The 72,089-nt window shown below is 42.0% G+C and overlaps 1 protein-coding gene and 2 long non-coding RNA genes across 3 annotated transcripts; 2 read left to right on the top strand and 1 right to left on the bottom strand.

Annotated features, from left to right (window-relative positions):
- Positions 1–12,453: 12,453 nt before the first annotated feature.
- On the bottom strand, positions 12,454–21,816 carry LOC133495517 (uncharacterized). The gene is made up of 3 exons (XR_009793597.1): positions 21,684–21,816; positions 18,281–18,368; positions 12,454–13,775 (listed from the first exon to the last, which is right to left on the bottom strand). It is a non-coding gene; the product is annotated as an uncharacterized LOC133495517 (long non-coding RNA).
- An 8,836-nt stretch (positions 21,817–30,652) lies between these two features.
- Positions 30,653–38,323, top strand: LOC133494056 (uncharacterized). Its single transcript, XR_009793263.1, has 3 exons — positions 30,653–30,762; positions 31,610–31,759; positions 38,100–38,323. It is a non-coding gene; the product is annotated as an uncharacterized LOC133494056 (long non-coding RNA).
- A 2,319-nt stretch (positions 38,324–40,642) lies between these two features.
- On the top strand, positions 40,643–42,133 carry bhlhe23 (basic helix-loop-helix family, member e23). Its single transcript, XM_061808162.1, has one exon. The coding sequence runs from the start codon at positions 41,140–41,142 to the stop codon at positions 41,827–41,829; it is 690 nt and encodes a 229-aa protein (XP_061664146.1). The 5' UTR covers positions 40,643–41,139; the 3' UTR covers positions 41,830–42,133.
- Positions 42,134–72,089: the final 29,956 nt, after the last annotated feature.

Raw genomic sequence — 72,089 nt, 5'->3', positions numbered from 1 at the left:
TGTCAGTGATAATGGCAGCGATCTTCTTCATCACACAGGCGAAGAGGCGCACTTTCGGCACCACTAAAAGCATAAGACCTTGTTACGAGTCATCTGCATGATGGTAAATGCATTATCCTTAAAAAAGTAAGACAAAGGCGTGCTGATTGGAACAGGTTTTCCGAGAGACCACCTCTCGCCCACCGTAGGATTTCAAGCAACTTTAGGCCCCTCCTGTCCATTGGGGCCCGTTTTTGTCATCAGTATGTCTGTAGAATAAAAATGTCTCCATTCTCATAGACAAAACATTTTCAACATCTAGAGGCCAAACAGAGACCTGAAATATTCCATCCATCCATTCATGCATGCATTTTCTTAGCCGCTTATTCTCACGAGGGAGGACGGGGAGAACATGCAAACTCCACATAGGCGGGACTGGGATTAAACCTGAGATCTCAGAACTGTGAGGCCAACGCTTTTACCAGCTGATCCACCGTGCCGCCTTAAATAAAACAGTGATGAAAGTCGTCCGGATTTTTCCGGAATTCCGGATTTTTAAATTTTCATAAAAATTGCTCTAGAAAATTGAGGAAAAATTGCCTAAAATTAATCCGGATATTATTTGACAACATTGCACGAACATGCGTTTGAATGCAAGTTAACCGTACTGAGCATGTACGGAGCATGTACGAAAGCGCATGTTCAGAACTGCATTTACGTCGAAAGTCATCAACATCATGAGCCATGTCAAAGGAAATTCAGTTACAGCAGGTGTGCTCATTGCGTCGATCGAGAGGCACTGTGATGGCGTAAAAACAACAACAAAAAAAACCTCGTCGCTTGATTCAGGTGTTGCCAATACGTCTAGCACATGCACATAAAGGCGCGTTCTAGCAAGTTGGCCTCCTATTTACGGCAGTCCCGTTGTGCGTGCCCCCCCCCCCCCTCCACAACAATACATCACGATTGCCGAGAGGAACATTTTCAAAACATTGCAAGTATAGACCGTTCGTGTTTATTCCTTGACAGGCCAGTGCATTTAATTTTTCTTTAGATAAAGTTTGTCGGATCAAGAATTTTTATTGAAGAACAATTTTAAATGCCATTTTGTATCATGTTCTATTAATATAAGTTGAAATTTGAAATGATCATTTCTGAGATTTAAATTTTAGTTTTCTATTTTAGTTATGTAGTTGTTTATTTAATTTTTAACTTACAGTTATGTTATATTAATCCAGTAAGTTATTTTAAGGCCATCCCTAATCACACCTGCAATTTTATCTGTATGCATGATTGACCACACCCGTACATTTTTGAAATGCAAGTGACTGTGTGTATGTATATATACACACATATATTAAAGGCACCTCATTTTACTATTAGTATTACTAGATCTATATCTGAGATCGTGAGCAATATGGTCGAGTGTATCAGTACAACGCAACGTAAAACGTTTGAGACTTAAACGTTAATAGCAATTACTACAGATCACCTTCTTAACATGTTTTGCTGTAGGGTGTAGAAATTCTACGATATATATATATATATATATATATATATATATATATATATATATATATATATATATATATAATATGTATAATGTGTGTAAAAGGACAATTTTAGATGTCTTTTCACTGAATAGTTCACTTAATTAATTTGTCTTGAGATAAAATGGCATATTTTAAGCATATTTTCAAGACAAATTTGATTTTGTCCTATCCAGTGATAGGGGCATGGGGAGCAAAAAAATCTGAGCTTGGCTCTTGGGGAACTTCTTCCCAATTTTTTTTTTTTGGACAGGACTTGGAAATTTTATTTTCAATTTTTGTCTGAATTTTGTTCACAGATATTGCCAGAATGCACCACAGCCATCCATTTTTTCAAAAATTTCCCGGGGGGGGGGCGTGACCCCGGAACCCCCTAGTACACGCATTTGTTTTTTTAGGAATTTTCACAAAAGTCCACTTTCATCTCTCATCAAATAATGTCAAATCTAAAATGTTTAACATAGTTTTAGTTATTTGATATAGTCATTTTGAGCATGTTCTATTTTCAGAATCATATTGAACGTTCTGACTATGTCCCTAAAATTGCTGCTCACCGTGTAGTGATTGAATAACTGCCCCTTTCAAGATTTTGTAACATGACCAACATTTTGTCTTTCTTATGGAGGCTGAAAGTGTGAATACTTGTAGGATAAATATTTACACTTATACAGGGAGTTCTTGGTTTAAGGCGGTCTCGACCTTAGACGTTTTGACTTCACGACACCCGAGTCTTGTCCGCCATTATGGCCCCACCACCATAGTGTTTCTGCTTGGCTCATTATCTGTGTTTGTGCCCTGGGAGGTTATTTGCCCTTTTTGTCCACCTTTTTACACATGTCCCAAAAGAAGAAAGCTGGTTTTATTTTTTTGACTGTGGAACCGAATCTGATCATTAAAAAAATAATAATAAATAAAATTTTCAAAAATAAGAGAAAGGATTAACACAAAGAAAAGACGGACATAAAAACTTGGGCTTCAGTTGGATGACCGTGCTGATTGTTTTTAAGGGCAAAGACCGTATTTTAGCGCAAGTGAAGGGTTTCGGCCCTATGAGGGATACAGTGATCAAAAAAAGAAAAAAAAAACGAAGCAACGTTCTTCGATCGTTGTTGAGATAGAAAGATTATTTCCTGTCATGGGTGTGCCGGTCCACGATTCGCATGCACCTGTCTCAATCAGCAGATGCGCCCACCGGTGCTTAGTCCCAGTAATTACAGATATATGGCCACGTGTGCGGTCCGGCCTTTGCCAGATTGTTGTACTTATGTCACGATCCCGCAACTCCATGTACATGCTCTTGCTACCCTGCCTCGTTCCTGACTTGTCTCTTACGCCTGCCCATTCTGCTACTGCTGCCTCCGTGTACTGCCTGCCTTTGTTTTGACTTTGGACTGAATAAAGACACTTCCCAAACTGTTCCTAAGCCTTGTGAGTCGTGTATTTGCGTTCAGCCCGAGTTCTGATCATGACACTAATGTTATGGATCGAGGAATTTACGCCGACCTGCACTTGCTTACTTTGCAAGAGCTGAGCGCAGCCTGACTTCATTCTTCAAATCCCAGCCTCCCTTCCCTAGTAGTAAGTGAAGCATCGTATATTTTTTACTTCAATATATTTTATCTTTTTATATGAAGTATCAACTCCCATCCATTTCTGAGCCGCTTTTCCTCATGAGGGTCACAGGAATGCTGAAGCCAATCTCAGAGGTCATTGTAAATTTTGGCAATAACGGTGAAATCCGACTTAAGTCAAAATTCGAGTTAGGTCGCTACTGTGGGAACGGATTTCAGTCGTAGACCGAGGACTCCCTGTATTTCAGCATTTTCATCATATGTATGTAGTTAGATGTTGTCAAGCTTAACAGAGTGGACCTCTGTTCTAACAAAATATCCATTCATTCATCTTTCAGAAATTTGAAATACATTTTTGTTAAACAATGCATGGTTAGCTTGCGAAGCGAATCATGTTGCTAAGTGATGCTCCACAAATGTGCTCCTAAAATGCTAACATTATTCAAAAATGTCCACACTGTAATTAAGCTCGTATTTAGGTAGTTTCGGTAACAGTGTCATACTACACTATATATTATCTACACTAGTAAGTTATCTACACTAAAGTATGAATACTCATGCGTGTTAATTAACAATTTTAAATGAGAACCTGAAATATGGAAGACAATTGACTAATCAGCATTTAATCCCCATTGTAAAAAAATTCTCCATTGACATCTTCATCCATCTTTTTCAGTTTTTGACAGATCATTTTTTCCCCCCATCTTTCTGGTAAAGATGAAGGAAATGATGTCTCCCTGTTGGGGCTTCGATGTCCGGGAGGATGATTATTTTGAGGGATGGGCGGGAGACGGCGGAGCCAAACAGAGGTCTCGGCTTTGCTTGAAGATAGCCCAAAATTGATGCTTTGATTGCAGGGGCAGTTTATCTTTATTATAAAATTCCATAATGGAAAATCGACCCTGTGCAGTAAGTTCGGGACCTTATCCAGACAGGATGAAAGTATGGGTGAGCTTAAAGTTGTGCATCTGAGAGGCTGTCAGGAGATATATAAAAAAAAATAAAAGGCAAAAACAGGTGCTTGGAAGTTGGATTCTTCTTCTGCTCAATGGGACTTTGAACCCAGGGGCACTCTTTGAGAAAGTGTTGCAAAACTCGGCCGTATCACTCCGGCGTGAGCACGGGGGCCCCTGCCTTGACCCACCAGCTTGGAGGACAATGGCAACAAGCTGAGGCCACATCGCCATCGCCACTGCCTGCCTCACTTTTGTCAGCTCGGACGTGTGAAGCTCCAGTGACAGATGGCGGCGACACGCTTCCATATTTGTTACCTTTCCCAGTGACGCGGGCCGTGTTCGGTTTTCCGCGGACGACCGCAGAGAGGCGTCAGCTGTCCATTACCCCCCCCCCCACCCCCCCCCCCCCCCCCCCCGGCCGCCTTGCAAGGCCACAAACACCATCAGGCCTGATCCAAAATCAGCTCGGTCAATTCATCTTGCATCAAGTTATGTTAGGTCACATCTCGCTGCAATCCAAATCTTATGATGGAAGTAAAATGGACCGTGCTGAGCGTTCTATTTGTAGCTTTTGTTATTTTGGGATTTTTGGGTGCGTGTTTCCGCCGAACCTATGCTTTGATTGAGAAAAAAAGGGATGTTGTATCCTTTCATATTAACATCGAGTCATTCCCAAAGGAGGACAATGTGCAGGATAATAATCTGAAATTGCATAAGCCATGGCATCTTTTTATACCCACAGTCTCTCCACTTCTATCCTGGACATACTGAAATTGATACTTTTTCATGAAAACAGGATCTTAAAAAGAATTTGCCTTTGTTAAAACTGTTAGCTAGATAAAAATGTAGCCTCACTTCCCTAATTTCCCCGAGGCCGACAAAAGCTACGCCCCTCTGATGTCCACCAGCACGATTTGCACACATACGAATATGAATTCATTTGTGTTGTCGTGATCAATAGTGAACAAATATTCCTCTTCAACAAAATAGGAGCGCTTGCATCACTAAGGCAGCTTTGATACCATAAAGAACTAGACCTGAGCCACAGCTGCTGCATTTGTAGCATGGGCGATTTCAGTGGAAATGTTAGTGGGTTCAAGTATTATTTCACATTTTTTTGAGAATGTACATTAAATCAAAAACCAGAAGAGGTGATGAAATTCCCTTTTGAGCCAAAATGTTTCCATTTCCATTTTTCTTGCTTGATAGATATTGTCACGATGCGGGGCTCAAGGGTGGACCCAAATGCACGACTCCAGAGACAGCAGACAGTACAGAGGAAACCTTTATTCGGTCCGAGGTCTGAGATCAGGTAGACAGTCCAAACAATTCGTAGTACCAGTATGAATGGGCTTACGAGGGTGGTCAATGAACAGGCGTGGGTCGGTGCACGGAGGTCAGAAGTCGAGAAAGCAGGAGTGCGGGAACGAGGCATGAAGAGCAACGATCTAGCGGAGTATCTGTCGTCCCCCGGGTCCTATATGTACTGGGTCTAATCAAAGGTCATGAGGCGCAGGTGTGCACCTACAGATTAGCTGGCCATGCCCAGCCCTGGCTGGAATCCAGAAGCATGACAGATATTCCAACATTATTTTAGCAATGCTCCTGGTCCAGGGCGTGCATACGTGTGTATGGCAAATTGTTGAGACCTCATGCCCTAATTTCTCCGATTGGTAATTTTTCCTCGGATGCTGTGGTTTCTTGCAAATCAAAACAGATTCAATTTCAAAAAGAAATATTTTACAGTTCTTTTTACAGTAGTGACTGAGGCTCAAGTCAACAGTTTCATCAAATATTACAAAAAGGGATTTTTGTTCAAATCACAAATTCGTGCAAATTTTAACTGTCCACCCCTCATGTTTTTGTAGGTGATTGGAAACTCAGAAAATGTATATTTCATATTTTTGTTGAGTTAAAAAAAATTGACCCAATACCCTTCTCTTTTCCTTTCCACTCACCTGAACAACATCAAACGTGATCTCAAATAAGCAACCATAATGGAAAGCTGTTTGAGTCACCAAGGTCAAATTGAATGCATATAATCCTTTACAGGAAAACACAAGCACAAACAATATCTTCATGCTGCCTCCCCATGTATGATTTATAATATCTGAGTCGAGTTGAGGGCCCTTGAAGGCACGTTGCAGGGAATTGCTCTGATTTGCACCAACTGGTGTTGGTTTATCGCTGTGCCAGAGGTTAATGATGGCGGCTTCAATTGCCACGCGTTCTTTCCACTCGAATGTCGCTGCAAGGGGCCAATGCTGAGACCCTGCAACATGAATTGTGCCCTCCCTCCAAAGTCCTCTCAGGTATTCTCGCCTGAAACTTTATTTAGAGACAATGCTGTCTGGAGAAGAAAGATAGATCGCTGATGTATAGTCACAATAATTTAAGTGAATATGACGTTGCAATGCAATAGGTTAGCAGACAACGGTGTCAGTAAGATGCCGTGTAGTTGTACACCACTCACGACTAAAAGCAGTACATTAAAAATGCTATTTGACCTCATTTTGCAAGTGATATTAAAAAATGGTTTTTCAAATGACTAAACAGTTCAGTTCGGAGGCTCCAGTTGAAATTTTGGTTCCATCCTTCCTGGGTGGAATTTGTATGTTTCCATGTTCTCACCGCGCTGGTGTGGGGTTTTCTCTGGGTGCTCCGGCTTCCTCTCTTGTTCCCAAATCATGCTATCCAGTTTATGGAAGGCTCTAAATCACAGGTGTTCAAGTCATGGGCTGGGTGGGGGTGGGGTCACATCCGGCACGCAACATCATTTTATGTCACCTGGCAAAAGCAAATCAAGTCATGTCTCTTGTTGCAATATCGACATTGAAGATTGTCTTCACTTTTGATAATATTACACTTTCAGAAGTATTTCTTTGTGAGCAATAAACATTTTAAAATCAATGAAATGATAGTTGGATAAGCAATGTTTTCTGTTTTTCTGTCAAAACAGTTTGCTAGTGTCCAGTTCAGGGTGTACTCCTCCAAAGTCATCTGGGATTAACTTCAGATCAGACGGTAACAAACTGTTGGTAATTTATGGTAAATGTACAAGATGATATTACTGTATTTTGCAATAAAAACAATCACTATCCCGTTCAGGTAAATTAACATATAAATCAGTTATACAACAACGATATTAAACTATTTAACTGCATAAAACAAAATTGTTAATGAATAGCTGTAAATTAACAGTGGATTACAACAATTTTACTGTATTTTTTTTCAAGAAATGTAAAACACTGCCAACCACCACAGGTAAATTACAATGTTTCTCAGTCGCTTTGATAAATTTCTCAAATCAGAATTTAAATTTGCAAAACATGCCCAATTCAATTTGTCGCTTGGGTACATGAAAAAAAATATATATTTTTGCACATCCAAGCAAATGAATCTGTACAATTTTCTGCTTTCCCCCATTTGACTTTATCAACTGCTTATATTGATAAAAATGTTTTCAGGTTTTCTCTGCTGAACAGCCTCATCCCCAACTGCATTAAGGTATTACTTCATTACAGAAGCCCTAACATGCAAAATGGTCGAATAAAATACACGTTTTGGGAATGTGGGGGAGGGGATGCAAACTCCACAAAGGAAAGCAAAAATTCAAACCCTGAAGCTCAGAAACATGAGGCAGATCTGCTAACCACTGTGGCGCCCCACACAGATGTCCAGAACCGTTAAATAAAATCCAAAACAACATGTTCTGTTCAGCCCTAAATAATGAGCAAACTTAATTACAATAATAATGGGAGCTTATGTATATGTATTGTGATAGTAAAGCTGTTTTGATGGATGATTCCCGCCTCACGCTTGCGTAACTGTCTTATGGACGCATGTCAAAAGGACCGCTTATGTCTCGCTTCGGATGGAGCTTGCGGGTAACTCCAGGGTCAGAGGTCAAAGATCGGTGCTGCCTTCCAGCTCCTTTTTCTATTGGGTAAATCGGTTGCCGCCTGTCAGGGTCAAAGTTTGTTTAAGGTTAGAGGTCACCAATAACAGTGGGAGTATTATAAAAGAAGGTGCTGCGTCACAAAGATGTGCACGGCAGAATTGTGAGGCCATTTTTAGACTGCTGTTTATTGTCTGCGTGACGCACACACATGCACGCATACAAACAAGTACAAAAATACTGCTTTTGAAGAAAATATTTGACAAAAAAAGTCTTCCCTGCACCTGTCTCCACCCATCCAAGCACCCGTGCACCCCTCCCCCCACTTCAGCCACCAGCTGAGGCTGCCAGCGGCGGCTGTGGGGGTTGAGGCCCCTTTGCGGGGAGTGCGGTGGGGAACAGTGGGGATTTTGGGGTTGCGGGAGATGAATGAGGTCGTCTAAATGTGTGACACGTGCCGGGGCGGCTCCTTCCCCCCACCCACTACCACCCTTTAAAATAAAAACACGCAAGATGGCACACGTACACCCTCCAACGTACGCACAATAAAACATTCCTCTTTATCTGTCTTAATCTGTGGGTTCGTGCATCGCCACTTGAGAGGCGCCAACAAAGAGAAGAAGGCCACTCGTACATCGGCACATGCTCGCTTCCACACGCAATGCTGGCTTCATCCCTGATCCTAATTGGTTGGCACATGGCAAAAGCAGACAGAGGAGAATTAAGGTCACACGGCGTGCGCCACCCGAATTCTTTATTGCACCCACAGTACAATTTGGCCTCCGTCAGGCAAAGCATCCACTCACAAGAGCAGGAGGAGAGGGGGTTGGATGTGCGTTTCTGAAGCGCATGGGGGTGGGGATCACATTAAAAAAAATGTCAGACCTCCCTAGTTTATTAGTAACCGTGTGTATGTGCGTGTGTGTGTGTGTGTGCGTGTGTGTGTGCAGAGATGATTTTACACTGTCTAAACAATGTGTACAGTGTAGTGCAGTAGAAGCCGTTTTAAATGGTGGTTGTTTTGGGAGGAGGCGGTGGGGGGGGGGTCGTGGGCGGGGAGGTGAAGCAATAGACTGTTACGCCTCTCACCCCGCTGCTTCATATAGCCACATCTCTCTGGCCAGTTACTATGGAAACAAGAGGATAGGGTGTACCTTTTTTTTGGGTGGGGGTGAAATGTATATTGGGACAGGAGCAGGTTGGTGGGGGTGGGGCAGAGCTGTTGTTAATTTGTCACTACGGGGAATATTTCAAGATGCATTGTACCTATGTGACACTGTTGGGTTTTATTTACTCACCTCACCTGAGAACTGGATTAGGTGGTGATTAGTGTTAGATTATGTGGAGGCGAATCCAATTGCTTTGTTTAACATCGACACACGCCAACGGGAGAGAATTCGTACACGTATACGCAGTAGCCTCGATGAATTCCTGCGCATCGCTGTCCGTGAGTCAGCGGCGAGGTGAATCGGCACAAGCGTGACTTGTTTTAATTACAATGTTAATTGACAGGAAACAAAAAGGGGGGTGGGTTTAATTAGGTGCAATGAGGCAACAGGAACGGCAGCTCTGCGGATTGAATGATTCCGTGTTCTCGGGCTGCTGAAGCGTTCATCTTTATTGGGCACACAAACGCGGCTCATTCGACTCCGAGAGAACATGCACGCCGGAACTCTTGCTTGTGAGGGGGCGGGGGGGGGTGTAACTGAGTCAGTTATTCTTGTCCACTGACTACTGACTGACTCTTTCAGAATATAGGCTTGATGGTAGCGTCAGAAAGTGGAGCAAAGATGAGCAGCAGAACATCTCGCACAAACTCATCAATACAGCAGTTCCGAATTCATTTTCAATCAGGTAACACTGGATTGGCGTTTGACGTGGGTGCAACGGTGGGTGCTGGGTGCTTGCTGCGTGTTACTCTCTTCGTTTCGACGCAGAGCGTGCACGTTTGATGACTTGCTTAATTGAGCTGCTCCCTTTTGTTTAGGGACCTCCTTCCTACCTCTCCCCTCCCTGGTTCCGTTATTGCTGTGATATTTTTCTCTCCTCCATCCCAGAAGTAATTTGGCTTGTGAAATTGCACCTTTTTCCTCGATACCCACCAGCACGCGCAGGCCCCCCCAAAATCAACCACACACACACACACACACACACACACACACACACACACACACTTCTTGGAGTGCTCCTCTTCGATTTCCTGTCTTGGTGGCTGCAATCACTCGCTGTGTCCTTGGACTCCGACCTTGGACAACCAACACCCCTTGCAATCTATCGTCATGGTGATGACCCCTCATCTTTCTCCCGTGGAGATGACCTTTCTATGGCAGCGTGCCGCACCCATCGTTACATAAAAAGGCTGAAATGGCCAAGCATTCTGTTTTAATTGCAAATTATTCCCGTGCGCTGGTATCTCCGTGAGAAGCATAAAAAAATTAAATCATGCAAGTTGCACACAGTTGAAATGAAACATTCTCTCATAGCAAACGGCGCACAAATACACATCCCGGGTGCATCAGACGGAATGATACTGTGAGATAAGAGAGGGGTGAGTTAAGGGGGAATAGGAAACACAAAGATAACAGTAGATCATTTGGTTGCTTGATGAACAAAGTTTTATTTTACGATTTTGGCATGAACGACTTGCTTTTGCTCACTTTCATCGGTGGTGATATGAAACCCCCTGGACACACTTAATAGACCTCCCCAGTTTTTCTAATGTCAGCACCCTTGTTAGGGTCACTTTCTCTTCTTTTGCACTTCAGGAAGTTGTTTGGATGTATTCAAAATAAAACAGTAATCGCTCTCTGTCTACGTATCCCTCCATTCATCCTTTTCTTGTATTGCTTTTCCTCATTAAGGTCATTAGGTGAGCTGGAGCCCATCCCAGCTGACCTAGGGTGAGAGTCGGTCGTCCACCCTGGACCTGTTGCCAGCCAATCATGTAGGTTGTGTCTAAGTCCAGAATTTGCAGTCTGCATTTGAAGCCGGTGACCTCGTTGTGGGGTGACAATACGGTTTCAATTCAGTAAAGGGCGAAGGCTCCTTCAAATGCAGCTAAACGAGTAACATAGAAAAGGATGACATAGCTTGATGTATGAAAATGGCAGTCCATTGTTAGATCCATCATCGATTCATGTGGACATCTGGATTCACCCCTACTTTAGAATGTGAAAATATCAAAACGATAACGCCAATGTTGCAGATTTTGGGTACGTTAAGTCTTTTCCTCTTCATGGGCGCTCATAATTTATATTTATGCTTGCTTATCCTTTCAATTAAATTGTCATCAATTGTCAGATAATTCCCATAAAGCTCATGGCAGAAATGTTCAACATTCCACATCTTAACTCCCCACATTGGGTTACAGGAATCTTTCCAGAAATATCCCTCCTTTTCGGAGCCCTGAGTATAATCTCTGGTCTTCAAGCCCATTTGTGACTGATCCTAGAGCCCATTATTGTCTTGCATGACTTTAAAAGTTCTGCCAAAGACTTCTCCCTCACTGTTCCCTAACACCCCGCCAGCATGGTGGCATGAGTGCGTCTTTCATTAATCAGCAGAGAAAAGACAAGTTGGCAGACAGAGTGAGGCAAGAACAAGATGAAAGCAAGGAGCAAAGCGGGAGAACCAAGAATAAAAAAAAAAACACCCCATTTGCTCTGCTGTGCCCCCTGACTGAAATCGAGGGAACTGTGTCGCGTCCACTGCCGGAATGGCTCGTCCCACTGGCGCTCATTCTCTGTGTGTCAATGGTTGCTGTGTTAACGGGAGCTGAGCTGCACAGGCCCTCCTCACTGCCACATTTTTTTTTCCGACTCATCCGAACAAAAGCCAGGAGGGCGAGAACCACATGATTGGTGAAATATGGCGGTGTGGGACCACTGCAGTAGAATAATGATTGCGGCATTACCGAGAATGCGGGTGCCAGGGGCTGTGTGGCCATTTCATGCCAGCGCTGAGTGAATGTAAGGGATGTTTATTCATGAGAGCGAGGGGGTAATAAAAGATGTCAGGGAGGTGGGGAGGTAGTGATGTTACTGCTGTGCTAGCTGTTGTTGTCTGGGCAGCTTGATGAGGCACAGAGCAGGTCATCAGGTACACTCAATGACGCTTCTGTTACTGGATTTAGAGAATCCTAGCTGTTGAAAATGGCCTGCAGACACATTACATAATTTTGTGATCATTATGATGCTCCAAATGTGTGTGATGTTTTATATTTACTAACAGACACTCACTGGCACACCTATGGGACTGTATGCCAGATATTTGGTCTTTGCAAAAAAAAAAAAAAAAAATAGGTGAGGCAGGCAGACATCTTTAAAAAAAAAGTTTATTATCGTGCCCGTAGATTGCAGTGATGAGGAACGACGCTGCATTATTTGTATTAAACACCCTCTCAAGTGAATTCAGACATTTGTTTCTCAATACATAATAGACGGTTGAAGATAATTGCTAAATACAAGACAAGACTGAGAACTGGGCAGAACCGTGCTGTGGGGATTTTACGTTTCACAGGTTTCCACCATTTCAGTTTTACTCATTTTTGGGATGTGTGGCTAAAATAGCAACCAGTGACACTCTTGGGCATCTGGCATGTGTTGCCAATCTCCCACTACATTAGAACCTAACCGCCTTTGTTCACATCAGTAGTAATATAACGCAGTTGTGATTTCCTTAGTTCTCATCCCTTGGCCCGTTTCTGCCACTGTAGCATACAGTTAGCCAGCTACTATCCCTACACCTGGAAAAAGAATCTTCCTTGATGCCACAATTTACAGAAGAGCTCAGTGATGTAATTTAAATTGCCAACCAGGAGGTGACTGGGGAGCAGCCTGTCACAAAGAGGAGTTTTGGAGTCCTGTTGCTTGCACGCTACCTGATGGGTAGCACCTCTTGTCGCAGCGTGTCAAGCCCAGTTATGTTCCAGTCACTAAAGGTTAAAAGTGGATATATTTTCATGTTTCAAAAATGTAGGGGTCGGAAGGCATTAAAAATTGACAAGATGAAGAGGTATTTAGGTTTGGTATTTTTTTTTTCCAGACTCATATTTGGCAACGTCATTAACAAGACGTCACCAACATCTTTTTTTTTTTTTTTTTTTTGCGGTGTGTCACATTGAGAGTAACAGTGTCAGTCAATGGTGAGAATGAATCACCCTTTATGTCAATGATTCCCAACCACTATTTTGTGGCACATTAGCGTGCCATGACGCATCATCTGGTGTGGCGTGAGAAATTATTCCGGATAGCCCAAAATTGATTAGTTACAACAAATAATGTATCTTTCATATATGAATTCCACGGACATATATTGACAGAGAAAATCAAATGGAATGCTCTTTCATTAAACAGCAGAAGGTACAATAACTGTCCACTTCTTGTCATTCATACAATGGAATAATCCTTTGCATTCAACTAAACAGGACTCCATTTCACATTGTCAGCTGTTTTGTGAGCAAATTGATATGAAAGTTAGTGACATTTTTCAAATATAAATGTAATTTTTCTTGGCTCAACCAACAGTTGGAAACAATCTACGGTATGTAACGCTCAAATTTGATACAGATCTTACATTGGATTGTATTGGGAATTTACCTAACGCTATGGTAATGCATATAATGTTTTTATTTGTTATTAAATGTTACTCGTCTTGGTTTGCTCCTGATGTGCTTCTCTCCCGAGGCTACCAAAAGATGCATTTGGAGTTGTGAGTCGATAGTTGCTCCTGTAGACAGCTGCTCGGTTCCGTTGTCACCATCCCCTGATCGTCTGTTGTCTTCCCTGCTTGAGCTCTCTCCTCTCACACATTTAGCACCAACCTAATTAGAACATGGAAACAAGAGTCTCAATCAGATGATCTCAGGCAGAGGCGCTGTGTGGGTGTTCGTTTTGGGAAATGTTACCCCGAAAGTAAACACCCACGCCAGACATACAGCTGAGCTTAATTAGAGGATTGCCGTATCAAGACAAGCATGCGCATAAAGCTATCAGTCACGCTTGTGATGACAAACACATTTTCGGTTTCCCTTCCGCATTCCGCCTCTGCTCTTTCTTCCATCTTTTTTCTCCTCTCATATTTTCATCTTATTATCACGTTTGCTTTGTTACCAACCTCGCATCTCCATGTTCAGTAAATACTGTATTCCTCATATCCAAAACACACGTGAAATGGAGTCAGTCCCACGTGACCTGGAATGTTTGACGCATCGATAGTGCCGCAAACACACACACAATCTTCCACCTGAAATATGCTATTACTGCAACCACGGGGCTCCAAATTGCTCCATTTGACTCCCCCGTTGTTAAGTTGTTAAGTGAGAGATATACTGTATATGAGAGGGACCCTGGACAAATCATTGTGTGAGTGACATTGCGTCAAAGCAATATGACAGCAAGATAAAAAAAAAAAAAGTTGTGACTTTTGTCAAGAGACAAAAATGAGTAAATTGCACCTATTTAGTCACAATAAGCTAAATATTCAGTCACAATTGGATATACTTGTATCAACATCCATCCAATTGCAAAAGCACTTATTGTCATGAGTTGAGCTGGAGGCAGCCAATGGCAGGCAGGCTTGCACAACTTAGTCTTCTCAAACCAGGCTGATCATTTATGTAACATGAAGTATGAAGGAGCTAAATGGTAGTTAGTGGTGGAGGATGTGGGGGTTCACTTCAAATGCCAAGGGCTATCCAGGTAATGCTAATCACAAATGGTAACCATTCAGTAAAAGCTGATTTTGCAGTCTCAAATTCTGTAATTTATACTATACAAGCTGTACCAACGTGAAGTTTAAGGATATAAGTTAACCCTCAGAAAAATGCACATTAATACTAAATTTTAATGCAGTAATAATTTTTTTTAATAATGGAATATTCCTTCGTGACATTCCAAGTACTTTGTCATTTATCCGTTCATAACACAATGCTCATCAAATGGATTTTTTTGTACTGCATAAAAATACATCCATCCATCCATTTTCTGAGCTGCTTATCCTCATAAGGGTCGCAGGGAGTGCTGTAGCCTATCCCAGCTGTCAATGGGCAGGAGGCGAGGTACGCCCTGAACACCCTGAACATGGAGACAAACAGCCGCACTCACAATCACGCAATTTAGATTATTCAATCAATGTTGCATGTTTTTGGGATGTGGGAGGAAACCGGAGTGCCCAGAGAAAACCCACGGACGCATGGGGAGAACATGCTAACTCCACACAAGCGGGTCCGGGATCGAACCCTGGTCCTCATAACTTTGAGGCCAATGCTTTCCAGCTGTGCCACCATGCCTCCCTGCATAAAACATATAGAAAAAAATAATTAAAGAGAATTCACCAGTATGCACATCAGTGCAACTCCTTTTGGTCTTTGCAACCTGGCCACAGGGGCGTGGTATAATACAGTGATATGCACACAAATGAAGATGAGTTTCATAAGTACTGTGACTCTGTCAGTCATGGTTTTTTTGTTTTTGTTTTTGAGTTGGTTGGGCAAAATACGTCCCCCCCTCTAAAGCCTTATATCACCACCACATGAATGCTATTCATTAGCCCATCTATGGCATCTGCAAACCACACTTCAATGAGGTAGACTGTTATGGTCAAATCATTATCTCAGTTATGTAGTCACAGTTTACAATTGATTGGCGTGAACTACATGAGTGCTAATTGTACATGAAAATGCACTCGCAAATCTTGTACAGTCTTCGACGTGTACAGTAGTGCGTGTGTGTGTGTTTGTGAGTGTATCAATGTAAGTATGTGTTTCACTGCTTGCCATGGCAGAAACATTCAGGTTAAAAGATTCTTGTCCATACACAGCTCAAAATACTATTGTTGGAAAAAATCTACATGATAAAAAAATGAATAATGTACTCCAGGCAAAATAAAAATAGACCAGACAATTTTGTACAAAAGAATGCAGTGCAGTTAGAAGATGATTGATTCATTGTGGTAAGACATGCACAATGTGCAAATATGATTTTGATTTAATATGTGTGAGGAAAATGTGTGCAAATATTAAGGCACATGGTGCAAAATTGTCAATGTAGTTAATAGAAATGCTTTGAGGATTCAGATTTTTATCGGTGCTTGGATAACATGTAGCGGTCCTTGAGCCCCTCTGCAAAGGACCTTAAACCTTAAATCCAAATTGCAGAGGTGACCCTGGTACTTGTGTGCGTAGGTCCACCTCTCTGCTGTTCACCCCTAAGCAGACATCTTTGAGCCCCTGTGACACATTTAACCAGCCAGGTGTGAAACATGCAGAGGGCCAGATGAGGATGAGGAGGGCGATGTTTAAGTAGAGCAGAAATAATGCTGCGTTTCCTCTTCTGTGAAGCCAGCCAGCGGTCTCCCTGGCTCACATGTACACGGCTGGAGCTGCTATTCCTGTTCTCCTACTTTGATGTTGAATGCTTGTGTGCAGCTCTCCTCCACACGGGCAACAAAAGCCGATGCTGACGACACAGAGCTTGAATGCATAAGCGAGTGGCCTCTGCAGCGTAATCCGCTAATCATTGTCCACAAGTCGGCACAAGAGCTGCACGACAAGAGCACGTGTGTGTTGTATGTCTGCAGACATAAGTGTGTATCCTCATGTTTTATGTTTCTTTGTCTGTTGGGTCTGAATGTGTGCATTTCTGTGTTTGTGTATGTCTGTCGGTGTGAATATGTGTCAAAGCTTATGCTTCATGCTAATTCAAATGAGAGGCCTCAGTAGTTATCGCCTTTGAACACACCTGCTGTCTATGTATGTGTGGGGGGGAGGGTGGTGTACTGGTTGTGATGGTGTGGGGGGGGTTTAGCAATGAGAGGGACTCTGTCGCCTCCGTGTGAGCTGCGGTGGGAGAGGAAAACACACACACACACACACACAGACTAGAACAAAAACATAACATAACATATCCTGAAAGTCATCTAAACTCATTCACTGCCACCCTTCTCAGTTAATATGGATATTTGACTTCAATACGTCAAGAGAAGTTCATGAAAAGTTACTTCAATATCTGAGCTGCTTATCCTCATAAAGGTGACAGGAGTTACAGGAGTGCTGGAACATATCCCAGCTATCTTCAGATTAGATAGGTCAGCTATCTACACGGTGGACTGGTTTTGAAAAGTTACTCTCTTGTACAACACTTAATGATGCCCTAAGAAGGAATGAATTAAAAACAGATATCACTTTGAATGTAAAATGAGACTGAAATCCTGAAAATAAGACCCACCATGGAGCTGGAGGACTATGTGGTTGTGTCTGTCACAGACGCTGGAGACAATCCTTTTCCATGTCAACCAAATACTTTTATTCGTAAGTTGTGTGCTCAGTTGTTTGTAATCAGCTACTGGCTGAATAGGCTGTGTTGCTGTGGTTATGGCTATCGAAGTTAATTCTCCCGTGTCTGTTATGTGGAGACACAATCAATTGGAGTTAGCCATGTGAGTTTGCAGTTGAGCGAGAGTTTTAGCCCGCTAGCTTGCGGGCTAGTTAACAAAAAAAATATTTTTTCCCAGTTAAGACGGATATTTGACTTCCAAAGCAATCACTGAGTGTGAACGTGTCACTGTTACTGTTGTGACACTGAGTTTTGGACGGAGCCAATGCCGACCCACAAACCCATTAGCAGCTAATAAGTACTCTCCTCGTACTCAAACTCATAGTGGACAATGGCCCTCATGTCAGGTAAATCATCTTGCTTTCTTCAGCCTGGGCGATATCGGGCTCATCCACTGAAGCCTGTGTGGTATTTGGTCTCTGGGCTAAACTCAAAGATCCATGACTCACCACCGCTAATGATTCTTCCCAGCAATTCTGGTCTCTTGATCTCTTCATGACAGACTCGCTAACTTGAAGACCAGACACAAAAGATATGGATATAAGATGTGGAAAGGTTCTGGCAGGACATTGTGGTGTGTGGGGTTAACATGATCTTGTTTTATCCACTTCGGCTTCCACCCTCATCCCAAAAGCATGCATGTTAGACAGTGGTGTGAATGTTTGTTTCTCTCTATGTTTACCTCCAATTGAGTCACAACCAGTCCAAAGTGTAGTCCTCCCCACCTCTAGTTCAAAGTAAACTAGGATAGGATCTTGTCAGACCCTAATGAGAAGTAGTGATCAAAAAGATGGATGGATGAATTATATTAGGCTTGTTAGGGAGTAGAAGAAGGAGAAAGGATTCAAGAGCAGTGCACACATACACACGCATGCACAGACACACGAGCATTGGGTTGAGTTTGCTTTGTACCTCTTTGTGAAAAACTGAATTCTGAGCAATCAACATGATCAATGATGATTAAAATGATTATTTTTTTATGGGAATTGAATACCTTGTCAATCTCTCTTGTTGCAATGCTTTACATTTTCTCTAAACAGAGCACTGAGGTCACCGATGTGATGCTGAACCACGTTTCTTCGCTGGTAATCAGAAAGAAAAAAAGCAAACTTTAAGCAATGCAACACAGCGGTTCAGAGCCAATCTTGTAATCACAGAGTTTGAAAGAAATTAACGAGCTCAGTGATACCGTAATTTCAAGTATAATCCATCCTGAAGTATAATGCGCACACGCAAAGTTGACCTACAAAAAAAATCAGGAAAACCCTTCTACCAATGTACAATGCGCACCACCAATTTGCTGCTTCCCATATGCTCAGAATTTCAGAAATGAGTTGCATTTGTATTTTGTTAGGTTTTTACTTGTATTGTTTTTCAAAAAAAAACTGTCCCTACAACAACTGTTAATAATTATCTTTGTGCATGTGTTGATGTAGCGGTAATATAATCTCGGGACAGCCCACAGGACATCCTTGTCCTGGTTCCTGTAATTCTCAGAACAGAATCGCTCAACCAACTAAAATAAATGCTCAATGAGGGCACAACATTTTATTAATACTGTTTATAAGACATATTACAGTCTTAAAAATATAAACTAACTGTTTAACTTCATTTTTTTTTTGCATTAAATATTTGTGCATAAATTGTTTGTGCACAGTGCTACATTACACATTCTTTGCCAAGACTTCAAACGAAGCATCTGACTCATCACCAATCTGAAAAAGATCCATAGAAGCTACCTTTGGTGCATCGCTGTGAAACTCATCATTGATGACTTGGTACATTTCCGGTGCTTCCTCCATTCTATCATGAACACCCCATCTTGCTCCCACCGCATGTCATCCTCTGTGCTGTCCATGGCGCTTGTGAGGCAACATGTTTTTTAATTCCAAATGTTTGGGTTGGGAAGCACAGCCTCTCCCCCTCTATTCAATCCACTCCGCAGCATCTTTCACTATGGCGTCAGGTGGCTATCAAAACAATGTGAGCTCAAACTACGTAGAAACATGTGTAATGGGATTTTTACATTTTTAAAAAGCAACCTTTTCAATTGTGTGTGCGCTCCCTTTTTTTAATGTGCCCATGACGCACACATTATGTCGTTTGAGCGCACGTTGTTTTGATACCCACCTGAAGTAATTGACCTATCGTTGTTTCAGACTATCCTGCTACTTCCGGTTTTGCGGCGTCATCCACACGAGTCCACACATTTCTTTTAAAAGCAGCTGCACAACTAGTCGTTCTAGTCAACATTTTTTGTTTTAGTTTAAGTTAAAACAAACTCACAGGGAGTCCTTTCTGATCTTTGGTACGTAGCAACAAACATGCGACGCTGTGTGTGTGTGTGTTTCTTTCGGCTTGTCCCTTTCGGGGTCGCCACAGCGTGTCATCTCAGATGAACGCACATATGTTTGGCACAATTTTTACGCCGGATGCCCTTCCTGACGCAACCCTTCTCAGGGAGTGGAGGCCCCAGTGGGAACAAACATGCGACGCTAACGATCATAAAATGTAAGCTCCCTGAGGAGGTCATAGGGTTCAGGTTGGGGGCGCACATTACTGTAATAAATAAAATGTGTAACATAAGACATCGAATATCATATTGAATGTATATGTATATCTTTTCTTTTAACCACTCTATGTACCTGTACACGACTATACAGTGTGATTGTATTTTTTATTTTTCATCCATACCTAAATATAATGTGCTCTATTAACGTTTTGAAAATATTTTTGGAAAGATTTGTGCATTATTTTAGAAAAATTGCAGTAACTGAGGCGGAAGGGTCAGGTCCGTAAAGCAAGTGTGCCTTTGAATCATGTTGATTTGACGAGTGTAATATTTCAGGTGGGCGGCACATTGATTCAGCTGGAAAGCGTTGGCCTCACAGTTATGACGTCGCGGGTTCAATCCCGGCCCCGCCTGTGTGGAGTTTGCTTGTTCTCCACGTGCCTGCGTGGGTTTTCTCACAGCACTCCAGTTTCCTCCCACATCCCAAAAACATGGAACATTGATTGGAGAATCTAAATTGCCCCTAGGTGGGATTGTGAGTGCGTCTGTTTGTCTCGATGTGCCCTGCGATTGGCTGGCAACCATTTCAGGGTGTACCCCGCCTCCTGCCCGTTGACGGCTGTTATAGGCTTCAGCACTCCCCGCGACCCTTGTGAGGATACGCGGCTAGGAAAATGGATGGATGGATGGATGGATGGATGGATGGATGGATGGATGGATGGATGGATGGATGGATGGATGGATGGATGGATGGATGGATGGATGGATGGATGCTTTCAGGTCCCTGTTTGACCTCTAGATCTTGAAGATGTTTTGTCAATGTGTCTATGAGAATGGACACATTCTTAGACATACATGACAAAAAAGTAATATATTCAATCGATTGTCGAGCAATAATGTCAGCATAACCTGCCATTGCTCGCAACGTGGCAAGATTTGGTTGACATTGTATGAAAATTATCATAATCTTTCATAAAGCATCACTTACCCTAAAGACTGAACTATGCCCGATGAACCATTTTTTTGGGGGGGAGATAAATTGGACAGTAGAATGGGTCAAGTACTTTTGAAATCAATTTGTTTTTATTTTCTGAATTCATTTTTAAGGAAGATTTTAGAGGGATTTGAAATACTCTTTCCGTTATTTTCGACAATTCTACAAATATGGCGCCTACTTGGTTAGTTGCTGAAATGTCGTTGATTGGCGTCATTCACTGAAGGAAAACAAACAAAAATAAAAAAAAATTCAAAAGTGACCCTTAACAAGACAAGGCGAAAGGAAAAGAAGAAGACCATTCTATAGTATTGTACATTGTTTTTTAAAGCCACCTGGGGGCAGTATAGTATAGGGATGGAGACATGATTAATAGTTTTACAAATGACTCAGGAAGCTGCAGTAATATCAGGCATTTTTCACATATGATAATGTACGTCTGAGTATTGTTATATGGTCTGTCTGTGTATGTTTCCTCACTGTTTGTGTTTAAATATCTTGTGTTTGAAAGTCTTTAAACGCAGCGACATGGATGCTATTCATTGGCATATTTTCAAGATACAGCAAAGCTTTCTGTTTTGTTTGGTTTGATGTTAACTTGTTAAAAGAGAGTGGCCATAAGCAGGTTGACCGATCTTTATTTTTTTTGATTAATTGAACCATTTCTTGTAACTTGAATTGAGTTCACTGCCACCATACACCACTCATGTCTCAAATTATTGCTCACAAGTCAAAGTAAAAAATCCAAATGGCACCTTGTCTTCCATGAAAAATAGCTGTCAGCCAATCACATTCTACTAGCCACTTATAAGGACTTGCTGATGATGCAATCAGGCTCAGAGTGTCTGACAATTATAGAAGCAAAACGCGACAAGAGTTTGAGAGTTTTACCTTAAAATGTTTGTCTTTTCCTGTCGCCGTGGCTTTTGAGAATTCTGTTTATGAGGTCAACAAGACTTGCATTTCTCAGTTTGTTCTGTGTGAATCATTCAGTAAGAGAACAGTGATATCTGAGCATTTCCACATATGCTATCTGTGGATTGCAGAGCATTGCATCACCATGGCCCATCTTCAAAGACTCACCTTCCTGACTGTGAAGTGAACTGCACTGTGTCCTGGCTTTGAATTGACCCGTCACAGTTGATTTTACGTTGATTATTAAAATCCTTTACACCTTTTCCAGTGCTTCACTGTTTTACACTTGGGTCCTTCATCACTTTAACCACGTGTCACGCCTCGTATCTCAAAAAACTTTGCTCACTTACATCTCAAGGTACCAGTACACAAGAAAATATTTGGGTTTGCATGAATCTGGTTAATTACAGGGAAAAATGAGAAAACGAACAATCTACGTTAAGCCATGAAAGTGTGAAGTAGATTAATTAAGAGTCGTGGCTGGTTGAGCACCGCACAGATGATTTTACAGGGACAATAATGAAATGTCTCCTGCTGAATTACCTCATCCAAATCACTTCTTTTTTCATATTTATAAAATTTGGATCATTATGCACTCGGTCAACAGGATACCATCTGGCTCGTCTGGCACGTGCATGTTCTCCACAGTCACCATGGAAAAGCTCAGTACACCTCACTCTGACACAAGAACACACACAGCATGCATCACGTGAATAATCACATTTTATCACTCCATACAAACACGCTTGAGCACAGTCCACCCCTCTCCCCCTTGGTTTGCTTTCATTTTGCAGAAGCTTAAATGTCCCAATCCATCTAGCTATCTGAGAAAAGTACTCACACTCTTTATTTCAACACCCTGTAATGTGAATTCAGAGATCTGTTTCTCAATGCATATGATTCAAGAAAATTGCTGAAAATGTGCAAAGACTAACAATTGTAGTACTCAATTGTTCAGTTTTTTTTTTAACCATTTCATTGTTCCTGGCTTTTTTTTTGGGGGAGGGGTAGCATGAGTAAAATGGTGCCCATTGATGCACTTTGGCTGGGGCATGAGTTGCCCCTCCCCCCGCCTCAGCATGTTGACTGGGGCTTCGAGCCGGTGCGGCTGCTTTAGAGTGCCTCGTAGTCGGCTGCGGGTGCACATATGTCATGGAGAAAATGGCAGAAGAGAGGATGCTTATGTAAAAAAAAAAAAAAAAAAAACTCTGGCAAAAGCAGAAGTAAAGATACAATTCCTTTACTGAAGTAACAGTAACAATGTACACTCTGAAATGTACTTACTGTATATTTAAAAGTGATTTTTTTGTAATTGTCAATCACAAATGTACAATAGCTAGTTTTACTCACTTGGCCTCTGAAATTTAAAGTTTTCTTCTTTTACTGACCAAAACACTGGACAATAGAAGGATAAGTAAAAGAACAATAGTGCCATCTTTGCTATGCTGTGGATCACAAGATGAGAGCGCCAGGCAGAGTGAAGAAAAATGTGCAGGCCTCCTGTTAGGCTAATTACAATAATTACAATCAGCGTAAAAGTTTAATCATTTGTCTTTGTTTCTTTACACAAAACCGATTGCAAACCAGTGCTGGGGCCTGCTGTAGTGCAGTAAAAAAAAAGCAATAAATGGACTTCAATTTGACTTTCAACACATCATAGTGAAGAACAACAACCATCTTTAGTTGCTCCCTGCCTTTTTTTGCATGCCTCCGAGTCATTTACATTAACTCGTCTGTAGGGTCATCTCACTTAGGCTAATCAACCCTCCCTGTCCCACCTCAACAAGCCGGTTGATGAAACCGTGAAGGTAACAGAGCACAGGAGCAGGTGTGTGCGTGACTGATCTTTTCCCAGATACACCAAAAGGACAAGCACTGTTTCATATCATTAACATAAACAAATTAGAGCATCGCTCCCTTGTTAAGCCAAATTTGTCTCATTAGTGCCACAGCTGAACAAACCTCCTGATTAGGCCGCACTGTCTCCCTTTGAAGCAAGTAAAAATAGCAGTCTGCTTCTTTTTTTTTTTTTAATTATGCTTATTTACAAATCAGAAGCTAATTAATTAGATTGGGTTTCTCAAGATATTCTTTTTTTGGCAGGAAATACTTCCTACCTGCACGCACAGCCAGAGAATACTAACAAATAGTGAACTAGGCAAAGACAACTGGTCGAACGCGAGTTTGGTGATACATTTCATCCCACTTTTAAATACTCCGAGCTATGCCGGTTCACAAATTTAACCAATACCAAGGCTACCCCACCCCCTCGTGGCAGAGTGCATGGCTGGATTTATGCCAGTTATGAAAAGAAAAAGAACCCAATGAGTTTTTCACTCCATAAACAAACCCTTCGAGTGACTGCTAACATTTGATGAGCAATGCCCAGCGACATTATTTATTGTGCTATGGGTTCACACGAGGCTGTGGCACTGCACAGCCCTTGGGGAGTCCACGGTAGGTAAGATGGAGACGCATGGGTGATATGTCACGCAAGGATAAAAAAGTGGCAGGGCAAATATGACGTGCAGGAATGTTGATGTGCGTGTTGGTGGGAGGGAAGAGGGAAAGGAAGCACGAAATGGTGTGATATCATCAATTAAATAACCCTCCCACATAGCATCTGGTGAGCTCTCTCGCACAATCTGTCTGTTTCCCAAATACTGCAAGCTTATTTTCACTCGTCTGCTTCCAAATTGTTGTCTTTTGTCTTTGGTCGGACTCCATCTTTTTTTTCCTTTCCCTGAAAATGCAAGTTAACGGACAAGCTTAGCCTACATCTTCTCATCCTCTCCCTTTTTTATTATTATTGTAAGATCCACTGTCTGTTGTCCACAGTTTAGCTTGAGTAAAGTTTCTTTCGGCTTGTCCCGTTAGGGGTCGCCACAGTGTGACATCTCAGATGAACGCTCATATTTGGGTGGCACAGTTCTGACGCCGTATGCCCTTCCTGACGCAACCGCTCTCGGGCAGTGGAGGCCCCAGTGAGATACGAACTCATGACCCTTGGTTCACCAAACCAATGCTCTATCCACTGAGCTATGGGGCCTCCACAATTTGGCTTGAGTGTGGCTGCAAATTGGAGTGATAAAAATATAGAACAAGCCCTCCAAGTCTTCTCTCCCAGGCCTTCATACAGTGCTGATAGGATTCGTCTTGGAACATTCGCAGCTCCATCGTCACGGTCATTTTGACATTCTCCACAGCTTTAAGACAGAGCCCTTTGATCATCCCTTTGTTCATGGGAAAGAGGAATAAAAATCTTATACTGCTAGATAAAGTCAGTAGAGAGATTGTCGTAAGGTGGCAAGACACATTGTTCTTCTTGGCCACAAACTGTCGGATGTTTTGGGCATTGGGAGCAGGTGCGATTTTACAGCAATGGAACCAACCACGAGTTGCAAACCGCGTTGGATCTCTTTGTCGACTTGTTGATTAATTGATTGAAGACAAAAGGTTTGGAATTTGGGTTTGAAATAAGTCTTTTGTGACAGCAGTCTGGGAGCTTTCAGACACATTTTTTTTATTGATTATCCGATAGAAGGTTACAGAAAAAACAAAGTTAATTATTCAAAGGCATGGGCACCATGTAAAACAATGAAGAAAATTACTCACATAAAAACGAAATATCAAACAAAGCCCGAGCAGAAAGATAGAAGTGATTTAAAAACAAAAACATGAAGTATGCCGATGTCAATAGTTTCTCATTTTAACTCATTGCTTCAAAAGTGAATAAAAATCTTTCTTATGTTTCTCAATGATAGAGACAGAAACAAACATCAATCCACCAATCCAGACGAATCTAGTGAAAGACACAATCATTTAAGTACAAAACTGTTCCTCCACTCACTTTAACTGTGTGAGATTGCAGCCTGACCACTCAACACGATGAAAAACTTTTATAGCACACCCTGGATAACCGATTGTTTCTGGTTGGAAATAATTAATTCAATTTCTGCTGTATTTTATGGAGAATAATAACCGGAACAAATCAAAGGTCGACGAGCCTCTCGGGGCAGATTGTGTCGGGTCTACTGTAGATTTTTAGCCTTACAAAAAGTTAATGATATGGCTATTTTTTTATGGCATTGAATATACCAAGTGTCAATTCTGATTGTTGCGACGATAACCTTCAAATCCATATTTGCATCCAATGCTGAGATACAGTGGACTGCAATTTATTCATCAGTTATACCCCTTGATTTATTTCTACCTCCGCTTTGTGAGAGCCGATCATTTTACACGAGCAGCTTCAGAATCAGAATCATATAAAATAAATGCACCATGTCTTCTTGACTGTGCCATCCTGGTTTTTCACTTGATTCGGTCTTCCCGCTACCCTCGTTATCCTCGCCTTCTTCACTCCTTGTTTCTCGTCTCTTCCAACGTGAGCTGAAAAAGACGAGTAGCAGGTCAATTCATAAGGATGAGGACAGCCTTTATACTGTATTAATAGCCAAAATCCAATTATAAGTTTGTGGGAAGTGAGCTGACTGGGAAAATTCATTTGCATTTTAACATTTGGGTTTCATGTTTGGGACTGAGATGAGAGAGAAGGAGGGGAATCTGTGAAATGGGAAAATGGAGGAATTATAGACATGAATGTGAACGTGTGATTTTATTGTCAATCGATCTGAGCGGATCTTCTGAGGCGAGAAGCAAAAGCCTGGTAGGAAGAGGAAGACATTGGGCTGATTGTCTTTTTGTCTACAATGTTGAGCAGGACGACGTCTTTCTTTTCATGTGTTTAGGAATCTAGGTCATTGTGGTGAATTAACAATATGCATCGCTGCATGGCTGAAGTGAAACCCTGAGGATTCATGCATGCACGCACGCACGCACAAATCCTGACAAATACAGTTCAATTTTAGATTTGAGTATTAGTATCTAAAAAAAAAAAAACAATCCCGAAGAAGATTTTTGCTTGTGACAAATGATGTCGTTTATTTGATTTTATTTTCATCACACAGCATTTCAGTGCATGGGAATGATGTGTTTGACACCAGTGTGTGTGTGTGTGTGTGTGTGTGTGTGTGCGTGGGGGGAGGGGGGGGGGATTTGATGCGAGTCTGTTCTTTGTTGTTTGAAACGCTCTTGGTTAATGATACATCTCTCTCATCTCGCGCGGCTCCGCGAGCGAAGAGCGATAACGAGGCAGCACACAGGCCCGAACTTCACACAAAGAGAGGAATCAGCACAACGCGCAATCTCACAGAAAACTTTCAGTTTTTTCTCCCCCAACCACCCCTCTCCTCCGGCCTCCTTGGCGACAAGCTTTCAGATGCTTGTTCAAACTCGTTCATAAAAGCCGACCGATCAAGTAGGGGACAGCTGTACCAGCGCAAGTCAAACACTTGAGGGCTCTTTTGGGGAACACGTCCAAAATGAATGCAGCACTTACAAAGAAAGTGATTTTCGATGCTGCCCGAGGCGACAGAGAAGTCATTCTTCAAGTGTGTCGCATTTTCCATCATGCGAGTTTGGTTTATTTAGATGTGTGGGTGTGCATGAGTTGACCCGATCTTTCATGTATTCGGGCACGCGTGTTGGGACTCAGTGGGACCGAGAAGCTCGTCGCCCTCCCGAGCATCACGCTCTGATGGATGTTAATGCGGGCTGACGCAGCGGTGTCCCCCAAAGGACGGAACATGGCCAGCCAGGGAGAGGAGAAGAAGCTCGTGGACGGGGAGGGGGGATTCATCGCTCTAATCCTCTCCCTTCTTCACGGAGCCGAAGTCGGGAAGAGGAAGTGAAGCGCCCAATGAATAAATAAAAGCGCCTCCCCTAAGGCCCCGAGCTCTGCACAGGAGCACTAAAAACCATTTTAACAAGAGAGCCACTTCATTAAATATGGACTTCCTCTCTGCAAAAAAAAAAGGAAAAAAAAACCCTGCAAGGAAAACTCCAGTTGACTTTTCACATTGTGAAACATGGGGTAAAAGTGTGGGGGGTCGAGGGAGCAGACACACAAAGGGACACAATATAGCAGAGCTGAAGGGAAAAGGGGAATAAGCATGATAACGGAAGCAGTGAGCTGAAAACCTGGGAGGATTGGTCGCCTCGCACAATGTGTGCACTCGAATCTCTGAATTGCGTCGCAATGCTGCATCCTGACAGCAGAAAGCGCTTCAAAATGTTTACCTCCAGGGTGGCCGATGGAGTCGGTGTATGTTGAGCTCTTTCAGGCATAATTCTGTGATTACGCTTCTAAGCTTAAAGTTTATCAGACCAGTACTACGATCACTTTGCAGTGACATCACCTCTCAGCATCGGGGTCTAGTTAAAAAAGAGTTTGCTGTGTTAAACTGCTAGCAAGATATGAATGTCGGCGAGATTATGTAGTCTAACTAATCCCCCACCGCTAAAACCAAACCACGGCAACTCGCTAACATTCACAAAATGTGCTCTGTAAACAGACTCACGTTCGTCACGACTTATTTGGAGCGTTACTATTAGTATTTTAGTCTTCAAACCAATGTTACCGCTGCTGACAGACACAAAATTAAGGTAATAATTGCTTTACCATACTTTGCATCCAACAGAAAAATTGTTTGTTAATGCAGAGCTAAAACTGCTAAACTAAAAACAGTAAAACCAGCTGCTTTACGTCATGATCAATTGGGCCAAGATGCACACAAACATCATCTCACAGTATCACAAAAGACTAACCTTGTTCCTCATTGGAGGGCCGCTAAAAGAACAACCATTTTGCAGCGCCTTTGGTTTCATTCATTACTCCTTTTCCTGCCATTTCATTCCAATCATTTATACTCCAGTGAGATTTTGTTCAAAAATGCAGTTTTCCAGTTCATACTACGCTCACATTAAAAGCCGTCGTGCTCAAAACAGAAAATGAAGTTAAAATTGGCACATATCTTCTAAAACAGACACAAATGACTATTTTAACAATGCTATGCTTACATTTGCCTGAGACAATAATTAAATGCTCTACTCACGCACCGATGGCCTCCATGTAATCAGTTTGAAGTTTTGTTTTTGTGAATGTACTGTACAATAAGTCAAAAATCAAAAGAGGTGATTAACAACCTGTTGAGGATCAGTGTTGTTCTGATACAGTTTACCCGTCTTGTGCACAGTTTTTGGCAAATGCTTGACGGGCCTTTTTTTTTTCTTTCCGTATAATTTGCCATAGTTTCACCAAAGCTCCTGAAGGCCAAGATACAGGTAAATGGTGTGCTCACAAGTGCAGGGAAAATGATTGACACCTTGTACGTCATGGATTCTAGAACTTATCAGTTGTTTTTCTGCTATGGTTTCTCAAATAGGTGCAAGATTTGGGCTGATAATGCTGATTTTTGTTTTTAAGGATCATTTTACTAATGTATGTACGACTGTCAGGTCAAATGGACTGTTTTAACAAATGTGACAACAACTGTCATTTTTGTTTTGAGAGAAAAAAAATTCCGCTTTATATCAGAGCAGTCTGTGCGTATCAGAGAAGCCTTCGCTTGTTTCCTTATGATGTGTCAGTCTGTCATCCATATCAGTAAAAATCAAAACTACTGTGGTGTCACTCAGTTATGGTCAAGAAAGGTTGCCTCCTTGGTATTTCTTTGTAGGTGCACCACCGGCAACAAGAAAACCATCAAGCACATAGAGAGAGCTAGAGTAAGCCTTCAAGTGTAAAGCATATGTCACCAGTGGCATAGCTTGCGGCAAGTTGAACTTCGCCCTCCCATTCCTGCTGTAACTTTATTACTCTTGAAAAGTCGTACGGTTCCTCGTTGGGTTATTGGCATCTTGTCTGCCAGTTAAACGCTGAACAAGCTGAACGCACAAGTGTTGTCGGCATCCCAATGTAGTGAGAGGATGAAGCCATTTCTCGGAGGCAGAATGTTCCAGTGCAAATCTGGCACATTTTGTTCTTGAAGAGTGGGCAGAACAGCGACGGTCTGCACTGTTACTAATTGTGCTCGCCATGTTTCTCTGTCTTGTAATCTGCTTCACTGATGTTTCAAATGGACACTGTGCCAATTAAAGGACTAAAAAAATGTTACATATTGTCATACTGGCGTAACACTGATTAGTCATGGTGATTTTGATGCGGTTGAGACACAGTATTTCAGTCGTTGACATCCCAATATGAATTCAAACAAGCTGCTGCACCTTTAAGGGGGGAGAAAGGCAAATTAAAGTGGGTCACAGTAAAAATATCTTCAACAATTATTCATAGGATCCCGCCTTTCTCTGCATACCTCTGCCTTGCAAAAAAAGAAAGAAAAAAGTCTGCATTGCACAGCAGTATAGAAAGATGGCATGGAAAGAGGGAGATAAGAAGAGGCATGAAGGAAGGAGATTTTTGGGTAAAAAAAGAGTGAAGAGAAAGTACAGTACAGCGTGTCATTTGTTGACTTCTTTTGCTTTGGCTCGTGATGAAACGTGGGTGCAATGTGCAAAAGTACAATGCGCAACGTGTGCCAGGAAAACACTTTCTTTGATGATCGGTTTTGCATAGGCGTCGTCAGCAAGCCTCCCACCAAACACCAACACTGAGCGCACCCTTGCAGACGACTGCCAAGTGGCTCGCTTAAAAGCGCACTAACCTCAATCTGCTGTGAAAGAACAGATTTGCGGAAGCATTTCCGACAGAACTGGAGTTTCGCAGACTTTTGTGACGCTCCTCCAAGGTCACACATGAAGTTTGTTGAAGTATTTGATGAGACTGCCTTGATTAGAGCGGAGCATCATCAATCAGAGGTTTTGATTGGCCGAAAGGGAGACCGAAATTCCAGTGCAGCACAGGGGCGTCATGGCTCCCGGGTCCCTGTAGGGGTGCACTGTAAATCCAAACCTTAATCAGATTCGGCAGCCAGAGATCAAAGCGGCCTGTTCCATCTTCACCAAACTGGAGCACTTTGATGGGTGTGTGTGTCATAGTGACAGTTGTGTGTGTGTGTGTGTGTGTGTGTGTGTGTGTGTGTGTGGTGTGTGTGTGTGTGTGTGTGTGTGTGTGTGTGTGTGTGTGTTGGAGTAGGTGGGGGGGTTGCAAAATTCTGGATACATAAGCAGGATCCTAAACAGGATCAACATAGCGGTAAGTCCAAACAAGTGTGCTCCAGTACATTCGCGTATCGTGAGGATTCATCGGGTGTGGCCCTTGGAAATGATCCCGTTTAACTAAATTGGCATGAGATTTCGTAAACAAAAATTGTTAGAATGCGCCTATGCCAGTGAGATATAATGACAGGCAGAAGAAAACTACTAGGCATATACATGTTTTACCTGTTTTCGCTTTTTGGGGTACAGTTGTGTCATGAGATAGGGCTGGGGAGATCAACTAATTTGGCCAAGTACACTTCAAAAATAGATGAGGTGATACTTCTGACAGTCCTAATAGCAATTGCTAATGTTTTAGCATTTTGCAGTCTCAAATTCTGCACACCAACTTTACTTAGTACCAACTGATGTAGTTTAAAGATCGAAGTCCTTGCCTCATAAATGAGAATATACTGCATGTTATTAGTTAAAAAGATATACAAAATTTTCTGTTTTCTATATAAATGATATATTTTATATAGTCGTGAGTTCGTTTCTCACTGGGGCGCCCACTCTAAGAGTCAGGGAGGAAATCTGGCGTAAAAAATGTGACAAACAAATATGAGCGTGACATCTGAAATGACTGTGACGACCCCTAATGGGACAAGCCGAAAGAAGGTTATTTTGATAGTGTCATTGTGTCTAGGTTTAATTCATCCTGTGACCACACTCATACCTCTAAACACTTGTATCCCCACTAATGTGACATTAATGTTTCAGAATTTATGGGATGGATTTTGTGGTGTGTAAACATTGCATTTTATAATATTGCACTTGGAAAAAAAATAGTATTTACATAATTGAAGACAATGTTCAAAATTAAACATTTTTTTGCTTCGGGTCAGGTTTCAAGCTTCGGTTCCTTGTGCTGCTATCTTCTGGTGGGCGTCTCTTGGCGACCTGGGGGCAGTGTACTGACTGAGATGAGAGATGGTCAAAACTTCTCGATGCAGTAATATTGCTGATTCTTCACAACTGATATAGATTAGATGCCTGTGAGTATTGTTATATTACCGGTCTATGTGTGTTGCTTCACCTTTTATCTTCAACTATTCATTGCTTAAAGGATTATAAGACAGTCACCAAGAGATGATTCCTAAGACTGTCAATGTTGTTTCCCTATTATGTGTGAGCATTAAGCTAGCAGGTATCAAAACAAAACTATGTGGTTGTATTATATAAATATGCAACGTGCACTTCACTTTATGTTTATTTTGACAGTGACAGCTAGAAAGTCGAGTCACTGTAGTTTTGTTTGTTTTTGTGTGTGTGTGTGTTGTGTGTGTGTGTGTGTGTGTGTGTGTGTGTGTGTGTGTGTGGTGTGTGTGTGTGTGTGTGTGTGTGTTTTTGTAGGTAGCATTGCTCAGAGTTTTTTTTCAAAAGGTAAAATATGTGCCATACCACAATAACACTGAATACTCTACAAGTGGAACTTGCATAACACATCCAAAGCAAGAACTGCAAATATCCATACTGAATAATACCAGTGGAAAGAAACCGGCTCTCGGGTGACACTGCAGGATGCACGTTGCAATCAGTAATGATCGCAACATGTGCGCACACAATATTCCAGTCAATGACGTAGAAAAAAAACTGGACTACGCACAGGCCCCTTTCACGTGGTCAACTCCCGGTCAGGGCAAAACATTGCTTTGGGTACTATTTCACGGGAAAGTTGACGTCCTTTGACATCCTTACAATTTTAAATTATGAAACATAATAACATCGACTTTAATTGGAATACGTTAGATTTAGCTTTTTTGTTGTTGTTGTTGTTGCACTGGTGGCTGTCAAAACTGCAGGCGGTCACAAAGAACTAATTTTTCACCGGTAAATGTGTTTCAGTTTAATCATCGCATCGTTTTTCATAACAGTGTGTGTATGATTATCATACTTATTTTCCCTGACCAGAAGTCAGAGCCTGTTGACCATGACGGAACCAATGATGGCTGCAGAGTGCACAGTCCAGTTTTTATTCTACGTCATTGATTCCAGTCCAACATGACGCCAGATTCCGAGCAATAGTAAAGACTCTTCTGCCACATGGTGGACTAGGGCTAGTACTGCATGAATAAAGAGCGTCAACTGCAACGCGCTCACGTTGGCCAGCAAGCAACCCTTGTATGGCAGCCGAGGTTGCAGTTGCCATGGTGACACGGAGTCGCATTGAGCAGGCTTTCAAAGCATCGCGTATTTTTACCGAGTATGTTGACACTTTTGGAATGCTTGCGAAGCTTCTAATGCTTAGTCCGGCAGCAAGCAAGCTACGTATCAGCAGGAACTGAATTTGAATCAGTTATACTATAATTCTAGTTGCATTCACAAAGTGGATTACAAAAACTCAATTTGTATTGTTTAATTGGAAACATTGTGCAGCCGGGTCTGTCTGTACACCCTGACTACACTGCGTTATGTTCTGGTGCACAGAAGGAGACTGGACACATGAGGTTGCTGTCTGACTGGTCTTTGATTTCCTGCATCATATGATATGAAATCAAGAGTGTGAGCTTCATGCCATCCAAAAGGCCACCTCTCACAGTCAAGAGTCAAGGCAGACTCACATTATGCTCTGCAACCTCACAATTTTAAGAAAGATAAAACAATACATGCATGAATAAATTGTATATGAAATTCATAATAAATGATAGGGCAGTGCTTAATGCACGGTATTAAAATAATACAACCGGATCACATGTGACTGCAGAAATAAATAAAATTAAAAAAAAAAACTACCAAACCAAAATACATATATAAATAATTTTAAAAATCAAATAGACATTTCTCACAGGGACACTTCCATGTTAGTCAGCAATATATTTTAAATATGAACTCTAATAATCTCTGAATCCAACCAACTATGCACATACCTGCATCATATGAAATGAAATCAAGAGTGTGAGCTTTATGCAATCCAAAAGACATAAAAGTTACAGGAGAGGTGGATTAGCACTTGGGCTGAGGCGCACCCCTCCAAAATCCACGCTCACATACACACATGCAAGAATAGCTGCACGGTTATTCAGCTTGCCTCCTTACTCAAATACAGCAACACAATTCGGTATGTGAATTACAACTTTTACAACGTGTCACCGAACAACAGTATTCGAACTTTTTGGCTTGAAATGATCAATAAAACTTATGAAAAAAAATTTCTTGTTACCGCGGCTTCAGGTACATACCTCTCACAGAGTCAAGGCAGACTGACTAGGGATAGGCCCGACGTTACATGACTTCCACCGGTTTTCAAAATAAAAGCACTGAGTTCGCAAATAAAGAAAATATAAACTATAAACCCCAAATAAATAAACATGTCAAACTGAAGATAACATTACAATAGTGAGGATAATCCCAAACACAATGTGAGAGATTTTGATGAAATTAATGAAAAAATAATATAACCAACTGTCTTTTTTATGTTACAATTGCGTTTAAAAGCTGATTCTGAATAGTATCATTTGAAATAGATTTTTTTTTAGTTTGAAACTGAATTCCATTGAAATTCAACGGGTAATGTAAGATTTTTCTGTGTCCATAATGAAAATTGAAATGATCTATTTTCACATTCATGTCCGAAAGGAAGCACCTTTGTATTTCTTTACTGTACAACGGACTCCACAAAGGGTTAAGGAAAGTTGGTGTATACATTAAAAATACTGTCACCGGTAGAGAAGATTTGACTTTGCGGAGAGTCCCCTATGTGACATTATAAATTTGTTTTTTAGAAAGGAGATCTTTTATCGCCGATCGATTGTTATTCCTTACAGTTCCCAGATGTCTTTCACAGCTAATTTGAAATGAAATTTGTCGAACTGAATCTGAAATGATCAAACCGAATGTGAAAAGACATCATTTTCATTTCCATTGGAGGTTAAAAAAAAACCTATTCACTTTCAAATTTATTGGAATTCATTTTCAAACTAAGTAATTCAATTTCAAATTATACTGTTCAGATTCCATTTTGAACTGCAAAATTTGGCAAAAACGACACTTATTTCCAATTTTATCAGACAAAATATGACAAGCGTGTGCAATATGCCATCTTTTGAAAGTGACACAAGGTAACACAGGTACAATAAATATGTTCACGTTTATTGAGAAGATACATATGATATGCACCATATATCTAAATATATGGTGCAACAGGAGCCTGCAGATAACCATCGATGTTTTTTTTCTAATACTTGAAAAATGGAATGGGAACACAGTCAGAAGGCTCACACAGTTCCACCCAAAAAAATATTGAGAACAATAACTCACATGTCATCGTCACATGTCATCTACACAGCGTTCTAATTGATTGTGATAATAATTTATTAATACATACCAGCAATGCCAATCGAGATGGAAAGCAGAAGACGTCTGTCGTTCACTTTTATGCAATCGTGTTGACAACCCACTCTGTCATTCACACGTGCAGACAATTTGCTCTTTCTTTGAAGCTTTTGAGTTTGTGGTAGAAATGTGGAATACCTGGAGAAAATCGACACATGTGGAACAACCTGCAAAATCCACACAGAAAACTGATTAACCCGAACACAGACAACCTCATATTTTACTCCAAAGACGTTTCTGCCATCTAGTGGCCAAGATAACCTTTTTTTTTTCCCCTGCATGCTTACGATTTATAGGGAAGTTCTATTGCAGGCTGGCCTCAACTGTTGTTGATACTTAGTTTCAAGCTGTGGTACTAGTAGCTGGCATTGGGCCGCACGTTTTGTCAAGAACAGATCCTGTTTTAAGATACTGTCCAATGGTAGTGGAAATTGTACTACACGTCAGAGCAGCGCAGCAGCCATAAAACCTCTCAAATTGGCACAGAACTACAGCTGGGGAAAGAAAAACTCTTTGCCATGTGGCAAGTTTGCAATGCTGCTGCAGTGTCACTTGGTAAGCCGTGAGCAAGGGAAGGATGTGCTCACAAAAAAACTGCAAAACTTAAGCTGTCAAATTCTGATGACCCTCATATCTGTCTGAATGGAACCTGAAAGCCAATAGAAAAAAAGAGGAAAGTGTATGAGTCATTTTCATATCATTTGATCATCAAGACAATGGTGAGTAAATGCCTCAAATATTGAGAAAATCAGAATAGCCGCTCCAGTCACAATTCATTTTTTGTTTGATATTTTATATCTTACATAAATAATTAAACGAATAGAGTCACCCTGGTCACTGGAGAGCCTAACCTGTCCATAAGTGTGAATGTTGGTCTGCATATTTGTGTCTCTAAGCAAAGCAAAGGAAATTTATCTGTGCATCGCATTTCATACACAAGGTAACTCCATGTGCTTTACATTTAAAAAAACAAAGAGATCAAATATTTAAAACGGGATAAAAAAAATAAAAATGACAATTAAACCGCATACAGTGCAAGTAATTGTATTAAAAAGTGGATATACTCTCAAAAATCACGAGATAAAGAAGAGTTTTCAATCTGGATGTGAAAACATTCACACTTGGGGGCGACATGACTTTGGTGGGCAACTTATTCCATTTGTGTGCAGCATAACAGCTAAATGTTTGCTTTGGTATCTGTGCTCCACTATTTGACCAGAGTCAGTCGATCTCAGAGCTCAACTGGGCTTGTTTTAGCCATTTGTTTCATGTATTCAGGACCTAAACCGTTTAGTGATTGATATACCAGTAACAGAACGTTAAAATCAGAATCAGAATCAAACTGGAAGCCAGTGCAAGGACTTTAGGATTGTAGTTATATGCTCTGACCGCTTTGTTTTGGTGAGAACGCGAGCTACTGCATTCTGAATGAGCTGCCGCTGTTTAATACTCTTTTGGGGGAGTCCAGTCAGAAGACCATTACAGTAGTCAAGTCTAATTGAGATAAAAGCATGGATGAGCTTTCCCTGGTCTGCTTGACACATACAAGCCTTGACTGTAGATATGTTCTTCAGATGGTAGAAGACAGTTTTTGTGATTGATTTGATGTGATTACTGACAGTCAGGTCGGAATCAGCATTTCTTTTCAGCAAATCTTTTCTTTCTTGCCAAAAACCATTGTCTCAGTTTTCTTGAGATTTAGTTGAAGACAATTTTGGCTCATCCAGTTATTTATGTGATTTAGACAGCGGCACAATACCTCAATTGTGTCATATAGCTGTGTGTCATCTGCATAGCTATGGTCAAAATTAAAGTTTTGAAGAATTTGACCCAAGGGTAGCATATACAGGCTAGACAGGAGGGGTCCAAGAACTGATCCTTGAGGAACCCCACAGGTCATTGCCATTTGTTGAGATTGAGCACTTCCAATTGTTACAAAAGCTCCTTTCCTCCAGGTAGGACATAAACCATTTAAGGACTGTTCCATTTAGTCCTACCCACGTTTCCAACCTGTTCTACTGTCATTGACATGTGCAACGCCAACTTCCCTGTTGACCCTAAACAAGAATGTTTTTTTTTCTTTTTTTATAGACAGAGAGAAGCTGTTTTTCATACCAACCGCCAGATGGCACTAAATCCTAAAACTTGCAAAGAGCAGCCCCACACAATGAGTTTTCTTTCTTTTCTTTCTCTCTGTATCACATTGTTCGTGTAATCTCGTGTTCTGTGAAACGGTAACAAGTAAGACAATATTTAGAGTGTCATATATTAATTCAGATGTTTCAAATGGAGAAATAAAACATGCCAGATGGAAAACATATGTGTAATTTTTGTAGGAATCAAACAAATAAAATAGTGGAGAGACAGATTACCCATATTTCTTATAAAAAAAAACCCTCAGTTGCATCACTTTTGAATGCAGTTGTTCAATTAATTCAATTAATTTTCCATTCCCATTTAACAGAACCTATTGAGGCAGAAGAATGTGGGCAAGAACCGAAAAAAAAAACAAATAAACAAATATCAGATACAGCAGGTGAGGACAGACAGAAATGGAGCTGATGTAGAGGCCATGGTGTCCTTGAGCAAGACATCATTATCCTGAAGTGCCACCTAAAGTAGTAGTATTGGTAGAGATATATGGTACTCTTGCTTCATCGTGGTAGACTTTTGAATTCATCGTGTGTCATTAAACCTTTATGGGGTTGACAAGACTTTTGTTGTGATTGACATTGTGGACCCCGCAGATTCGTCATCCAGGGTTTGAAAATTCATTCATTCATAGACTCTTTTTTGGAGCGTTTGTTCCATTATTTGCCTCTGTATGATTTACTGTATTATGGCTCAAAAAAAAAAGTCTGAAAATCATCTTTTGTTGGGGGGGAGGGTAAAATATTTCCTTCAGTAAATCATATTTATTGACGTAACATCTCTTTAATTAAGAAAACAAATTGTAACTGTGTGTGGCCAACACTCTCAAAGCTTTAAACTTGTCGTCCACAGCGCAAGGCAGAAGGTCATCCACCCAATCACAATTGGACCGGCAGCGGTGTTCGACGTCTTTGGTAGTCAGCGGATTTGGATGGATAAGATGGCGGCTCGTTGTCGTGACGATCGTTTCGATGAACTCTTCTGATATTCACTTTTTGCAGCTTGTGAAGACGGTGTCCTGTATTTGTGACTGTTGTGCTAGCCTTTAAAAAAAATCTCTCAAGCTCTTCATTAAAAAAAAAGAAACACATGCAACAAGTTTGAGTGCTGTTACTGGAACTGAATTTTGAAGGATGATGCTATTTTACCCTGTGCCCTCATATGTACTGAGTTATAAAAGAAAAACGTGCTTTACACACACGCACGCACACATATGAAGCATGTTCACTTTTGTACCTCAGTAAATGTCATAGTCTGTACTTTTTAAAATGTATTTATTTATTCATTCATTCATTTCTTGGGAGTGAAGGAATTCAATCATTGGACTTTTACAAGCAAAAATATCAGTACAGTAACTTAAGTGGTGTGCGCAAGTCATTGTACCCCTTTAATCGTATTTGCCACGGACGGTTCTTGGAGCGAACTAACAATTCAAACAATAAGGTTGTAAATGGGGAATATCTTGCTTTTCTAAATCTGTCGCAGGCTTCCTGGTTGGTTGCTAATGTTACTTTTTCTTTCTTTTCTTTTCTTTTCTTTTCTTTTCTTTCTTTTTCTTTCTTTCTCTCTGTATCACATTGTTCGTGTAATCTCGTGTTCTGTGAAACGGTAACAAGTAAGACAATATTTAGAGTGTCATATATTAATTCAGATGTTTCAAATGGAGAAATAAAACATGCCAGATGGAAAACATATGTGTAATTTTTGTAGGAATCAAACAAATAAAATAGTGGAGAGACAGATTACCCATATTTCTTATAAAAAAAAACCCTCAGTTGCATCACTTTTGAATGCAGTTGTTCAATTAATTCAATTAATTTTCCATTCCCATTTAACAGAACCTATTGAGGCAGAAGAATGTGGGCAAGAACCGAAAAAAAAAACAAATAAACAAATATCAGATACAGCAGGTGAGGACAGACAGAAATGGAGCTGATGTAGAGGCCATGGTGTCCTTGAGCAAGACATCATTATCCTGAAGTGCCACCTAAAGTAGTAGTATTGGTAGAGATATATGGTACTCTTGCTTCATCGTGGTAGACTTTTGAATTCATCGTGTGTCATTAAACCTTTATGGGGTTGACAAGACTTTTGTTGTGATTGACATTGTGGACCCCGCAGATTCGTCATCCAGGGTTTGAAAATTCATTCATTCATAGACTCTTTTTTGGAGCGTTTGTTCCATTATTTGCCTCTGTATGATTTACTGTATTATGGCTCAAAAAAAAAAGTCTGAAAATCATCTTTTGTTGGGGGGGAGGGTAAAATATTTCCTTCAGTAAATCATATTTATTGACGTAACATCTCTTTAATTAAGAAAACAAATTGTAACTGTGTGTGGCCAACACTCTCAAAGCTTTAAACTTGTCGTCCACAGCGCAAGGCAGAAGGTCATCCACCCAATCACAATTGGACCGGCAGCGGTGTTCGACGTCTTTGGTAGTCAGCGGATTTGGATGGATAAGATGGCGGCTCGTTGTCGTGACGATCGTTTCGATGAACTCTCTGATATTCACTTTTTGCAGCTTGTGAAGACGGTGTCCTGTATTTGTGACTGTTGTGCTAGCCTTTAAAAAAAATCTCTCAAGCTCTTCATTAAAAAAAAAGAAACACATGCAACAAGTTTGAGTGCTGTTACTGGAACTGAATTTTGAAGGATGATGCTATTTTACCCTGTGCCCTCATATGTACTGAGTTATAAAAGAAAAACGTGCTTTACACACACGCACGCACACATATGAAGCATGTTCACTTTTGTACCTCAGTAAATGTCATAGTCTGTACTTTTTAAAATGTATTTATTTATTCATTCATTCATTTCTTGGGAGTGAAGGAATTCAATCATTGGACTTTTACAAGCAAAAATATCAGTACAGTAACTTAAGTGGTGTGCGCAAGTCATTGTACCCCTTTAATCGTATTTGCCACGGACGGTTCTTGGAGCGAACTAACAATTCAAACAATAAGGTTGTAAATGGGGAATATCTTGCTTTTCTAAATCTGTCGCAGGCTTCCTGGTTGGTTGCTAATGTTACTTTTTCTTTCTTTCTTTCTTTCTTTCTTTCTTTCTTTCTTTCTTTCTTTCTTTCTTTCTGATTTTAGCTCTCTCTAGTAAGTTTCTTTCGGCTTGTTTTTTTTACGCCGGATGCCCTTCCTGACGCAACCCTTCTCAGGGAGTGGAGGCCCTGAGAAGGGTCTCTATTCCTCTTTTTTTTTTTGTTCCAACTGTTGTCATTCATGGAAATTGAAAAAAAGAAACACCCTTTGACAAAAGATAGAATTTACCGGTTTTAGTTCAAGAAAAATATACAGGGGACTGTAAAATATTGAACAGATAGGTTACTTGTAAAAGCAACCTATAAGTCCAGTCATTTTGGACTTGGTTACTCCCCCACCGGTGCACGTGCACGTGTTCGAGTGTCATGAAATGCACAATGAAGTGGACTGTGAGTCACTTCCAACGACCGAATACTGGAGAAGCTTTGCTGCTGTTGATTAAGAAGTCGCCCTGATTGGACGAGCCCGTCATCCCGGCGGACGTTGCGCGCCTACTAACTAACTGGCCGCGTGCGCGAGGCACCAGGAGAGACTCACTGGCCGGAGGCGAGGGAGGGAACGCGGACGCATGCACGCCATCGTCACTTGGACAAGTTCAATCCCAACTTGTTGTTGTTGTTGTTGTGGTTGTTGGAGGCGGCAGCGGCGGCGGCGAGCTGTGCGCGCAGCAGCAGGGGCAAGGAGCAGCGCGCACATGTAGACGCGTTCACAGTCCTCACATCAGTCTCCTTCTTCAAGACGCACGGAGAGGGCTTCCCAGCTCCAGAAAGAAACGGGAAGTCGAAGGGGTTTGTTTGTTTTCCCTCCCCCCTTTTGTTTTCTTTTGGGAGCGAAGATGAACGCAAGCGACGAGAACCTGCTCAAGTCCATCAGCAACGACGCGCTCCTGGACCTGACGCAGCGCTACGGTCAGTCGGCATTCGGCTTCGGCGCCGGCCACGGCCCCGGAACCCCTGGCCGCTTCCCGCTCACGCCGGCCGCCGACTTCCTAACTGGTCAGACGGCCAAGTCCAACGAGAGCGGCGGGGAGCACACCAGCGACGACGACGATGGCTTCGATTCGCTGGAGTCCCGGAAAAGAGGCGCGCCCTTCGGGGACGACAAGCCCGGGGGTCCCCTGGCCAAGAAGTCCAAGGAGCAACGCTCCCTGCGGCTCAGCATCAACGCCCGGGAGAGGAGGCGGATGCACGACCTGAACGACGCGCTGGACGGCCTGAGAGCAGTCATCCCGTACGCCCACAGCCCGTCGGTGCGAAAACTCTCCAAAATAGCGACTCTGCTCCTGGCCAAGAACTACATCCTCATGCAGGCTCAGGCTCTGGAGGAGATGCGGCGGCTGGTGGCCTACCTCAACCAGGGACAGAGCCTCACGTCCCCCATCCCCGCCGCCCTGACGCCCTTCGGCCAGGCCGCCACCGCCGTCTACCCCTTCTCGGGCTCGGCTCTGGCCAGCTGCGCCGACAAGTGCTCCAACTTCTCGGGGACGCCGTCCACTCTCTTTAAACATTGCAACGACAAACCTTGATGCGCTCCCGGCACTCCGCTCCGCCGAACTTTTTTAACTGCGTACTGCATCTCCGTCGCTCTTTCTGTCCCTCTCTCGTTGATTTTTATTGAAATCGTTCTGTGAGAAAATTGTGTGCGTCATTCCGACCACGTTGATGCTACGATGTCTCGTCCCGATCGGGCAACTATTTTAGGCCTTGTCACTTTCTTGCTCGCCCCTGACACAGACCCGCTCACGATAAAATAAAAGCAAATAATCAATTCATTAATCTATGCAAAAGTAAGTCATTCAAGTTCGACTATTACTTATAAATTTTACTAAAAGTAGGAATGGATTTCCCGTTACTGATGTTTTGATGCTTGATATTTCCTCCCAAATAATAATATCATGACGACTTTTTATTTTTTAAGGTCTTGCACATGTCACATGATTGTATCGTACAACTGTGAAAATAAGCCCAAGTGTACTAATAAGGCTTTTCATTCATAGCCTGTAAGGATAAAGTTTTTTTTATGATTTTTTTAGTTGTGTCGCGAAATAATTTCATAAATTGTTGACGTGTTTAGAATTAAACATCATTTACATGCTCGTATTCGCTTTGATTCATTTTAACCATCCTTTCAGCTCTGCATTTTATTTTGCATAGAGTAAATAATAAATGCACACTTGAAATGCCCGTGTTAACGAGTCAAGTACAATTTTTCATTTAAAATAAAAATAATAATAACAATTGGAACCCTACCGAAAAAATTCATCGTCACTGAAATAATTTCGGGTTGGACTGTTTGTGTGAATCCCCACGTCTGATGACTTGGCAACTTTTTTTTTTTTTTTTTTGCATGAGAAGCCCAATGACATGAAGAGATTGTTCCGAACGAGCTCTGTGGGGCTGGTGGGCCCACTTTGGTACGCCCAGGGTCGTGAGTGGGGGTCGTGGGGGGACCGAGCGCGCAATAGCCGCCCCGGGGCCACCCAGGACCTGTCTCTGGGTATTTGGCTGATCGCAGGCTCCCATGGCGGCCTCTTACACCCCGGACAACACATTAACGCGATTTCAGATTCTGTCTGCGGACAAGGTTGCTTCCTTGCGTCCATCTGCCTGGGCGGAGAATTTTGAAAAAACACCTCGACAGGAAGCACTCAGTCAAGCACGTTAATTCCTCTGTTTTGTTTTATTTTCCAACACTGATATTGATCTTTGTGTGTGTGTGTGTGTGTGTGTGTGTGTCTTGGATTTTTTTTTTAACGTACAGCAATTATATTAGTTTTAATATTGAGATACTGCTGAACTCTTCTAAATAAATTACGCAAGACATTGAGTGGAAGACTCTCCCTTTCTGCAATTTAGCTGCTTGTCACAACAACAGCCCTCAGTGGTATCTTAAGTTGCCCCCTCTGATGAGAATTGTCTTGCGATGGATATTATGTGACAAACACTGCCCATGATGCCCCCCCCCCCCCACACACACACACTCCATCACTCTCTACACGGCCTTGTTGTCATGAATGAGATCGTTGCCTTTTTTTTTCAACTTTTTGGGGCTGCATGATGTCACTTTTCCTATGTGTACATTCGGCCTCGTGAAAATGTAAATGATTATTTTCCAGGATTATGTCAGCGGTGGCAGACATTTTATGCGGCCATTTGAAACATTATAGCCAGCTTGGTGATATGTGCATGTCATAATCACCCTATTTCGTAGTCATACATGTGCTTGAGAAATAGCTAATTGTCGTCCCTTTGTTTCAATTTGAAGCATACTCATCTGGCTGTGATTGGATTTGACGAGATTTTTACTGATATTTGCACTTCTAGAGTGGCTTGTTAATGCTGATGCCATAATTCATGATTGCAATTTGCTGTGAAAATCCAGAAGAAAAATAAACATGTTGGTCATTTTGCCTCTAATTGATATGGCTTGAAATGATCACATAGCGACACTGCACCACATTCACACTGTGCACTCGATGCCCACAATCCATTTTAAAAAATGTTTTAATACTCATGTATCCAAAATGAAGGTGTGCACCAGCAGACTAAAACCCGGGATGAGGAGGGCTAATAATCCATTTTGAACAAGACACTGTATTGTGCGATTTAGTCATCACGCCGACCAGTCCTCTCAGTGTACCCGCCTTCTGCCGACAGCCCGGCGTGGTGCAGGAGTATACGGACAGACTGTGTGATGTCTGTAAACATTTGTGTTTGCTCCCAGTGGGATGGATAGAGAGTGATTTCATTAGCGCGGCTCCAAGCTTTGAGGTATGTTTGTGTGCTTTTTCTCCAACCCGATGCTATGGTACAAAAACCATATGCCCTTAAGTGCGTACCTCTGCCTAATGCTTCTGACAGCGCTGTTTTCTCTAATTAAGTTCTCTTCATGTGCGAGCTTATGTGTCTGATGCACATTGTAGCACACATACTGTACCAACGACAACTGCGGGCCTCCGAGGAAAATGAGCATGCTTCAGCTCTTATTACGCTTACCGTGGAGGACCAAAGGGGGTTTAAGACATTGTTTTAATGTTTTATTCAAATCAGCAACTACAGTAGTAGTACTAGTTAACACTCTGGTCACTTGGGGTTCTGTGGGGTGTGCTCAGGTCAAAGGTGAGCTCAAGAGTGGAGTCGGTAAAAAGAGGTGCCCGTGCCCAGTGAAACCCATCACCCATAAAAAAACGGAGTCCGCAATGTTCCCGCAGTGACGTCATGCGCTCTTCGTCCCTCCCAGCCCCGCCTTGTCGGAAAGCATGAGCGGGTGAGTCAGTCGGTTCCGAGTAGCTACGTGATTTGGGGTGACGTTGCTGCGAGTGCGGCGAAACAGGTCGGGGCCCTTCATTCGTTAATCTCAGCGAAGAGAGGGTTGGGGGGGGGGGTGTCTGGTTCCATGTGTCTGCGTGCATTGTGTTTGTCTTTATATGGCCGCAAGAGCCTCTAAACAGGGCAGCTGGGCAAAAAAAGCGTTTTGCCTTAGCGCCACAAGGCACCTGACACCACACATCCAAGGCCCAGACAGCGTGGAAGGGACTAAATTAGGCTTAGTGAGAGCGGTGAGCACGACAGAGCACTAGCGGGTGATAATGCCTTTGCTGAGCGTAACTTACTACACTTGCAGTGCGTATAGAAAGTCTAAACACCCCTGACCAAATGTCAAGTTTGGGGGAATCAAAAAAAATATGACAAAGATAATCATATCAAAGCATTTCCTTCCATTAATGTTAATGTTAATTCCATTAACCTACACAACTCGATTGACCTCTCTGTGAGAGGTACTGTAAAATCAGGGACCTAAGAGTGTTGGTTTCCCAAGTGTCCACACCCTCTTATTACGGAGGATGTGGTTGTGTTGAGAACGAACCAATCAAATTCCAGCTCACGTTAAATGGGAGCATCAGCACACATGTCCTGTCCTTTCATGTGCCTCCGATTGCATCCAAAGAAATTTCAGGTGTTCTGGTAGGCTTTTGGCTAGCACGATAGTGGAAATGGTTTAAGCGTTGGCCTCACATTCATGAGGACTGGGGTTGAAACCCCGGCCCTGTATGGAGTTTGCATGTTCTCCATGTGCTTATGTAGGTCTTCTCCCGGTAATCTGGTTTCCTCCCACATCCATAAAACATGCATTCATTGGCGACTCAAAATTGCCCCGAGGTGTGATTGTGAATGTGACTGTTGTCTGTCTCCATGTGCCGCGTGATTGGGTGGCAACCAGTTTAGGGTGTACCCCGTGTCCTGCCCCTTGACAGCTGGGATGGGCTCCAGCACTCCCCGCGACCCTCGTAAGGATGAGCGGTGAATAAAATGGATGGATGGGTGGATGGATCTTACAATATAAAAGTATCCATTGGCAGAATTGCACAACAGAATTTCCAAGGCATTCAACGTAGCTTGGGAGATTCATAATATCATAATCAAGAAATAAATATGGCACAACAAGCACATTAAAGAGAATCCATCCAAAATTGATCAGAAGAAAACTTGTCAAGGAAGCTGCAAAGATGCTGACGGCAACATTGACAGAAGTGCAGGAGTTGCTGGCAAGTCCTAGCTGCTTGGTGAACCTAACAAAACATCTCCTTCATATATGGGGCACATCAGAAACCTCGTCTTATACCGACAAGCAGCCAAGCCTAGCTACATTTCTCAAAAAGCCACGAGAAATCTTCCAAATGCACGTGGGAAAATGTGTGATGCTCAATCAAACTTAAAGTTCCAACTTTTTTTTGCCCATAATTTCAAAACGTATCATTGGCTCTTTGTGATCAGTTGAGCAAGTTCTCTGAAGGACCTCCTCACCAATTTGTTGAACACTCACTCACAAACGCCAGTGATTTTTGACCCCCCCCCCCCCACTAACTTCTCTCGCCACGCTCATCACTCTCCCCATTTAGCTCGTAGTTTTGACAGAGGATAGGAGCTGACAAACAGGGGCATCCGTTACTGGAGAGATGCCTAATCTCAGTAATGGCCTCACAGATACCGGACCGGTGGTGTGCAAACACACACACACCACACACACACACACACACACACACACACACACACAATTCAACTGGCTGGACAAGCGTACATGTAAAGCCCTGAGGTCAAGTCCCATTTCTGTGCTTAGCCATTTGTATACACTGTAACCCCCTTTCACTCATAGACGGCCAGTCTCGTCCCCCCCCCCCCCCCCACTATTCACGCGTGGATGGATGCACACGCAAACATCCTGGGACCAGCACCCGTCTTCGTGTTCAGTACCAGCTGAGGAGCACCCTGATTTTGCGGGGGAGCAGGGGAAGCTCGTTATCCTCATTAATTAATGACAAAAGCGATGTAATTGGCCATCCATAATCCTCCATGTGGAGACGGTGTGACAGGTGGAGATGCTTCTAAACACACACAAACGCACAAAAATGTTCACCCTCGTGCGTGTCTCTAACGATGCACTTGCATGCAACGCTGGTAATTACGTGGAAGTAAGGCCATATATATTTTTATGCCTTAAACGAAGTGAAAGTATGTCAGTTGACTGTTTCATTCTTATCCAGTTGGGGCGTCACGGGATGTTCCACTGGGGCCAGAAACATGCGTCACCCACCCCACAACCACCCACCCCCTCCTTTGTCTCATCGCCAACTCCTTCCCCACATCTGAATGAAAAGACAAGATTAATAGCAGTTCCTGTCGCCGACTAGCCTAATTAAAAGCATCGGAACATGCGCGTGGCCAAGGATCAGTGGCTTTTAATGAGGAGCTTGTTGGCTGATTTGGGCCTCATTTTCTGCCTAATAAGGCCAGTTTAAAAAGTAATTTTGGTGGGATGTGACTCCTTTAAACCTGCTCATTATCAATGAGAGTGCTTCACTTAAGTACTTGAGGAAACGCTGTGTTTAATTAATATTGTGCCGGGAACGTGGATTAGCTGACAGGACCGGAATGGCGGCGCGCAAGCAAACTGGGCTCGAAAATTGATGAAGAACTTTCAAGGGCGCTGATTTCATTAAGCAGCTTCATTACAGCCCAAATAACTCTTCCTGTCATTGCACTGATTCGGTCTCACAAAGACATACTCAGTACATAATCTCAAGGAGCGCTTCGCTGAAGGCACTTTTGCTCCAGGTGATCTCCGCCACGTTCCCTCTCTGAGCTGCGCAATATTTGTTCCGCATTTTGCTCATTTCCCTCTCGTTTTTCTGCCAGAGTTCACCGACAGAGCTTTAAAGGTCAAGCAGTTTAAGGGCTTGAGAGCGTTGCAGCGACTTTCACTACGCACCAGGAACCCGCACACACCAAGAAGAAGGCTTACGGCCTCTTCATCCCATTGTGGTAATCTTCTTAGCCCCCCAACTCTGCTGTTCAATATGTAGAGTGGAGCGCAGAGCCGGACTTGAAGGGCGTTAAGCGTCGGCGGGTGCAGTCGCTGGGATTTCTCTCTCCAGGACCAATTACTTCACGCAAAAAGGGCTTCAACATTGTGCTATAACATGAGGCGACTTTATTTTTCATCCTTTTATTTTGTCTTTTTACCGCTAAGTCGGGTTTGGTCTCAAAGTGTTGTTTTCCCTTTTGTCAGCGGACTTTTCTTGTTGGTATCAACACAACAGCATCAACTATCGACACAGCGGTGCCTCGGAGTGCCATCAGATGTCTGTTAAGAGTTTGGAATTTTTCTACGATGTGAATCTTAATGTTTATCATATCGACAAGTCATCTACTTGTGATAAGTGATGCACCGACACTACTTTCGTCAGACATTTAAGTCCTCGCCAATACCTACAATGAGATTACGTCTTGCAATTGTGATGAAAATGTGCCCTCCCCCCAATGTTATTAAGTCTTCTTCTTTTTCTTTTGGCTTGTCCCGTTAAGGGTTGCCACAGTGTGTCATCTTTTTCCATCATACAATTTTTACAACAGTTAGGTTATTAAGTATTGTTCACAAATACTTTTCTTGGCACGGAATCATTTTCACTCAAATACAGTAGCACTTTTTAGAGTGACAACATGTCATTACTGGCATTTTAACACCCAACTGCATGTCTGCCACAGATTTCCCATAAATGTAAGATGTTGTTTGATGTGTTGTGGTTTATTACAGCAGCGGTTGTTCTTTTAAGAACTCTATGAATAAAGTTTGTTGGCCGGTTGGATCCAGGGTTTGCAATTTTGTGGATTTTGCGCATTTAAAAAGAGGGACGTCTATGCTGATCTGCACATGTTCACAGCAGACTTCAATCCCCTCCAATTGAAGAGACCCCTCTCATTCCCTTTCACCCTAGAGAACCCATGGCGTCACATTTGACCCAATGGGCCCACTGTATTAACACAACACACCACATTTACTCTTTTTACCCTTAAAGCCCAATGTCTCATGGGTCCACCTGATAGTGACTACTAATGGGGATTCCCCTATCCATGTTTCAGAGGGAGCCCTCTTCCAAAATTGGAAGTAACTTAGTTTTTTTTTTTCAAAATGTGATGTTTTTGTGTTCCTTTGATGGTTATTGATTAATTTAGTTAGTGCATGAAATTTTACAAGAAGATTTGGATGTCTTGGGTCCTCTCAGGTTAAACGCGCCCCACTAGTTTAGCATGGAGATGTCTCTACATGTGAACCGTCCGTGACTGAAGCATTTTAAAAATATAATATTGATCATTACAATAATCTAATCAGTGAATTAGTTTCTGTGCCAAAATTTCGCCTTCCCTTAGTAGACGCAAGTTTAGACGAACTTTCTAGGAAGTGAGCAAAAGGGGCGGGAGTGTTGGTCTCGACTATAGATTCTACAGTCTAGAAAGATGAACGATGATAGTTAAGAAAAACACTAGTTGAAGTTTTTTTTTTTTTCGGCATGGCAGACAACCACTGTTCCTTTTTGCAATTAAATGTAGTTCATCTGCCACTGCTCAGCCTCGTTTCTTTGCCCAAGCAGACACTCCAAATACTTTAATACTCTTCACTTGACGTGCCACATCATTATTTGTATTATTTGCAGTCCGCCTCCTACCCTCAATGTAGATGTCAAGGCTGGCCGTGTGGTATCGGTGTGTAGTATTGTAGCATCTTTCTGAGCACCAAGTACTTTACAGACATACAGTCTTGGCACCGATACCGAACTCGTATTAGTATAGTTGCAGTCGAGGAATTAAACTATTAAAAATTAAATCAATCACATTAAACCAACTGCACGAGATCTTATATGCTATAGTTATAAGATAACTTTGCAGGCAGGAGGATATATTTGTGATATAAAGTGTTGGAAAACAGGGGGCACCCAATTCTTCTTCCCCATTCGTGAACGCTTCCCCGCCAGTTGTATTTCACAAGGAGGGGCGTCACATCCTGTAGAATTTCCCCAAAAAAAGCCACAAGGAGAGGCTGAAAAAGAAGAAAGAAACATTTAGGGGGAAGAGATAAATTGGGATAGAAACATCCTCACTCTAATCTGGACAACAGGGACCTGCTTATATTATTTTTGTCATGTCTTGTTGATAGTATTCAGATAGTACAACATCCTATCAGGTAATATCAGCCTGTGAAGGATTAGCACGAATAAGAGGGCTTTTATTCTGTCTTGCCGAAGAGATAATTCCTTTGAAATATTTTAACATTTTCATTCTAATATGGAAATTGTTTTTTTTTTTAAATCCGGATGTTTCTTGAGGACACAGTGATATAAGAGCATTTTTATGATTGAAAGATGCTGTCCCAGATGCTGCACGACAGAGAGCAAATGTTCCAACCGAAGGCTCTGATATCACAGTATTATAATATATTTTTAAAAGACTTTCACTATTTATTTATTTTTTTTGTCACCTTCATATATGAGTGTTAGTTTAAAGCAGCTAATGCTAATGCCACAGTGGTTAATAGAGGAGCTCAAGATAAGCCGCAACTCTACTACCTTGTTATTCCCGGTACATAGAATGCAAATAAGAGGATAATAACACAGAATATGATCCGCGGGGGTAGTTATTGTCCTCCAATTGTTTTCGGCCCAACAACAGCAAAACACCTCTTGTTGTGTGTCTGAGGTGGCACCTGCTGTTTTGTTGTTTTGCTTTTGCGCAGTGGAAAACCTCATCTTGTCGCGCTTTTGTTTTCACTTATTTCATGTATTAAAGGTTATTGTTTGCATGCCTCTGTTGATTTGTCTTCACTGACCTTCTAGAGTTTTCTCAGGGGTCCTGCAGATGTCCCCCATGTTGATAGGTAGCGACGATGGACAAGGGAACCGGCGCCCATCAGTCTCCTGCGAGGTCGTCAGAGCTCGGACAGTTTTAATGCGGAGGTGTTTGTTATTCACGGGTTTAATTAGGCGGCACTGTTAATGGAGGAGGTGACTGCGGATGAACGATGTGATTGTGTCATCTTGGCCAGCGGGGTGACAATGTAGCACTAAGTGGTGCGCCGGTTCAGCTCAGACAGGGTGGAGGGTGAAGACAGGGTCATGTTAGTATTATCTATGAACGAGTGTATGTATCTGTGTGCGTGTGTGCATGCGTGCTTGTGTGTCCGTTAATGCGAGCCCCATAATGTAACGCTGTTGGCGCAGGTCACCTGCCGTTCCCTCTGTTGTGTTCAGGATTATCCCAGGAAGTGAACTGGAGCAACAATAATGTGAGGCATGCCTCTTACAGTACCGTTCTAATCTGACAATATCAATTCCTAATATGAGCACAGAGGGGATTTTGACATCACATTGTACAATATATCATATTAAATGTCTTGTTAATTTGCCACACCCAAGGGAAGAATGTTGTTAACAACCCTGCCATATTTTAATTGTTTAAAAAACAAAAGAAGAAATCGCCCAAATGACCAATTTACCAAATTAGGTTTCCAAAACATGAAAATTGGCTGTCCACATGCTGGCTTTTTTCTTTTGTGCACATCAGACTTTTCCCCTGGTTTTAACGCCTTCTCTCGTTGACGTGAGCACATTCATGGCTGACAACGAGGCACTCTAAAGCACACATGGCAGCCCAAAGCATACTCTGCCTCTCAAGTCAGAGTTAAAAAAAAAGTTTGCCCTCCTTGCTATTTTGCCTTTATCTGCTTGACATGCGCATGTGGATTTACATTTCGACAAATACATAATCCGTCTCATGTTTAAGTAATAACTTGAAAATAATCTGTGTTGATCTATTTTTCAACAAAGCTAAATCAGCCATAATTGTCAACAGATAGTTAAAAAGCACATCATTAGAATTCAATACTGTTTTATTTATTACTCTGTATTAATATTTAGTTTTTTGGACAGGTGCCTCTGTGCTCTGATTAAAATCCTTTTAGTCTCCAAGCACCCCCAACCACCAGTCCCAAAAAAAGCTTGCAAGTAAATATTACCTTTCCAGAATGAAAATGTAAAAAAAAAAAAAAAAAAAGACTAATCCCATCAATCGTAATCTCTCTTTTATTAATATTGCAAACAAGCAAAACCTTGTTTTGTGATCCAAGATGGGAAATTACACAGGACACATGCAATCACACACACACACACACACACACACACACACACACACACGCTGATTTGTGATCTTTCTTATAAGGTGAACATGGGATTTCTGCTAATGTCCCTGCTCCATTTTCCTTTTAATCACGACAATGGGATGAGACAAGCTGGCGGCTCAGGGCCGGTTGGCCTGACTCGCTTGATTGTTCTGATTGACTTGTCTTTGTTTGGCAGATATGTAATAGAGTCTGCTTTAAGAGGATTTGATGAGGCGAGGAGGGAGGTTATTGTGGGATTTGATCATGTTGGCGGAGGTGAACCTGTTTTGGTCCACCTACGTGGCACTTGATGTCTGTCTTTGCTTGTGTTTAAAAGTAAACTGCCAGCGTGCCAAAAGCAGTGCGTTAGTCTTCTCACTAGTATGACAGGCATCATTAGCCTGATAAATGGCTACACTTGCATGCGGAGGCTCTTGAAGAAAGTAATATATGCGGTGGATATAAAAAATCCACACACCCCTGTGAAAATGTCGGGTTTTTGAGATACGCATAATGAGAGATTTTAAAACTTTGGGTTTAGGGTTAGGGTAGTTAAATTTAATAATTTAATAATAATTTAAAATGTCTCTGATTGACACCAAATAGATTTAGGATGTTCTTGTAGGATGATTGAATGGAGTTTGATTTTTTTTTTTATGCTCAAGAACAGAAGCCTGAAGGTTTTGTGCTAACAATGACGGCTATTTTGAACGATTCATATTTCCTTTCACCCTGTCAGCTCAGCTGAAGAAAAAAAAGCCCCAAAGCATGCTGCTGCCACCATGATGCTTTATTGTAGGTGTGGTATGAACTGAGTTGTGTTTGTGCGAAAAATACTTTCAGATTAATGACTGAAATGTTCCGCCTCGGATGCATGGGATGGGACCATAACACATTTTCCCACATGTTTGGAATACCTTCGACAAGGTGGAGAGACTCATGAACAGCTTGAAAAAGCAGTTAAGAGTCAGCGCAAAGCCTTTAGGCTTCCGCTAGAAAGAAATTGTCTACTACACAAAGAAAATACCATGAAAACATCTGAACTTTGGGGTCTATCAGAGGAACTTCAAATGATGCCAAGTGTGTGCCGAACACCACATTTGAATGAAATTGATTCATTCTAAGCAAAGCCACATGCCAGTTATATAAGGGTTTGCAAACTTAAGCAACCACAGCACTCTTTTTCGCTTTTTTACCATATTATTTATTATCGAACTATATACAGAAAATACACCATATTAATGGTGGAAAAGTTTTGCAATGTTTTGTCTTCACTAAAACCTGGTGTTAGGACAGAGGTGTGTAGATTTTGTATTCACTGCATTAGTAGAGTCGTATATAATAGGAGGTTCTGGTTTTAATTGCAATAGAGGAACATTAAATGCTCAATGTGTGAGTGGGAAGTGTCAGGAGGAAAAGCATCAATGTGGAAAGATGGATAAGTGAGTGCTACATACAGATAGCAAAGCTCATGTGTGTTATGAACAATGCACACATTATAGAATGATGAGATTCATTAGACAGAAGAAGCTTTGAAGGGTCTGTACTTCAACCACGTGTGACACAGGGAAGCATATGGAGCATAAAGGTGTCCCAGCAGAGCAGAAGCACTAAATATGTCCAAATATGCGGCGGGTTAGTGATATAGGACCGGTCTGGCCGTCTGTCTCTATCCGGGGATTAAGCAGACGGAGGTGGTAGGGTGACCCCCTTTTTCTCCTCTCATGTTCTCTCTTCTTCTTCCATCCTCACTCTCTGCTCCTCGTTAATATTAGTATCAGGAGTCATCTGCACCCCAGCGCCCGCCCGCTATCAAACATAATCACCCCATGCAGATGGACACATCTACGCTAAATTTCACAATGTGTGCGTGTGTGTACGAGGGAATGATAGGCGGGGGGTGCGGGGGTGGGGGTGGGGGCTTAAGGTAAGCATTAGCTTTGCTCAGTTTGTGGGTTTTCCCCACATCAGCAGCCCTATTATTTCAGGAAGAGTCTGTAGGGGGGCCTGCCAGTCCCGAGCCAACGCACCAACTGTGCACTCGCCACTTGTGTTGGCATGACACTTGAATTTCAGTTGGGGGAAATAAGACAGATTCCTGCTTCCGCCGCATAAACAGTCACATTTACAGTGAATTTTTAGTTCCTGGGTGTCAGCACTACAATATTACGATACATTTTTCATTCTGCACCCTTAATTGCTTAATCCTTTTATGACCCAGTGCGCTGAAAAAAAAACAGGGTCATCATTGTCTCTCTCTCTATCTCTGTTTGTGTATTACATAGTGTACATAATGAGAAAATAATCCAGAGGTTCATGTGTTTCTAATCACATCAATTTCAATGTCGAAGTCAGCTACAATGCCGACGAACATTTCCCTGACTCTATACTTTATGCAGGCATTTTATTTTTAAAAATATTGCGCAACAACACCAAAGTCAGAAACACGCAAAGTGTTGCTTGTTACGGCGACATAAAGTTGACGGGTATCTGATATTAGTAATAAAAATAATATACAGCATTTTTTAAGTCATCATTCTTGGAGCCTTTTGGTTGCAATGAATGCAGAGGCGCTGTTGGGGTGTGACTGCTTGGCTTAGCATCAGATGTTGGCCCAGTCGGGCTCAACTCAGATTGCACCAGATTAGGAGATGGGGCACTCAGAGAGCAACTATGATCCATATTAAAGCTGCATAAAATGAAAATTGCAAAGATTTAAAGGCAGATCATAGGCCGCAGAGAATTTAATCACAACCTGGCTGTGTGTACATGTGTGTGTGTGTGTGTGTGTGCGTGGACACAGCACAGTGACATGAGGATTATGGATGTAGGCTGTATTTACTTTATCAAGCGATGTATCTATGGCAAATGTTTTAGCGGCGCTGCACTCTGTCCCGGTTGCTGTTGCCGGAAGAATACACACGGGAGATGAGTGTCTGTTTTTTTTTATTTGAAGATACCCCTGCCTCCATCCCCACTTTCAAAAGTAACAGGTATTAATTTGTTCTGAGTTGGTGTGAGTGGGCGAAAGTGTGCGTGTTTATGTGTGAGTGCAGCCGGATGATACTGTTGCAGTATCCTCAACACTTGTAATCCCCAAAAGCTTTAAATACTGCCACTGTGCATTCGCCGTACGGTTGAACATACACTCTACTTCTTTACTTTGAAGACTCTGCGAAGTCAATTCAGCGATTTGTTTATAAATAACTGATGTAAATGTGTACAAAGACTCACAATTATATGGTCCTCACTGTTGGAGACACAGCTGTAAACTCTTTTTTACCATTTTGGTTTTAAGATTTTTCAGGGATGGGGGGTGACACCCCTTGGCTATAGTTTTGCAGCTCAAACATGTAAGGGTGCACGTGTAGCCCCAAGAGAGATGCTAAACGAGTACAGTACAGTAGAATCCATTTCTTCCCAGTCGTAGTTGTGGTATTTGATTGACAGCTGGAAAGTGGAGAAGGGTGTGGTTTCACACATTTGCCGACCACTCCCACTGGTGAAGGTTTGATTTTTCCCGATTTTGAAGACTTGGTATACTTATTTTTTAAATGTTGAAAACACACTTCTTTAGTATTTGGGGTTTTCACTTAATCACATATTGTACCTCAAATAGACTTTCACACTTCATCAAGGCAGGACATTTTTCAGTATTGTGATTAGGAGTCACATTATGTTTAAATTTGAATGATTTTCTTTCCTTGCCAAGTGAAATTTGCACCCGGCTGCCTCCAAAAAACAAAACCAAAAAGAAAAACCCCATCTAATTAGCATTACAGCTACAAATCAATTTCCATTTGGGTACCAGCGAAGAAATGATTTTTAGGCTGCACACATGCACTGAATAAAATACATATTGTGCTGTGATATGATTATTTGTGTTGTATGATCAATGTGACCTGACAGAATTCAGCACTTGTGCCCTATTTGTGCTCACCTGTATTTGCATCTCTTCTGCAGCTTTCTCCTGTTTCTATGTTTGCATGACGATATCTGTTTTATGTTTTTTTTTTTTTTTTTTAATTAAGTTGACATTGTCTATTTCCACTGTTTGGCGCGGGTCTTTGTTGCTTATCCTTCTTCTGTTGCTCCTCTTTTCTCCTCCCTCCCCTTTTCTTCCATTCCATATTTCCAAATCCCTCTTTAAGAGCAGAATGTGCGTTTGTGTATGTGTGTGCGTGTACGAACGTGGACACACTCACACAGACTTAGATTGAGCAGATGGTGACCGTATTCATTTTTTTTCCCCGACTAACATTAACCATTCATTATAGACAGCAGGCTAAGCCAATACCACATCCGCCCCCATGCAACATGTACACACACACACACAAGTGTCCGATTACTTTGCCAGTAGCCCAGTCCCAAAATGCTGCATGAGTCTAAGGCAGGGTGTTGATACTTTCTCTCAGCTCTGCTCTGACTCAATCTGTTGACATTTCTCATTCCGTCCCCGTGACTCAAATTTCTCATCCCGCAGTTTAACAGCCCACAGCAAGACAAGGAACATCTGATGGCTCCCTCTCCCTCCTCTTCCATCCCGTCCAAGATGTCTTTCCTTTGTTCCAGTCCACATGCGCTGTCTGTCTCCTGCTGGAAACTTGCCTCGCTCAGAATGAAGACGCGCCCGCTCTGTTTTCCCTCCCTGTGACTCTTAAGGCGGCTCATTTGTCTCCTCAGTCCACTTCTGTCACTCTGAGATCAACAAGGAGGGGGGGAAAAGTTTCATGTGTGGCTCAAAGAAAATGTGAAGATGATGACGATAATCCACATCTGACCATAGTAAAATTTAACGCTCGTATTTCAATGTCCTGTCCTCCTGTTATACTTTAGGGACATGAGCATGTGTGAAGTTTGTGAAAAGTTCTGTGGTTATTGAATGTACATGTATTAATTTTACAGTATGTTTTTAATGCACATATTTTACAGTACTTTACACAATAATGCAATACAGTGCAACCCCCACTCATAAGGACATGGTTAATAACAATAGTAATCCCTCCTTTGTGGCGAGGGTTTGGTTCACGACCATCCCCCGTTAATTGTGAAATCAGCAAAGTTCTGATCAGATATTTTTTGGGGGGGGTTGAGCTATAGATATTTTAAACCTTTATGAGATTATTTATACATGTTTTAAAACTTTCAAAACCTCCCAACATTCTTGTTAATCTTTACCAGATTTAAACATGCGTTATCACACAGTAGTTTTGCACGCTATCTACATTTGATTCCTTGGAATGTGTTTTAATGAACTTTTCTTGTTTTACAGTTTTAATGTTTCAAGTGTTTATTGTAGCACAAAAATCATCACAATGCACACTAAAAATCCCATAATATGGTGACCCTGTATGAAAATGAAAAAGAGAAATCCCCAGTGCACTGCAGACTTGGTTTGAATTTATTATCTTTGCTCAGTATCCTAATGCAGCCCTATGGGGGCACAAACCAGTGCAATCTGTAGGCCGGTCCCAAGCCCGGATAAATGCAGAGGGTTGCGTCAGGAAGGGCATCCGGCGTAAAAACTGTGCCAAACAAATATGAGCGTTCATCTAAATAATCCCATACCGGATCGGTCATGGCCCGGGTTAACAACGCCCGCCCCCGGCACTGCTAACCTGCAGGGCGTCGGTGGAAATTCAGCTACTGTGGGTCGAAGACAAAGAAAAGGAGGAAACCGGATCAATCGTCAGAAGAAAAAGAGGAATGCACAGAGCCTACAACTGAGTGTAGGGACTTTGAATGTTGGGACTATGACGGGAAAAGCTCAGGAGTTGGTTGACATGATGATTAGGAGAAAGGTTGATATTCTGTGCATCCAAGAGAGCAGGTGGAAAGGAAGTAAGGCTAGAAGTTTAGGAGCAGGGTTTAAATTATTCTACCACGGAGTAGATGGGAAGAGAAATGGAGTAGGGGTTATTTTAAAGGAAGAGCTGGTTAAGAATGTCTTGGAGGTGAAAAGAGTATCAGATCGAGTGATGAGACTAAAATTTGAAATTGAGGGTGTTATGTATAACGTGGTTAGCGGCTATGCCCCACAGGTAGGATGTTACCTAGAGTTGAAAGAAAAATTCTGGAAGGAACTAGATGAAGTAGTTCTGAGCATCCCAGACAGCGAGAGAGTTGTGATTGGTGCAGATTGTAATGGACATATTGGTAAAGGAAACAGGGGCGATGAAGAAGTGATGGGTAAGTACGGCATCCAGGAAAGGAACTTTGAAGGGCAGATGGTGGTGGACTTTGCAAAAAGGATGGAGATGGCTGTAGTAAACACTTATTTCCAGAAGAGGGAGGAACATATAGTGCCCTACAGGTAGATTATATTTTGTGCAGACGATGTAATCTGAAGGAGGTTACTGAGTGTAAAGTAGTGGTAAGGGAGAGTGTAGCACGACAGCATAGGATGGTAGTGTGTAGGATGACTCTGGTGGTGGGTAGGAAGATTAAGAAGACAGAGGTAGAGCAGAGAACCATGTGGTGGAAGCTGAGAAAGGAAGAATGTTGTGCGGCCTTCCGGAAAGAGGTAAGACAGGTTCTCGATGGACAGCAGAAGCTCCCGGAAGACTGGACAACGACAGCCGAGGTAATCAGAGAGACAGGCAGGAGAGTACTTGGTGTGCCTTTTGGTAGGAAAGGGGAGAAGGAGACTTGGTGGTGAAACCCCAAAATACAGGGAGTCATACAAGGAAAGAGATTAGCGAAGAAGAAGTGGGATACTGAGAGGACTGAGGAGAGGCGAAAGGAGTACATCGAGATGCGACGTAGGCCAAAGGTAGAGGTGGCAAAGGCTAAACAAGAGGCATATGAAGACATGTACACCAGGTTGGACACGAAAGAAGGAGAAAAGGATCTCTACAGTTTGGCCAGACAGAGGGATAGAGATGGGAAGGATGTGCAGCAGGTAAGGGTGATTAAGGATAGAGATGGAAATGTGTTGACTGGTGCCAGTAGTGTGCTAAATAGATGGAAAGAATACTTTGAGAAGTTGATGAATGAAGAAAATGAGAGAGAAGTAAGAGTTGAAGAGGCAAGTGTGAAGGACCAGGAAGTGGCAATGATTACTAAGGGGGAAGTCAGAAAGGCACTACAAAGGATGAAAAATGGAAAGGCAGTTGGTCCTGATGACATACCTGTAGAGGTATGGAAGCAATTTGGAGAGATGGCTGTGGAGTTTTTGACCAACTTATTCAACAGAATACTAGCGGGCGAAAAGATGCCTGAAGAATGGAGGAAAAGTGTTCTAGTTCCCATTTTTAAGAACAAAGGGGATGTTCAGAGCTGTTGGAACTATAAAGGAATAAAGTTGATGAGCCACACAATGAAGTTATGGGAAAGAGTAGTGGAGGCTAGACTCAGGACAGAAGTAAGTATCTGCAAGCAACAGTATGGTTTCATGCCTAGAAAGAGTACCACAGATGCAATTTTTGCCTTGAGGATGCTAGTGGAAAAGTACAGAGAAGGTCAGAAGGAACTACATTGTGTCTTTGTGGATCTAGAGAAAGCCTATGACAGAGTACCAAGAGAGGAACTGTGGTACTGCATGCGTAAGTCTGGTGTGGCAGAGAAGTATATTAAAATAGTACAGGACATGTATGATGGCTGCAGAACAATGGTGAGGTGTGCCTTAGGTGTGACAGAGGAATTTAAGGTGGAGCTGGGACTGCATCAGGGATCAACTCTGAGCCCCTTCCTGTTTGCAGTGGGAATGGATAGGCTGACAGATGAGGTTAGACTGGAATCCCCTTGGACCATGATGTTCGCAGATGATATTGTGATATGCAGTGAAAGCAGGGAGCATGCAGAGGAACAATTAGAAAGATGGAGACATGCACTGGAAAGGAGAGGAATGAAGATTAGCCAAAGTAAAACAGAATATATGTGTGTGAATGAGAAAAGTGGAGGGGGAAGAGTGAGGCTACAGGGAGAAGAGGGTGGACGACTTCAAATATTTAGGGTCAACAATCCAGAGCAATGGTGAGTGCGGTAAGGAAGTGAAGAAACGGGTCCAAGCAGGTTGGAACAGCTGGCGAAAGGTGACAGAAGAGTCTCTGCTTGAATGAAGGGCAAAGTTTACAAAACAGTGCTGAGACCGGCCATGATGCACGGATTACGCAGACGGTGGCACTGAAGAAACAACAGGAAGCAGAACTGGAGGTAGCAGAAATGAAGATGTTGAGGTTCTCGCTTGGAGTGAGCAGGTTGGATAGGATTAGAAATGAGCTCATTAGAGGGACAGCCAAAGTTGGATGTTTTGGAGACAAGATTTGAGAGAGCAGACTTTGATGGTTTGGACATATTCAGAGGCGAGAGAGTGAGTATATTGGTAGAAGGGTCCTGAGGATGGCGCTGCCAGGCAAAAGAGCGAGAGGAAGACCAAAGGGAAGGTTTATGGATGTGGTGAGGGAAGACATGAGGGCAGTTGCGGATAGAGAGGAAGATGCAGAAGATAGGCTAAGATGGCAAAAGATGACACGCTGTGGCGACCCATAACGGGACAAGCCGAAAGGAAAAGAAGAAGAAGATCTTTGCTCAGTATCCTCCACAATAAAGTCAATGCATTTATTCATTCCATGGTAGTGATGTGTCAGTTCTTCGACATGACACCGAGAGCCGGCTTCTTGGTTTTTCTCATCTTTTTTTCTTTGTTAAAGCAGCATCTGTTCGGTGAAACCGCGTGGCGGTATCTGCGTGTCCACATTAACCAGAAGCGGTCAAGCGTGAGGTCGCAGACGGAGCGAGTGAGCAACGAGAGAGCGCGAGGGTGCTACATAGTGAGTGACTAAAATGCAGGTAAAAGGAGAAAACAAACGTTGCAAGAAAAATCGAGGCAAAATTTGGGTCTATTTGACTAAAGACTTATGTGAATGAATGCCACAATTTTTAATTGGTCTTCAATCGACTATACTTTTTATTTCATTGTCCTTTATTTATTTGATTTTCATATTGATTTTTGTTTTTTTCCCCATTTTATCTGTTTCATTTCTTCATATTTAAATGCTTTTAATCATGTTAGTAGAGTAGATATCTTGTGTACGAAATGCGCTGGACAAATAAATTTGCTTTGCTTCACTCTGTTCAAATGTAAGCGCAGTTTTCTCGTGTAGGAGTAATGATATGTTGTCATTCATGAAAACATCTTCCTTCAAGTCAGGATTCTGGCCTAAGATTTTCCCACAGTTTTTACAAAGTCCCGCTGAATGACTTTAAACATCAACACCTCTGTCTGTCTCCTTTGGTCATACTAAGAGTCCTCCGATGCCATTCGGCCCTTCGCCACCGAAACTGTCCAAAATGACATCATCAACGACGAGGCCGCAGTCCACTAGAGAGGCTCGTGAGGCGGGCCAGCCAGCGTCTGTGTGTGCTGTAAGGGGATTGCAGTAATTACTGGGATCTGTGCACCGTATTTATCTTTTCAAGGACCCGGTGATCCTGCCATGAAAAGCCCAGCATTTGGCAGTTAACTAATGCGAGCCATTACATTGATTGTGCTGGATTTGTGTTTGTACTTTGTGTCCATGCATGTAAGTAAGTGTGTGCTGTGTGTGCGTGGGTATGTGTCCTATATATTTTTGGACTGCTGTTAATGTGCTCTGTGATGTCTGTTAAATAATGCTTGCTTGTTTTCTGTAATCCCGATTAAATATGGGTTAATGTGCATCTGTTTCCAGTGGGCCAGTGGTTCCCCCCCACATGGTTTTGATTCTGTCCACTTGTTTTTTTTTCCCGTGGATTTTTTTTCCAAGTAGCTTCCTCTATCTGCAGTCCAAAATCATGCAAAGTTTCTTGAAGACTTTAAACCGTGGGTGTGAATGTGACTGCCTGTCTCTATGTGTCAGTCTGTGATTGCATATGTCAGCGATACATATCACATGTTCTAGTCTTAGTCATTAGTCCCCCCCCTTCCTGCCAAAAAGCAAGAAGTAATGTTACAAGTTCCCTTTTGGTGGGAACTTATTAACGAGCTTCACCTTGTCTGGTGTTGAACTTAACTCACTTCACAACAAGCAGCAGTTTGGCAGATCGTGAAAACCAAAAAAACAGATTTTGAGATGTTATTTTCACTCCTGGTTGAAAAATGTGGCCAAATAAAGAGAATGAAACATTTTGTATTGAAAACAACAACATAATTGCTCTTAAATCCACTAGCCTAATGCTAGCACCAAATGGGAAGTTCCATAAGTGGGCTAACAATTAGCATCCAAGCTGCAGTCTTATAATGCTTTAAGAAACACCCAGTTCTTCCAGCTCATGGAGATAAGATAGCAATACTCACAGGCAAATATCTTAATTCTCTGCAAAGAAAGACTAATATTATTGTCTTACTGAGGAGTGGAGGTGTCTGTTTCCTGTACTTGTATATTACTGCCCACAACCACCAGAAGGAACAGCACACTGTTGCAAAACTGTTTCTTTTCGTCATGTTTGTTTTCATAAAGTAAAATTTTATTGTGTTACTTATCTTAGTAAAGAACACAACAAACATATTCAGTGTATTTTTCTAGAAGGCTGAAACAAATGAATGGCCATTTTCATTCATTTCAATGGAGAAAACTTAAACTGATACCTCAAGGTGGCCACTGTACATAAAAGCAACTGACAAAATATGAAATTAACATCAGAAAGCCCAAAAGATGTAACTGCGGCCAGCCACGTTCAGGTAGGAAACAAAAGACCCATGCCTCCAAACATGGCGGACTGTTCCATGATCCAATGTGTCGTGTGAACTCGTCCCCAAGCCCCATTGCGCAGATGTCGGAGATGTAAAGACTTGACAGAGGCTAAATTGAGTAATTATCTTAAATTGGGAAACAACTAGTATATATTTGTTACAAAATCCCTTAGTCTGGAGTTTAATATGCACTCTGCTTTCAGAATCTGACATGAGCATTGGGAGAAAGAAAAAAAAGAGTGAAAATAACAAACGCAAATGAAATTATTATCACTCTTCTTGGATGTGGCAGTGAAACAAACAGATTGACCACATTCTTCTTTCCAAAAATCCTCCCCCGTGCAAGCAACATGTTCCTCACGTCCATCTTGGCTGTTTTTTTTTCTTTTTTTTTTTTTCAGATATTTGGTGTCAGTGTGTGTGCGGCATGTGAGGACGGAGGCTGCAGCAGCCTGTCCAGCCTACACACAAACCGTCCCGTCGTTAAATCACCTTACTGTTCCATCCACCGTCAGCCGCCCTGAGCGTGTTTTTTTCCATTTCATGTCTGTTTTGCAGCCTTTGAAAGACACACGGGGAAAGGAGCCGTAGGAAAATACAATTGCGCGGCTACGTACGTATGTGTGAGAAGAGATGTGCAACCATGCAAAGGGAGATTCAGTGCTCCTTCCTTACACGAAAAATATGTTGCTGCTCCAAACATACTTTGCTGACAAACTCCTTCTCATTTAAGTTTCTCTTCCCTTGTATCCTCTCTGCAACTTATCCATTTTTATGTTTCTGACCTCCCAAATGGACATGAGTACACAGATATATTACACTAATGATCTAATTTTACAGTGCCATTAAATGTCATAGTAATCCAGAATTATGGCATTAATACAATAAAGAGGGTTAGGGGTGAAAAGTTAACACTGAAGCATTTCGTGGACGTGTTTTTAACTATTTTCACAATGCATGAATGTTGGACAAAGTCTCAACAGATTTCGTTTCCTGAAGTCAACCGCGATAATTATTATAACTATTATTATAATATAATTACTATTATAATTATAACTGTAATAACTATATTATATATCTATTATTTATATAATATATATATAATATATATATATATATATAATATAATATATATATATTATTATTATATGATATATATTATATTATATACTGTATTTTAACTAATATTTAGTCCACAGCTCTGTAGCAGTGTTGGACTCGGCAGCCATCTTTAAGTACCGTCTTGTGGATGAAAATGCTGATTAGTTTTAGCTACATTTCAATACTTTCCATTTTCGTCAATGAAAACTCAAAAAAAAATTGACTCTAGTTTTAGCGCACACAAATGTGCATCGAGTTCAACACGATTTTGACAAAATATAAGCGCAACAAAGATAGCGTTCCTAGTAGACCTTTTGCACCGGGAGAGAAATGGAAAAGTTGCGGAATGTATCAATTTATTGATAAAAATGAATTTAAAACTTGGGCGGCAGGGTGGGTCAGCTGGCAAAGCATTGGCCTCACAGTTCTGAGGTCCCGGTTTCAGCCATCTGTGTGGAGTTTGCATGTTCTCCCCGTGCCCGCATGGGTTTCCTCCGGGCACTCCGGTTTACTCCCACATTCCAAAAACATGCAACATTAATTGGGCACTGTAAATTACCCCTAGGTGTGATTGGGTGTGCGACTGGTTGTTTGTCTCCATGTGCCATGTGATATGCTGGGAACGAGTTCAGGGTGTACCCCGCCTCCTGCCCGTTGACAGCTGGGATAGACTCCAGCAATCCCCGTAACCCTCGTGAGGATAAGTGGCAAAGAAATTGGATGGAATAATGTGTATTTAAAATTTACCACAAGATGAAGGTTGAGTAACAGTATGTATACATTGCCATTAGTCATAGCTTACCTTTGGATGAATTGGAGCACACTTTTGACAAACCGTCAACGGAAACTCACTTAGGTCTCGTCATGTTTTGGTCATCAATGCTTACGTTATCGTCATAGAAAAAAAGAACAGCAATGAAATTATTTCGTCATTGTCAACAAACACAACACTTCTCTGTAGTTGAACAATTACGTGTTCCAAAAGAATTCAAATTTACCACATATTGTATTTAGATTTTCATCATATTCCTGAATTCTGGCCAGAAGCGCTGTTATTTGCTGAGACTGTAACTGGGGCACATTTAGGAGCTGTTCAAATCCGAAGCTGTGCCAATCTCACCTTTTTCAGTTTTTGTTTTGTTTTGTTTTGTTTTTTCACCACCCTTCCATCTCCTTGTATTGAATTTATCTCACAGTCCCCGAACATTTTGATGTACCTCAGTCCCAACAGATAGAGATGAGAAATATTGAAACCCACTTTGATGTTTGGGGGCCAGTGCAGATGGGCCATCAGCGCGCAGACTCCAATGTATGCAAATCTCCATACAAAGCAGCCCAGGATGTTTTCAATATAACACAAGTGCCTCGGGCCCTGTTTTAATCCCCCTTTACCCGCAGCCAATGCACTGTTTTATCCAGTCAAACGCCTTAAGCGCTGTGTCAACTTGGACATCTGGCCACATGACTGAACCCAAAAAAGTGCGCATGTGCGTTTGGGAGGGAACAAGTTGATGAGGAAAGAGATGATGGAGGTGGTCGGGTGCATGTTGCTGTTCTGGAGCCACTTGATAAAAGCGAGATGGGGCGTCACGGGTTCACCCTCCGCTCCATTCGGGGAAGAGGTGCCATTGCTGCTTTCTTCAATTACTCTTAACTTGCTTTGTTGTTTTCGCACTTGTTTTTTTTTCCCACCCACCCTCTAGGAATGAACACACACACACACACAGTTGGACATGCACAGATGTACTAACACTCACATTCATTTACACGAATGTGGTGACTGCACACCTTCTGGTCAGAACACTGATTTCCGTCGTTGTGACATGTGAAGGGCGGCACAGCGCCGCCAGACACCTGGATACTCATGGCAACCTTCACCGCGGTGTGTCAGACTCCGTCCGTGTGTGTGAAAGGTGTGCTGTGTGTGTGTGTGTGTGTGTGTGTGTGTGTGTGTGTGTGTGTGTGTGTGTGTGTGTGTGGTGTGTGTGTGTGTGTGTGTGTGTGAAGTGGGGGAGGAAGGGGGCGGGTGGCATCAAATGCAGCATTTCCTCAGGGTTGCTTTTCCTGGGTGGGATATAAGTTGAAACCCTTTTGGCGGTATTGCTTGTTTTCTCTGACCTACATGAAAAATAAATAATAAATAAATAACCCCCCCAAAAAAGATAGATAAATAAATAAATAAATAAATAAATAAATGCACACACAAGCATATACAGTATCTGTTTAACACATCTTGATGCACACGGTACATAATGTGAATCACCTCAGATTAATTTACAATAAACATAAAATAAATTCACAGTTGTATTTGCATGAAGAATTCTTATTCTTCCCATTTGTAATTCCCTATTAAGTTGGGAAAATTATTAATAATATTTGCATGGCTGCACAGTGGTAATACTACTACACTTAACAATCATTTGAATTGTACAATTCATAGTTTACGCGAAACAGTTTTGTAACCAGTTATTTTTGTTTCACATTGCATGTTAGTTTTCCTGACTTTGATTCATGCATGCCTTTTACTTTATGATTGCCACGTTTGATCCAGGTCTCTTTGAAAATGTTCTGAAAAATTCCAATTGTTTATGTTGCACAAATTCTCGGCAATTAAGACAATTCTGATTCGTAAAAATTACTTTCTTTTAATTAACAAGCTTAGTTTTAAAAAATGGGTGGGGAATTAATGTTTAGAGTATCTTCAGTTACTGTTAATTTCCATTCCAGTTCAGTGTTTCACACTTCATTCCTTAAAAAAATGTAAGTTTAATGAGTTAACTTTTTAAAAGTTGAGTCCACTTCTCCATTCACAACTTGAGTTAAATGAGCATGGGGTGATCGTTTAAACAAAATATTGTCAGATACTGCAATTCGGTATTTACAACATCCAACTTCATTACTTGAAAATTTTAAGGCAACAAGTGGGCTTGATTTTTTTTTTTTTTTTAAGTACAGCCTAACTAATCTGTGTGTACAAAGGTAAAAAGTCATTTGAAAAACTGACAAAACATTTTTTTCTGTGCAGAATGTACCTTGGCTGTGACATTACATACAATACATATTACTCTTGACACGTGTGTTTTAACATAAAATGTTGCTTTTGCTCGTTGACAATCAATTGCATCAATTGAGTGTCCACTCTTGATCAGTACTCAGCGAGCATATTCCTTTTTACAGTATGTGTTTGTAGCTGGTATGAGAGGGACTGCCTGCAGCTTTTACGATGGACTGTGGATCCATGTGTGTCTCTTTTGGTGGTGGTGGTGGGGGCGGCGGGGGGTGCATGTGCGTGTGTGCTTAAACCTCAGGCCACAATAGTGTGGAGTCTGTGTGTGTGTGTGCGGGGGAAGAAAGAGTGTAGGTGAGGGCAGGAGACAAACCTGTCAGTTTCACAGCTGGTTACCCTGGCCGCAGGGCCCAGGCTGGACCAGGGTGACACTCGGCATCACAGCACCACTACACAAGGCCTGAGGTTTACACACCACCACACACAGACACACACACACACACACCTTGGTTAGTCGTTCTCACCCATAAGAGCGAGAGAACAGTGAAACCACTCGGGCAAGTCATCATATCTTTTCAAAGATTTTTTTTTTTTTGGCTCACTAGAGGTGTGAACAACATCGCAGACCAGATTGCCTGGCAATGGACTGACCATCATGTTGTAAGGAGGGGTGGGGGTGGAACAAGACAGAGACACAGAGTGAGCGAAAAAGACAAAAGTAATGATGTAAGATTTTCTTTCCGGATAAACTTTAGTGAAGGAGGCGACTTGTCTCCCCGCATCACGCCGTGAGACGCATGCAGTCGTGGCCAACCGTGATGGAGGTCGACATGGACTATTAGCTCGCGTGGCCCCTTCTCACGTGTAGGAAGAGACGGCGTCCGCGCGCTTTGGTCCCGTTTCCACACTCGTTTCATGGCGGGTCCCTTGGCGGCATGGACTCTCTGAGGAGAGAAGGGCCTCAGGCAAGCCAGCCCTAAAAACCCCCACCACACCCGTCACTCCCCTGCCTCACCATCCGTACACATTTCCATCTCTGCTGCAAGAGAAGCCACGGCAATTTCTTCAGGCTATCCGCAGAATGATGGCCCTTTTTTAATAAGTACAGTTAACATGCAAAACGCATATTATGGTAAAAGACAAAGGGGAGTGAAGAGACACATTGATTCATGTTGAGATGTTAACTAGCGAGTATTGTTATACAACTGCGGGCATTTATTTACTCACTGCAGAGAGTATTTAGCACTTATTTGAAGTATGTGTTATTTGAGGGGAGGTGTTAAACACCAGTGATGAGAGTAACGGTCGTTAATATTAATTGCCGTTACTGTTTTTCTGTAGCACTTGATGTAATTCATTACTTTTTCCATCATGCTAACATTGTTGCCACATTACTTGAACTATGATATCATTTAAGCTGTTTATCGGCAGTAAGATCTCAAAACTGAGTGGCTTTTTTGAGCACCAGAAGCAACTTTACAAGTTTATAATGTCTGTTTTTTTTAACATGTCACCACAGAGTCACCAAAGATGACAGTATTTAATGTTTAGGCTTGTGTATTGTATATAATTGTACATATAAACAAAAATGATATTCTTTTATATAACTTTAGTGTGAACAAAAGGTGGCACGTGTAATAGCTGTAAACCGATGGCCTCACTGTTCAGAGGACCTGGGTTCAAGCCTGGCCCCTCCTATGTGGCGTTTGCATCTTCTCCCCATGCCTGCATGGGTTTCCTCCGGGCACTCCTGTTTCCTCCCACATCTCAAAAACATGCAACATTAATTGGACACTCTAAACTGCCCCGAGGTGTGATTGCGAGTGCGAATGGTTGTTTGTCTCTATACTCAGATGACAGCTGGGATAGGCTCCAACAAACCCACGGCCCTTGTGAGGATATGTGGCAAAGAAAATGGATGGATGGATGGATGGATGGATGGATGGATGGATGGATGGATGGATGGATGGATGGATGGATGGATGGATGGATGGATGGATGATGGATGGATGGATGGATGGATAGATATGCTGCCATCCAAGCAATGTCTTTTTCATGGGAGGCCCCTGCTTATTTCAGCAAGACCATGCCAAACCACATTCAGTATGTGTTACAACAGCATGGCTTCATAGTGAAAGATTGCAGGTACTAGACTATATCCCAGTGAAAATGTGTTGTGTATTATGGAGACAACGGACCCCATGGACTGTTGAACAGTTGACACTGTACATCAACCAAGAATGGGAGAAAATTCCACCAACAAAGCTTCAACAACTGGTGTCCTCAGTTCCCAATAGTTTATTGAATGTTGTTCTAAGAAAGGTTACATAACAGCGTGGTAAACATGACCCTGTCGCCCCTTTTTGGCAACATGTTGCAGCCACACATTTCTAAACTCAAGATTATTTGCTAAAAACTAAGTTTATCAATTTGAACATTAAATATCTTCTCTTTGTAGTGTATTCGATTCAATGTAAGTTGAACATGATTTGTAAATCATTGTGTTCTGTTTTTATTTATGTTGAACACAATGTTATTGCAATTGGGTTTGTAGAACAAAAACGTCATGAAACATTTCTCAACAACACACACAGGTTTTGGGTTATTGAAATTACAATACTGAGTTTTAAGGATTTTTGTTTTGTTTAATGGTTTGGCAAATATTTTGCTTGAAATTGTCTGGAAGATGCGTGAACCTTTTTTTTTTTTTTAACACTCCATTGAGTTAAAAGCACTTCCTGGTGAAACTTTTAGGAATGAAGAAAATACTTGCAAGTGTACAAATTGTAGCTTAGTCCCCCAAAATAATTAGTTAATAAAAGAAGCCATTTCTGCTGATTTGCTCTATGTAACTGGTCCATGACGTTTTTTTTCTGAGCCGCTTCTCCTCACAGGGGTCACGGGAGTACTGGAGCCTCTCCCAGTTATTTCTGGCTAGAAAGCAAGTACGAATCAATGGGTATCAATGAGTTTTTCTGTTATCAATTCAATTACTTTTGAGGAGAAAGTATTTAGTAGCTATAACTAATTATTTGTGCTTGGACTCACTTGATTAATTTGAAGGATAATTGTTGATTCTGTATTACAACAGCAATGCAATGCAAGAGACTAACATCTACAGTTTCTATCTGCTTTCTTTCATTCATGGCTTCCACCAAGAGTGGAGTGATACAGTGAAGAAAATGAGTATTTAAACACCAAGCTATGTTGGAAGTTCTCCCACTTAGAAATCATGGAGGGGTCTGAAATTTTCATCGTAGGTGCATGTCTGCTGTGAGAGTGATAATCCAAAAAGAAAAAAACAGAAATCACAATGTATGATTTTTTTGATGATTTATTTGTGTGATACAGTTGCAAATAAGTATTTGAACACCTGTATATAGCTAGAATTCTCACCCTCAAAGACCTGTTAGTTTAAAAGTCCCCCCCCCCCCACTCCATTTATTATCCTGAATCAGAAAAACCTGTGTGAGGTCGTTAGCTGCATAAAGATACCCGTCCACCCCATGCAATCAGTAAGACTCAAAATTGTAACATGGGCAAGACCAGAGCTGTCCAAAGACACGAAAGACAAAATTGTACAACTCCACACGACTGGAAAGGGCTTCGGAGAAATTGCCAAGCAGCTTGGTGAAAAAAGGTCTACTGTTAGACCAATCATTACAAAATGGAAGAAGCTAAACATGATGGTCACTCTCAATCGGAGTGGAGCCCCATGCAAGATACCACACCGTGGGGTCTCAATGATCCTTAGAAAGGTGAGAAATCAGCCCAGGACGAAACAACAGGACTTGGTCAATGACCTGAAAAGAGCTGGGACCACCTTTTCCAAGGTGACTCTTGGTTATACACAAAGACGTCATGGTTTGAAATCAAGCATGGCACAGAAGGTTCCCCTGCTTAAACCAGCACATGTCAACACCCGTCTTAAGTTTGCCAATGACCATTTGGACGATACAGGGGAGTCATGGGAGAAACTTTTGTGGTCAGATGAGACCAAAATTGAACTTTTTGTCATAATTCCACGAACCCTGTTTAGAGGAAGACGAATGATGAGTTCCATCCAAAGAACACCATCCCTACTGTGAAGCATGGGGGTGGTAGCATCATGCTTTGGCGGTGTTTGTCTGTACATGGGACAGGACGACTGCAGTGTATTCAGGAGAAGATGACCGCGGCCATATATTGTGAGATTTTGGGGGACAACCTCTTTCCCTCAGTTGGACCATTGAAGATGGGTCGTAGCTGGGTCTTTCAACCCGACAATGACCCGAAGTACACAGCCAGGAAAACCAAGGAGTGGCTCCGTAAGAAGCATATCAAGGTCCTGGCGTGGCCGAGCCAGTCTCCAGACCTAAACCCAATAGAAAATCTTTGGAGGGAGCTGTTTCTCAGCGATAGCCCAAAACCCATCTGATCTAGAGAACATCTGTGTGGAGGAGTGGGCCAAAATCCCTCCTGCAGTGTGTGCAAACCTGGTAAACGACTACAGGTAACGTTTGACCTCTGTAATTGCAAACAAAGGCTACTGTACCAAATATTAACATTTTCTCGGGTGTTCAAATACTTATTTGCAGCTGTATCACACAAATAAATCATTAAAAAAATTATATATTGTGATTTCTGGATTTTTCTTTTCAGATTATCTCTCTCACAGTGGACATGCTCCTACGATGAAAATTTCAGATCCCTCCATGATTTCTAAGTGGGAAAACTTGCAACATAGCAGGGTGTTCAAATACTTATTTTCTTCACTGTAATTGTTCTCTTCGCTTCCCGGTTTGAAGAAGAAGGGTGAGTGCTACGTCGCTTCACATTCGGCCATTTTGTTTCTTTTCAGCTCCTGATCAATGCGCTATTTGGCGATGCAACGGAAGACAACAGAAGACAAAGAAATTAAAACTGTCATGGCATGGTGCTTCCATGTCTTTTTTTTTTTTCTTCCCAGGTACTCCAGCTTCCTGTTTCCACTTAAAGCTGATGGGTTAGGTTCTGCCTCCAGCTCACCCAAAACAGAACAAGGGCTGTAGAAAATAAGTTGGAATAATGAAGACCAACTGCAAATGTTAATATTTAGTGGAGGGACGACCAAACAGAAGCAAACATGTTGACAGGTGTAATGGGCCTGTGTTGTGCCTGCCGCTGTCAAGGGGTTCCAGTGTCTAAAGTTCACACAGAAAATGATGCCCCAATGTTTGTGTGTCAGTGTGTGTGTGTTCTGAGCAATCAACTTCTGCTAAATACTAATTACTGAATACTTAGCGCGGATGCCCTTTCTATTGGGTCCCTTTAGTATAAACATTCATTATAGCCCTTTTTGCAGGGCCGTCATCATTATTCCACCGAGGGCCCCCGAGGAGCGAGCCGAGGCCAGGCGCTGGGGCCAGACCGGGCTGGGGGTGGGGGTTGTGCGAAACTGTAGAATCCAAGCGCCAGGACCCACTAACGGGCACAAATGATATTTGTGTGCCGAGATCAAAAGGCATTTACCTTTAGATGTTCCCTGATATGAATATTC

Source organism: Syngnathoides biaculeatus, chromosome 2, assembly GCF_019802595.1.
Source record: "Syngnathoides biaculeatus isolate LvHL_M chromosome 2, ASM1980259v1, whole genome shotgun sequence".
In the NCBI taxonomy this organism is placed as follows: Eukaryota; Metazoa; Chordata; class Actinopteri; order Syngnathiformes; family Syngnathidae; genus Syngnathoides; species Syngnathoides biaculeatus.
This window is presented reverse-complemented; position numbering and strand designations above follow the sequence as displayed.

Bases quoted from the DNA above. Each gene is read 5' to 3' on its own strand.
- bhlhe23 (XM_061808162.1), top strand. From the start codon at position 41,140: ATGAACGCAAGCGACGAGAACCTGCTCAAGTCCATCAGCAACGACGCG.